General features: G+C 36.4%; 4 protein-coding genes and 1 long non-coding RNA gene across 11 annotated transcripts; 2 read left to right on the top strand and 3 right to left on the bottom strand.

Annotated features, from left to right (window-relative positions):
- Positions 1 to 3739: 3739 nt before the first annotated feature.
- Positions 3740 to 6870, top strand: LOC131329922 (trifunctional UDP-glucose 4,6-dehydratase/UDP-4-keto-6-deoxy-D-glucose 3,5-epimerase/UDP-4-keto-L-rhamnose-reductase RHM1-like). 2 transcript variants are annotated; one of them, XM_058363349.1, is made up of 3 exons: positions 3740 to 3933; positions 4426 to 6001; positions 6108 to 6870. In XM_058363349.1, the coding sequence occupies exons 2-3, from the start codon at positions 4436 to 4438 to the stop codon at positions 6558 to 6560; spliced, it is 2019 nt and encodes a 672-aa protein (XP_058219332.1). In that variant the 5' UTR covers positions 3740 to 3933; positions 4426 to 4435; the 3' UTR covers positions 6561 to 6870. The 2 variants fall into 2 exon arrangements, with proteins under 2 accessions (XP_058219332.1, XP_058219331.1); XM_058363348.1 differs by lacking the exon at positions 3740 to 3933 and having other exon boundaries at positions 4403 to 6001.
- A 6531-nt stretch (positions 6871 to 13401) lies between these two features.
- LOC131329923 (trifunctional UDP-glucose 4,6-dehydratase/UDP-4-keto-6-deoxy-D-glucose 3,5-epimerase/UDP-4-keto-L-rhamnose-reductase RHM1-like) lies at positions 13402 to 17315 on the top strand. 2 transcript variants are annotated; one of them, XM_058363351.1, is made up of 3 exons: positions 13402 to 13728; positions 14895 to 16470; positions 16577 to 17315. In XM_058363351.1, the coding sequence occupies exons 2-3, from the start codon at positions 14905 to 14907 to the stop codon at positions 17027 to 17029; spliced, it is 2019 nt and encodes a 672-aa protein (XP_058219334.1). In that variant the 5' UTR covers positions 13402 to 13728; positions 14895 to 14904; the 3' UTR covers positions 17030 to 17315. The 2 variants fall into 2 exon arrangements, with proteins under 2 accessions (XP_058219334.1, XP_058219333.1); XM_058363350.1 differs by lacking the exon at positions 13402 to 13728 and having other exon boundaries at positions 14872 to 16470.
- A 9095-nt stretch (positions 17316 to 26410) lies between these two features.
- On the bottom strand, positions 26411 to 37423 carry LOC131329924 (agamous-like MADS-box protein MADS1). 3 transcript variants are annotated; one of them, XM_058363352.1, is made up of 9 exons: positions 37066 to 37423; positions 36679 to 36916; positions 29971 to 30052; positions 28800 to 28861; positions 28570 to 28678; positions 28410 to 28451; positions 27939 to 27980; positions 27374 to 27576; positions 26411 to 26660 (listed from the first exon to the last, which is right to left on the bottom strand). In XM_058363352.1, exons 2-9 carry the CDS (start codon positions 36903 to 36905, stop codon positions 26657 to 26659), a joined length of 771 nt encoding a protein of 256 aa, XP_058219335.1. In that variant the 5' UTR covers positions 36906 to 36916; positions 37066 to 37423; the 3' UTR covers positions 26411 to 26656. The 3 variants fall into 3 exon arrangements, with proteins under 3 accessions (XP_058219335.1, XP_058219336.1, XP_058219337.1); XM_058363353.1 differs by having other exon boundaries at positions 28570 to 28669; positions 37066 to 37417; XM_058363354.1 differs by having other exon boundaries at positions 28570 to 28669; positions 37107 to 37328.
- Positions 37424 to 49841: 12418 nt separating this feature from the next.
- On the bottom strand, positions 49842 to 54869 carry LOC131329926 (uncharacterized). 2 transcript variants are annotated; one of them, XR_009200887.1, is made up of 4 exons: positions 54410 to 54869; positions 52916 to 53994; positions 51243 to 51317; positions 49842 to 50127 (listed from the first exon to the last, which is right to left on the bottom strand). It is a non-coding gene; the product is annotated as an uncharacterized LOC131329926 (long non-coding RNA). The 2 variants fall into 2 exon arrangements; XR_009200886.1 differs by lacking the exon at positions 49842 to 50127 and having other exon boundaries at positions 51040 to 51317.
- A 7052-nt stretch (positions 54870 to 61921) lies between these two features.
- On the bottom strand, positions 61922 to 67081 carry LOC131329927 (F-box protein At3g07870-like). 2 transcript variants are annotated; one of them, XR_009200888.1, is made up of 3 exons: positions 65557 to 67081; positions 64348 to 64452; positions 61922 to 62589 (listed from the first exon to the last, which is right to left on the bottom strand). XR_009200888.1 is itself a non-coding variant. In XM_058363355.1 (2 exons), exon 1 carries the CDS (start codon positions 66764 to 66766, stop codon positions 65564 to 65566), a length of 1203 nt encoding a protein of 400 aa, XP_058219338.1. In that variant the 5' UTR covers positions 66767 to 67081; the 3' UTR covers positions 61922 to 64452; positions 65557 to 65563. The 2 variants fall into 2 exon arrangements, 1 of the variants encoding a protein (XP_058219338.1); XM_058363355.1 differs by having other exon boundaries at positions 61922 to 64452.
- Between the last annotated feature and the right edge of the window lie 4561 nt (positions 67082 to 71642).

The raw sequence follows: 71642 nt of genomic DNA on the forward strand, positions 1-71642 counted from the left end.
TAAATTGTGAGAGGCTCTATTCTTTAGGATAAAGTACAGAAAAGAAAAGATCTTACTATATGAATTGCTCTGTGCAATTTAACCTCAAACAATGAGCTCGATAATCTCTTCTTCTTTTTTTTTTTTTTGAATGGCAAATTTTTTTAAATAATCCTTGAAATCTCCCAACTAACTTTAATTGTACTTCCTTTTTGGTAAACTACGTGATTAGTTGAATTGTTGAGGTAGGTAGGGATGCTGGGAGTGTGCTGCACAGCAACGTGCTGTTCAGCGTGTTGCGCAGCTGTCGGTGCCGCCTTGCCATCATTGGCCCGGCGATCGGAGACGTCCACTGCGTAGAGCTCGTCGAGTATTACAAGTATACCAAAAATCAACCCGATCAAATATTGTTAAATACTTCATCAGAATACATATAACTTGGAAAAAAATGAATCCTAATGGATACGAAACATTGGATCAAAACCACTGAATCCATTCTTTTTGAATTATATGTGTTCCGATGAGGTATTTAACGATATTTGATCGGGTTGATTTTTGGTACACTTGTAGTACTCGACGAGCTCTACGTAGTGGATGTCTCCGATCATTGGGCCGATGCCGGCAAGGCGGCACCGGCGGCCGCGCAGCACGCTGCACAGCACGTAGCTGTGCAGCACGCTCCCAGCATCCGGTAGGTACACAGCATGTGAGTATGACAATAGATGAAATCTAAAACAAGCATAGATCATGTGCAGTACTATAGCTTCTTTTTAGCTCTAAATACGGGATCAATGAAGGTAAAGAGTTCATGTGACAGGGACAATTTACAAATCTTATAACACATGCGTTGCGATATTTTAGCACAAAGATAAAACTTACGATAAGCAATCTTACATGTGAATGATTCTAGAGACATTTAGAAGAAATGTGGATATATAATCACATGAACCAACACACCAATTGTGGAGGAAATTAAAGGTATATGTACACATGTGTATATGTATGTACACATATATATATGTATGTACACATATGTATATGTATGTACACACACACACACACACACACACATATATATATATATATATATATATATATATATATATATATATATATATATATATATATATATGCAACTTCTTCAATAATTGCAGCATGCATTAATATCCTTTTGGTTCACATGTCTTTCTTGTATCCTCATGATATGTTTGCGCTCCTTTTCGCTTTTGTTTTAACAAACATCACGCAAATACCTACTCAGAAGTATTTCTATCTTCCATTTGGGAGGGTATAGAGTGTAAAAATATTTACCCATTGGGGATGAGGGTGGGAACAGGGATTGGAATGAGGCTCAAGGATCGGGGACAAAGGTAGGGTGATATTCACTGTACCCCACTCCATCGTCATCCCTAAGTTAAGTATAAAAATGGCTAAGAGAAGTAAAAGCAATAGATATCCTGATTGTTGGCTTTTCCCTAAATTATTATTGAGTTTTGAACCAAGAGGAAAATAGAAGAAATGAGGGCTGCATATGCAGCAGCAGAAAAACGGAAAAAACAGAGAGAGAGGCGAGAATCTGGATCTCTCAAAAGGGGGTAGCTTACTCTCTTGGCACAACCATTTGGCCCAATAACAAAATAGACTTGGGCTTAACACAACCATTTGGCCCAATAACAAAATAACACAAACTAGCCCAATTACAAAAATAAACTTGGTCCAAATAAAATAAAGGGAAAATGACGGCCCATGACATGTTTTGATAATGAGTGTTGCTATATGTACCGACCACGGGGAGGGAAAACGTACCGACGGCCGCCGGCGGGCCGTCTCCGGCCACCGGACGGCCGATCCGAGCCGTTCAAAAATTCTAAAAAATAAAACCGAGGGGGTCAACGCGGGAATCAAGGGCATCCGAGGTGTTTAGGGTGCTTGATCAAAGCACCCTTTTTTCGTGTATATATGTGTGTGTACATATATACACGAAAAAAGGGTGCTTTGATCAAGCACCCTAAACACCTCGGATGCCCTTGATTCCCGCGTTGACCCCCTCGGTTTTATTTTTTAGAATTTTTGAACGGCTCGGATCGGCCGTCCGGTGGCCGGAGACGGCCCGCCGGCGGCCGTCGGTACGTTTTCTCTCCCCCAATGGTCGGTACTCATAGATTTTTCGTTTGATAATTAATACACTCCAAGGACATGCTAAGAACAATTGTTAATGCTGAAAATGTCATTGGCGGGTATTAATTATTCAAATTTTTTTTGAATAAAGACGAAAAAATTGGCTTATTGGCTTATTTTCGTCTTTATTCAAAAAAAATTGATTTCGATCAAAATTTTTTACTTTTTAGATTCCTCTCATCATGACGATGCAATAATCCCCAAAAAATTGACGAAAAACTAACAAATACGAAAAAAATTTGAATAAGGACAAAAAAATAAGCCACTTGGCTTATTTAGCCGAACATCCCAGGCAACTAATACTATGGGTGGTACACTATTTTGGATTTCAAATAAATGATTGGAGCCGTTTAAATTATTTAAATTATTATTTAAAAGGTTTTTGTTAAAAATCAACTCATCTGAATATCAAAAAAAATGCTTGATCGATTCCATTGATTTTTATCCTTGCGGATTAAAGGATTCGGAATGTTTTTTGTTTCCTTATCCTTAAGGTAAAATATAAGGGACCATATGAATACACTCAGAATGTGACTTCTTCAATTCAATTTCGCTATTAGTTGGATGGGACCACATGAATACACTCAGAATGTGACATTCTTCAATTCAATTTCGCTATTAGTTGGACAAGACCACATGACTACATTCCAATCGTGACCTTTTTTACCAAAAAAAAAAAACAAACTCTTTTAGGAGTACTTATTGATACGTCTTACATCACATCATTTGCCTTATATAAATTAATTAACGTGAAAAGAAGTCTATTTGGAAAAAAAAAAAAAAAACTATGGATTCACCATTTGGTGTACACCAATATACACCGAACTGTGTAAGACCCACCTCGTAGGTCTAGACAACTGATCGAAATTGTTCAATACATTTAAAAAAAATAGAATAACAACAGAAAACAATTCCTTTTGTTTTTTTATAACTAGGTTTTTGTAGCCTCTAGGTTACTTTACGTGTACCTCAACTAATCTTAAAAATCATAAACCCACCAACTATTAGCGAGGGCCCCACTTGACATGGACTGCCTCCCAAAGGGTGTATAGCAGTTGAAATATTTCAAACTTGAGACATTAGAAATGAGCAAACCCCCAAATCTCCGGCATTGACCACTAAACCCAATACATGGAATTTAACAATTCCTTTTGTAGTTGATGAATCATTGAATAACAAGGTACATCCAGAGCCGGGCAGAATAAGAGCAGCCCCATCTCTCCCTCTCTTTCGATCTCAATGGTCAGTATTATTCGGACTAGTTTACGCGCATTTTAATTAGAAAATTCACAAAAAATTAATTTCTTACGGTCTGATACCAAAAATTAAATCCTAATCAATTGTACGAGGAGCTAACCCTCGGATTCCTCTTCGTGTGCGTCTCTGTCTGTCTGTTTTCTCTTCGTGCGTCTCTCTGTTTCTCTCACTCTCTGTCCCTCCCCCTAAAATGCGTTTAGTAGAACGGAATCACATAAAGAATGTGAACAGATTAGAGGTGGGTTTTGTGCTGTGAGTTTGTTTGGTGGGGGCAACAAGGCATCCTTATAAATACCCCAAGTCTTAACCACCTCTCTCCTCACACCTCTCCTTCTTCTCCTCCACCTCTGTCTCAAACTCAATATCCCCACGAAAACCCCAACTTCTCCTCAACCTCTGTCTCAAACTCAATATCTCCACGAAAACCCCAAGCCCCCCCCCCCTCGAAAAAAAAAAAAAAAAATCCCTTCAATTTCCTCCTCAAAGATTCTTTATTCTCTCCTCAGTCCCTACCAAACCGTAAGTCTCTCTGTGTGTGCGCGCGCGTGTTCATTAAAACCTTTTAGAGTGACCCATTTATTTGTATGTTACACTGCTTTGATTAACAGTTTCCGCATGTGTTAATACTTTGTCAACTTCCCGATCTTACAGTAATGTGTTGGGTATTCGTGCATGATTAATTTTTTTCTGCTAAAACCCTTGAAGAGTCCAACTATATTCTGCCCTGGGCTAATAAGCCAATCAAGAGTAACACAGCCTTATGGTTACATTTTTGTACGGCACTTCAAGGAGTATATGATTGGGGATCATCTTCTTTATGTTGTATTTTAGATGGGATGATTAAGGATCATCTTAGACATGGTTATATGTATTCAGGAATAGTGTTTCTCTCCATTTTCTTGCATGTAAACATATGTGCTTTCATCTGTTTTACCATCTTTTTCGAGATATGTTTAGTTTCTAATCTCTCTGTTTACAGTGAACTAATCTTTGAATGTGGGATATGAACAGTTGTTTGGACATGGCTGAATACGAACCCAAGAACATCCTCATAACTGGAGCTGCTGGCTTCATTGCATCCCATGTTGCCAATCGGCTTATCCGGAACTACCCTCACTACAAAATCGTTGTTCTGGACAAGCTTGATTACTGTTCAAACTTGAAAAACCTCAGGCCTTCTCAATCATCCCCAAATTTCAAGTTCATCAAGGGAGACATAGCGAGTGCTGACCTTGTCAACTTCGTTCTCCTTACCGAATCCGTCGACACAATTATGCATTTTGCAGCCCAAACCCATGTTGACAACTCCTTCGGAAATAGCTTTGAGTTTACCAAAAACAATATCTATGGCACCCATGTCCTTTTGGAAGCTTGTAAAATCACTGGCCAAATCAAGAGATTTATTCATGTGAGTACTGATGAGGTTTATGGAGAAACAGATGAGGATGCACTAGTGGGAAATCATGAGGCTTCTCAGCTCCTCCCAACAAACCCTTACTCTGCGACTAAAGCTGGGGCTGAGATGCTTGTGATGGCATACGGACGGTCATATGGTTTACCCGTGATAACTACGAGAGGAAACAATGTGTATGGACCGAATCAGTTTCCCGAGAAGATGATTCCCAAGTTCATCCTCTTAGCAATGAGAGGACAGACTCTTCCGATCCATGGGGATGGGTCTAATGTGAGGAGTTACCTCTATTGTGAGGATGTTGTTGAGGCTTTTGAAACTATTCTCCATAAGGGTGAAGTAGGGCATGTTTACAATATCGGCACGGATAAGGAAAGGACGGTGCTTGATGTTGCCAAGGATATATGCAGGCTGTTTTCGTTGGAGGCAGATCAAGTTATCAAGTTTGTGGAGAATAGGCCATTTAATGACCAAAGGTACTTCTCGGACCTTCAAAAACTCAAGAACTTGGGGTGGTCAGAAAGGACAACATGGACAGAAGGCCTAAAGAAGACCATGGAGTGGTATTTGAGCAATCCAGATTGGTGGGGAGATGTCTCTGGAGCTCTTCTCTCTCATCCAAGAATGCTGATGATGCCAGGAATTGAAAGAAATGCATCTGATGTGGGTATTTCTGCCGCCTCTTACATGGCGAACAGTTCCCATCGAAAGGGAATGGTGATTCCTGTTCCTAAAACCAATCCTACTATTCAGAAACCTCTTATGAAGTTTTTGATATATGGGAGAACTGGTTGGATTGGTGGACTTCTAGGGAAACTTTGTGAGAAACAAGGGTTACCGTTTAAGTATGGAAAAGGGCGTTTACAGGAGCGCTCACAGGTGTTGGCGGATATACAGAGTGTTAGGCCCACCCATGTTCTCAATGCTGCTGGAGTGACGGGTCGACCCAACGTGGATTGGTGCGAGTCTCATAAACCTGAGACAATCCGTACTAATGTTGTTGGCACGTTAACGTTGGCTGATGTTTGCAAGGAGCATGGGCTTTTGATGGTGAATTTCGCTACTGGATGTATTTTTGAGTATGATGATGCTCATCCGTTAGGTTCAGGCATTGGGTTAAAGGAGGAAGACAAACCCAATTTCACTGGTTCCTTCTATTCAAAAACCAAGGCCATGGTAATTCCTCCCATCCTCCTTACTAATATTTATTAGCTACAAAATTTGCAAATAGATCATAGATCAGTCAATTTCTTTTTCTTTTTTTTTTTCCCCTCCGAACCAGGTTGAAGAACTTCTGAATGAATATGACAACGTGTGCACCCTCAGAGTCCGAATGCCAATATCATCTGATCTGAGCAATCCACGAAACTTCATCACGAAAATTGCAAAATATGACAAAGTGGTCAATATCCCCAACAGCATGACCATATTGGATGAGCTGCTACCCATTTCAATTGAGATGGCCAAACGGAACTTGAGGGGCATATGGAACTTCACAAACCCAGGTGTTGTGAGCCATAATGAGATTCTCGAGATGTACAAGAAGTACATCAACCCAAACTTCAAATGGGTTAATTTCACGCTAGATGAGCAAGCCAAGGTTATCATTGCCCCTCGTAGCAACAATGAAATGGACGCATCCAAATTGAAGAACGAATTCCCTGAGTTGTTGTCTATTAAGGAATCACTGATCAAGTACGTTTTTGAACCCAACAAGAAAAGCTTCACTGCTTGAGTCGCATATAGCCATTTGATAAAAGTAAGAAGAGATCTTTGCCTGATGCACGAGTCGGCTTTCCGTTAAAAATCATATATCTTCAAATTCTTGTCATTCTTTTTCATATTGTCCTTTTCATTGATTTATATGCTGCGATATCTAGCGTGATTCCACATGGTGGTCTATATTACCATTTGTTTGTTCTTATAGTCTGTCTGGTGTGGTAATGAACTCCAGAACTATGTATGCTATGTTTATGTCTCCTGCCAGTTTGGATTTGTGTAATATATTGGATTTTACTATATGAAGCCGCTTCTCTTCAGTTTCACTTTCTTTTCCAAGTTTTTCTTGATTCACTGGATTATATTGTGTATGATATTATAAGTGTCTTGCTTTACTTAATTAGTTTTGAAATTCAATCAACCACATGAAAGCCCACATTTGTATGGGAGACTGCAGTTGAAGATGTTGCGTGTTTACAAACTCAGCTGCATGATTGCACTTTTTAATACGCCTTGCTTGTTCCCTTCGAAATAACAGCTTCCAAGTAGTCATTGGCCTCTTGGAAATTACCTTGAAATGCTTGTCACTACAACAATTTTGGCTTTTCATGACAAAAACTAGTGAAGAAAATAGTACTAATTTTGTGAGAAAATAGAGTTTCATCGTCTATAACACCAAAGGAAACAATAAACAGACGAGAAATTTAAATTTCCTGGTCATACATCAATAATTAGCAACAAAAGTAGCATTTCGTCATTCAACATAAAACCAAAAGAACTGTACGCAAGGAAATTTTTTATTTCTCGCCCCCGAAAATGCTTTTCAGTGCGCCAAATCATGGAGAGCACATTACTAAGTTCTATTTTTGTCTCTATTGGCAAGCATTTTGGCGAGGAAAGCTATTTCATCGGAAAAATTATTGGCGGTCTTGGGGCACTGCCACGTTGTGCCCCAATACCCTCATTCACCACACATTCCTGTGGATCAGTTGGTTCATTAAACCTCCCTCAATATCATTTTTTTTTCTTAATAACTCTCTTTTCCTTGCTATGTGTTAACCTATTGTCGAAGCAACTAAACTGTAATCAGTCACCGAACTACCGTGGGTGATACTCTCTGTTCTGTCATTTCCCCCTTTTTCTTCACATCAGAATTTGCTATTTGTAGCAACTTGTTTTTGCCTAGTTTTCTCATATCTTGAAGTACTTGATGTTTTTGTGCTTATGCTAGTTTTTCTTTTTCTGCAACTTCTTGTGGTTCTCGCGCCTTTCCAGTAATGGTGGTCCTTTTTATCCTTTGTACTCGGAGAATATTAAAGCCCCGTCAAGTTTTTCTATTTTGTATCACTAAATATTTATGCAAGCCTATTAAAGAAGGCACATTCTTACTAGTGAGGAGATGACTCATGGTTGGTTCACTATATATCATACTTAATATGCCCACAAAGACTTATCTCCTTTTTTGGGTAATTGCAAAAACGAACCTTTATTAGTTTATGAACTATTAATAGAAGTATTTCTTGGCACTGGTGGATGCCTTTTTGCCTACTGTTTCGTTCACTTTTTTCAGGGTTTAAGACTCGATTACTCACTTTTGCAAATCTCCTAAACAGAGCAATTCCAGCTGGTGAGAATGGAGTTTTAAACTTCAAAATTGCACAGTGGTAGGGCATAACCTGTTGGGTTCAAGATAAATTGAAACCCAACTTGAAACTCTAATTACGTTACCCCCTCCCCCTCCCCCTCCCCCTCCCCGTCTCCGTCCCCCTCCCCCTCAACTTTTATGTTATTTTTGGTGTAGATAAACTTTACTCCTGGAAAGACCTCATTTAGTAACCAATAGAAGCTGTGTTTACAGACATGAATGTGATCCTTGGGGCCGTATGCTATTCACTACCTACTCGAAAGAAGGACGATGCTACCGAAACAAATTGGGATTGTGCTGGCTTTGGGTCTCTAAAATCAATTCATCTCTCTGTGAACGGTCTCCCAATAAGTTCTCTCTTCAATTATTACTTTCATTTCTCTATTTTATCTATATCTCCCTCAAAATCCAAACCAAACAAAGCCTTCACTTAAAGAAGGATTGAACAACTGTTGAAACTTGAAAAGGTTCTGATCTAAATGCTCTCCAGCCGGATGGTTTCCCTCCTTTGCCTACAAATCGGTTTGCCCCTTTCATTGCTCGACACATTGACAGCGAAGATATCAGTATTAAAATTAATTAATGCATTGTTGTCTTTTATTTTAGGGAAAATGACGGCTAAGGACATGCCTTGATAATTAATACCAGCCATGGACATTTTCAGCATTAACAATTGTTCTTAGCATGTCCTTGGAGGGTATTAATTATCAAAACATATCATGGGCCGTCATTTTCCCTTTATTTTATTTGGACCAAGTTTATTTTTGTAATTGGGCTAGTTTGTGTTATTTTGTTATTGGGCCAAATGGTTGTGTTAAGCCCAAGTCTATTTTGTTATTGGGCCAAATGGTTGTGCCAAGAGAGTAAGCTACCCCTTTTGAGAGATCCAGATTCTCGCCTCTCTCTCTGTTTTTTCCCTTTTTCTGCTGCTGCATATGCAGCCCTCATTTCTTCTATTTTCCTCTTGGTTCAAAACTCAATAATAATTTAGGGAAAAGCCAACAATCAGGATATCTATTGCTTTTACTTCTCCTAGCCATTTCTATACTTAACTTAGGGATGACGATGGAGCGGGGTACAGTGAATATCACCATACCTTTGTCCCCGATTCTTGAGCCTCATTCCAATCCCTGTTCCCACCCTCATCACCAATGGGTAAGTATTTTTACACTCTATACCCTCCCAAATGGGAGATAGAAATACTTTTGAGTAGGCATTTCCGTGATGTTTGTTAAAACAAAAGCGAAAAGGAGCGCAAACATATCATGAGGATACAAGAAAGACATGTGAACCAAAAGGATATTAATGTAGGCTGCAATTATTGAAGAAGTTGCATATACACACACACACACACACACACACACACCCCTTTAATTTCCTCCACAATCGGTGTGTTGGTTCATGTGATTATATATCCACATTTCTTCTAAATGTCTCTAGAATCATTCACATGTAAGATTGCTTATCGTAAATTTTATCTTTGTGCTAAAATATCGCAACACATGTGTTATAAGATTCGTAAATTGTCCCTGTTACATGAACTATTTACCTTGATTGATCCCGTATTTAGAGCTAAAAAGAAGCTATAGTACTGCACATGATCTATGCTTGTTTTAGATTCATCTATTGTCATACTCACATGCTGTGTACCTACCTCAACAATTCAACTAATCACGTAGTTTACCAAAAAGGAAGTACTATTAAAGTTAGTTGGGAGATTTCAAGGATTATTTAAAAAAATTTGCCATTCAAAAAAAAAAGAAAAAAAAGAAGAGATTATCTAGCTCATTGTTTGAGGTTAAATTGCACAGAGCAATTCATATAGTAAGATCTTTTCTTTTCTGTACTTTATCCTAAAGAATAGAGCCTCTCACAATTTAAGCCATTGATCAATGAGATATACCATCGAGATCCAGTGCCAGAGGTTTCTATGCACCAAACTGCAGAGCTAGATAATGTTTGTTTAGGCCTGTTTTGGCTTAATAATTAAGTCATGATTTTGTTGTCTTCATTCAAATTTTCACATTTGTTAGTTGTACTTCATTTTTTTATGATTATATGGTTCATTTCGTATATAATTATTAACCAAACTAAAAAATTTCAGAAAAGACAAAAATAATCCAAAAAGTTCGTCTATTTTGTATTATTTTTGTTTTTAGTGAACTTTTTAAAGGTGTTGATCATAATTTTTTATTTTTAAAATTTTTCTCATCGAAACGAATCAATAATCTTAAAAAAATTTGACATAAACTAAGAAAAGCGAAAAAAATACAAGTTCTAAAGAAAATGATAAAAACGTGCTTTGCAAACACGTTTTTAAGTTTTTTATGAAACTAAACTTGGTGTTTAACTCAGTTTAAGACAACCAAAGCAACGTGAAAGGCGTGTTTACAAAACACAATATTTTTGAAAGTTAAACACGATTTAACGTAATTTAGGAATAAATTTCGAAAACATGAGAAAGTAGCCAAAAACCCGTACATTGATCCATTACTGACCGAATTAGCATACATTTTGGGTTGATCCGCAATGGGTCCAACATGTGTTGAGTCGAGATGCAAATTTTAGTTGTCCAGTACTGAACATGGACGGTCCGGATCGGCCCAACACGGGACAGCAGGCACTGAATCAAAACCACGGAATGAGCGTTGAAGTAAAGTACTATATAATATATGGTCCCAAATCCGATCGTTATCGAAGAGTCATTTTCCCTTATTATTAGATCTCTCATTCTTGGTCCCACCTTCAGCTACTCCTTTATTCCTAATAAATAAATATTAAATACCATTCAGATCTACCTTCTTTGGTGAGGTCCGTCCGTTCGGATAAATAAACCAAGTGGCTTATTTTTTTGTTCTTATTTAATTTTTTTTTGTATTTGTTAATTTTTCGTCAATTTTTTGGGGATTATTGCATCGTCATGACGAAAGAAATTTAAAAAGTAAAAAATTATGATCAAAGTCAATTTCTTTTGAATAAAGACGAAAAAATTGGCTTATTGGTTTATTTTCGTCTTTATTCAAAAAAAATTGATTTCGATCAAAATTTTTTACCTTTTAGATTCCTCTCGTCATGACGATGCAATAATCTTAAAAAATTGACGAAAAACTAACAAATACAAAAAAATTTTGAATAAAGACAAAAAAATAAGCCACTTGACTTATTTAGCCGAACGACTTGGTACCTCCCAATTCAGCCTAACCAATACTATGGGTGGTACACTATTTCGGATTTCAAATAAATGATTGGAGCCGTTTAAATTATTTAAATTATTATTTAAAGGATTTTCGTTAAAAATCAACTCATCCGAATATCAAAAAAAATGATTGACCGATTCCATTGATTTTTATCCTTGCGGATTAAGGATTCGGAATGTTTTTTGTTTCCTTATCCTTAAGGTAAAATATAAGGGACCACATGAATACACTCAGAATGTGACTTCTTCAATTCAATTTTGCTATTAGTTGGATGGGACCACATGAATACACTCAGAATGTGACATTCTTCAATTCAATTTCGCTATTAGTTGGACGGGACCACATGACTACATTCTAATCGTGACCTTTTTTACCAAAAAAAAAAAAAAAAAACTCTTTTAGGAGTACTTATTGATAGAGTGGTGCTGCTGTTTAAATCTGTACCAGCGAGTACAAATGATTTTTTGGACCTCTTTCGGGTCTCAAAAAAATGATCGAAACTACTCATTTTGTTTAGAATACTTTGTTTATGATCATTGTAAAAAATAAGTTCAATCCGATATCGGTAAGGATATTTACAAAACAACCAACTTTGTTACAGAATTCAGGCCTGAATTCTAAAGCAAAGTTGGATATTTTGTAAACGTTCTTACCGGTACCGGATTGAGTTTATTTTTTGCAAGGACCATAAATAAAGTATTTTAAACAAAATAAGCGGTTCCGATCATTTTTTTGTGACCCAAAATATGCCCAAAAAGTCATTTGTACACACTGGTACAGATATAAATCTGTACCAATATCATTTCTGTTATTGATACGTCTTACATCACATCATTTACCTTATATAAATTAACTAGTGCTCACCCGTGCCTACGGCACTACGCATCCCGGTTGAAAGAGGATGTCAGTTGTGTGATTTAGGTGAAAACCATGGACACTTAACCGGGAAGTAAGAGGATGCACTACAGCCTTTGAATCAAATGAATCGGAGCCGTTCCAACAACTTGTCCCCACACCCTTCTGTTTTATAATAGAGATTAACGTGAAAAGAAGTCTATTGAAAAAAAAAAAACTATGGGTTCACCATTTGGTGTACACCAATATACACCGAACTGTATAAGACCCACCTCGTAGGTCTACACAACTGATGATCGAAATTGTTCAATACATTTAAAATAATTTGAAGAGTCCGTAAAATAAAAAATAATCTCCTTCAGATATTGACAATAGATTGATCGATTTTCGTCTTTGAATTTGCATAGACATATTGAATAAATTAATCAAGCCTTTACCAATATCCGAATGAGTTAATTTTTACAAAGATCATTAAATTAAACCCCTCCTATCAGTAGTGTGGAATCTCAAAATCAATCTCACGCAAGGATTAGCGAGAACAAAGCTGTACATGCTTGTTTTAAAAAAAATAAAATAAAAAGTAGACCTTTAATATAGAATAAGAATAACAAACGTGAAAAAAAAATAGAATAACAACAGAAAACAATTCCTTTTGTTTTTTTATAACTAGGTTTTTGTAGCCTCTAGGTTACTTTACGTGTACCTCAACTAATCTTGAAGATCATAAATCTACCATCTATTAGCGAGGGCTCCACTTGACATGGACTGGCTCCCAAGGGGTTTATAGCAATTGAAATATTTCAAACTTGAGACGCTAGGAATGAGCAAACTTCTAAATCTCCGGCATTAACCACTAAACCCAATACATGGAATTTAACAATTTCTTTTGTAGTTGATGAATCATTGAATAACAAGGTAGATCCAGAGCCGGGCAGAATAGGAGCAGCCCCATCTCTCCCTCTCTCTCTCGATCTCGATGGTCAGTATTATTCGGACTAGTTTACGTGAATCTTAATTAGAAAATTCATAAAAAATTAATTTCTTACAGATACCAAAAATTAAATCCTAATAAATTATACGAGCAGCTAACCTTCGGATTTCTCTTTGTGTGCGTCTCTGTCTGTCTGTTTTCTCTTCGTGTGTCTCTCTGTTTCTCTCACTCTCTGTCCCTCCCCCTAAAATGCGTTTAGTATTAATTATAAAAGTAGTAGAACGGAATCACATAAAGAATGTGAACAGATTAGAGGCGGGTTTTGTGCTGTGAATTTGTTTGGTGGGGCAATAAGGCATCCTTATAAATACGCTAAGTCTTAACCACCTCTCTCCTCACACCTCTCCTTCTTCTCCTCCACCTCTGTCTCAAACTCAATTTCCCCACAAAAACCCCAAACCCCCCCGCCACCCACCCCCGCAAAAAAAAAAAAAAAAAAATCCCTTCAATTTCCTCCTCAAAGATTCTTTATTCTCTCCTCGGTCCCTACCAAACCGTAAGTCTCTCTCTCTGTGTGTGCGCGCGTGTTCATTAAAACCTTTTAGAGTGACCCATTTATTTGTATGTTACACTGCTTTGATTAACAGTTTCCGCATGTGTTAATACTTTGTCAACTACCCGATCTTACAGTAATGTGTTGGGTATTCGTGCATGATTAATTTTTTTCTGCTAAAACCCTTGATTCTGTGACTCAATCTGTGGTTTTGTTGTTGTATAAATGTTTGATCTTTCTTGGTTGAGATCTAGTTTATTTTTGATGTACTATCTTTTTTTCAGCCTTTGCAGATCCGGCATATTTAAGTAATGAAATACTATCAATTTTAAATGGGCATGTACTTTACATGATAGATTGCTTAGCCTTTGAGTTTGCTGTGACAGTTGTAAATAACACAAGAAATCGTTCACTATTAAAATACTGAATCATTAGAGAAGAGATGAAGGATAAAGAATAATAATATCTGAAGTTGCTTTCAAAGATTGATGCTTGAAGAAGTTAAAGTGGTTTTTGGAATACAAAACTGGAGTAGAGTCCTTTTTTTTTTTTCTTCCCCTGCTTTGTTTCCAGAGAGGTGAAAACCAAACTAGTGTTCACCATTTCAAAATCATGGAATGTCCTTTGAATTCTTGTTTTGGTTGCCTTCAAAATTGTATGTCTGTCATGAGAGTTTGTTATGGTGGAAAATTCCCTGCAAATGCTTTTCTTGGGTTAATTTTGGTCTATGTCGTGTAACTCATTGCTCTATGAATGTAGATAAGTTCTTCTCTTTTTTTCCCCTTGGTCTTGCTGCACTCTTGCGCAAAAGAATTCTCAGAATCACTTTTAGCCGCAAAAACCATAAAATCGTATCATGAAGAGTCCAACTATATTCTGCCCTTGGCTAATAAGCCAACCAAGAGTAACACAGCCATATGGTTACATTTTTGTACTGCACTTCAAGGAGTTATATGATTGGGGATCATCTTCTTTATGTTGTATTTTAGATGGGATGATTAAGGATCATCTTAGACATGGTTATATGTATTCAGGAATAATGTTTCTCTCCATTTTCTTGCATGTAAACATATGTGCTTTCATCTGTTTTACCATCTTTTTCGAGATATGTTTAGTTTCTAATCTCTTTGTTTACAGTGAACTAATCTTTGAATGTGGGATATGAACAGTTGTTTGGACATGGCTGAATACGAACCCAAGAACATCCTCATAACTGGAGCTGCTGGCTTCATTGCATCCCATGTTGCCAATCGGCTTATCCGGAACTACCCTCACTACAAAATCGTTGTTCTGGACAAGCTTGATTACTGTTCAAACTTGAAAAACCTCAGGCCTTCTCAATCATCACCAAATTTCAAGTTCATCAAGGGAGACATTGCGAGTGCTGACCTTGTCAACTTCGTTCTCCTTACCGAATCCATCGACACAATTATGCATTTTGCAGCCCAAACCCATGTTGACAACTCCTTTGGAAATAGCTTTGAGTTTACCAAAAACAATATCTACGGCACCCATGTCCTTTTGGAAGCTTGTAAAGTCACTGGCCAAATCAAGAGATTTATTCATGTGAGTACTGATGAGGTTTACGGAGAAACAGATGAGGATGCACTAGTGGGAAATCATGAGGCTTCTCAGCTCCTCCCAACAAACCCTTACTCTGCGACTAAAGCTGGGGCTGAGATGCTTGTGATGGCATACGGACGGTCATATGGTTTACCCGTGATAACTACTAGAGGAAACAATGTGTATGGACCGAATCAGTTTCCCGAGAAGATGATTCCCAAGTTCATCCTCTTAGCAATGAGAGGACAGACTCTTCCGATCCATGGGGATGGGTCTAATGTGAGGAGTTACCTCTATTGTGAGGATGTTGCTGAGGCTTTTGAAACTATTCTCCACAAGGGTGAAGTAGGGCATGTTTACAATATCGGCACGGATAAGGAAAGGACGGTGCTTGATGTTGCCAAGGATATATGCAGGCTGTTTTCGTTGGAGGCAGATCAAGTTATCAAGTTTGTGGAGAATAGGCCATTTAATGACCAAAGGTACTTCTTGGACCATCAAAAGCTCAAGAACTTGGGGTGGTCAGAAAGGACAACATGGGCTGAAGGCCTAAAGAAGACCATGGAGTGGTATTTGAGCAATCCAGATTGGTGGGGAGATGTCTCTGGAGCTCTTCTCCCTCATCCAAGAATGCTGATGATGCCAGGAATTGAAAGAAATGCATCTGATGTGGGTATTTCTGCCGCCTCTTACATGGCGAACAGTTCCCATCGAAAGGGAATGGTGATTCCTGTTCCTAAAACCAATCCCTCTATTCAGAAACCTCTTCTGAAGTTTTTGATATATGGGAGAACTGGTTGGATTGGTGGACTTCTAGGGAAACTTTGTGAGAAACAAGGGATACCGTTTGAGTATGGAAAAGGGCGTTTACAGGAGCGCTCACAGGTGTTGGCGGATATACAGAGTGTTAGGCCCACCCATGTTCTAAATGCTGCTGGAGTGACGGGTCGACCCAACGTGGATTGGTGCGAGTCTCATAAACCCGAGACAATCAGTACTAATGTTGTTGGCACGTTAACGTTGGCTGATGTTTGCAAAGAGCATGGGCTTTTGATGGTGAATTTCGCTACTGGATGTATTTTTGAGTATGACGATGCTCATCCGTTAGGTTCAGGCATTGGGTTTAAGGAAGAAGACAAACCCAATTTCACTTGTTCCTTCTATTCAAAAACCAAGGCCATGGTAATTCCTCCCATCCTTCCTACTAATTTTTATTATCTACAAAATTTGCAAATAGATCATAGATCAGTCAATTTCTTTTTCTTTTTTTTTTTCCCCTCCGAACCAGGTTGAAGAACTTCTGAATGAATATGACAACGTGTGCACCCTCAGAGTCCGAATGCCAATATCATCTGATCTGAGCAATCCACGAAACTTCATCACGAAAATTGCAAAATATGACAAAGTGGTCAATATCCCCAACAGCATGACCATATTGGATGAGCTGCTACCCATTTCAATTGAGATGGCCAAACGGAACTTGAGGGGCATATGGAACTTCATAAACCCAGGTGTTGTGAGCCATAACGAGATTCTCGAGATGTACAAGAAGTACATCAACCCTAACTTCAAATGGGTTAATTTCACGCTAGATGAGCAAGCCAAGGTTATCATTGCCCCTCGTAGCAACAATGAAATGGACGCATCCAAATTGAAGAACGAATTCCCTGAGTTGTTGTCTATTAAGGAATCACTGATCAAGTACGTTTTTGAACCCAACAAGAAAAGCTTCACTGCTTGACTCGCATATAGCCATTTGATAAAAGTAAGAAGAGATCTTTGCCTGATGCACGAGTCCGCTTTCCGTTAAAAATCATATATCTTCAAATTCTTGTCATTCTTTTTCATATTGTCCTTTTCATTGATTTATATGCTGCGATATCTAGCGTGATTCCACATGGTGGTCTATATTACCATTTGTTTGTTCTTATAGTATGTCTGGTGTGGTAATGAACTCCAGAACTATGTATGCTATGTTTATGTCTCCTTCCAGTTTGGATTTGTGTAATAAATTGGATTTTACTATATGAAGCCGCTTCTCTTCAGTTTCACTTTTCTTTTCCAAGTTTTTCTTGATTCACTGGATTATATTGTGTATGATATTATAAGTGTCTTGCTTTACGTAATTAGTTCTGAAATTCAATCAACCACATGAAAGCCCACATTTGTATGGGAGACTGCAGTTGAAGATGTTGCGTGTTTACAAACTCAGCTGCATGATTGCACTTTTTAATACGCCTTGTTTGTTCCCTTCGAAATAACAGCTTCCAAGTAGTCCTTGGCCTCTTGGAAATTACCTTGAAATGCTTGTCACTACAACAATTATGGCTTTTCATGACAAAAACTAGTGAAGAAAATAGTACTAATTTTGTGAGAAAATAGAGTTTCATCTTCTATAACACCGAAGGAAACAATAAACAGACGAGAAATTTAAATTTCCTGGTCATACATCAATAATTAGCAACAAAAGTAGCATTTTATCGTTCAACACAAACAAAAAGAACTGTACGCAAGGAAATTTTTTATTTCTTGCCCCCGAAAATGCTTTTCAGTGCGCCAAATCATGGAGAGCACATTACTGAGTTCTATTTTTGTCTCTATTGGCAATCATTTTGGCGAGGAAAGCTATTTCATCGGAAATATTATTGGCGGTCTTGGGGCATTGCCACGTTGTGCCCCAATACCCTCATTCACCACACATTCCTGTGGGTCAGTTGGTTCATTAAACCTCGCTCAATATCATTTTTTTTTCTTAATAACTCTCTTTTCCTTGCTATGTGTTAACCTATTGTCGAAGCAACTAAACTGTAATCAGTCACCGAACTACTGTGGGTGATACTCTCTGTTCTGTCATTTCCCCCTTTTTCTTCACATCAGAATTTGCTATTTGTAGCAACTTGTTTTTGCCTAGTTTTCTCATATCTTGAAGTACTTGATGTTTTTGTGCTTATGCTAGTTTATCTTTTTCTGCAACTTCTTGTGGTTCTCGCGCCTTTCCAGTAATGGTGGTCCTTTTTATCCTTTGTACTCAGAGAATATTAAAGCCCCGTCAAGTTTTTCTATTTTGTATCACTAGATATTTATGCTAGCCTATGAAAGAAGGCACATTCTTACTAGTGAGAAGATAACTCATGGTTGGTTCACTATATCATACTTAATATGCCCACAAAGACTTATCTCCTTTTTTGCGTAATTGCAAAAACTAACCTTTATTAGTTTATGAACTATTAATAGAAGTATTTCTTGGCACTGGTGGATGCCTTTTTGCCTACTGTTTCATTCACTTTTTTCAGGGTTTAAGACTCGATTACTCACTTTTGCAAATCTCCTATATAGAGCAATTCCAGCTGGTGAGAATGGAGTTTTAAACTTCAAAATTGCACAGTGGTAGGGCATAACCTGTTGGGTTCAAGATAAATTGAAACCCAACTTGAAACTCTAATTACATTACCCCCTCCCCCTCCCCCTCCCCGTCTCCGTCCCCCTCCCCCTCAACTTTTTTGTTATTTTTGGTGTAGATAAACTTTACTCCTGGAAAGACCTCATTTAGTAACCAATAGAAGCTGTGTTTACAGACATGAATGTGATCCTTGGGGCCGTATGCTATTCACTACCTACTCTGAGAAGTTTTATATATGTTGCTACCCTTTGTGGATGCCATCATCTCTCCAGATAACTCACTTAATATAGGGAATGGTCAAAATCCATTATTTTGGAGCGACGGAATAGTTTTATTTTATAGCTGCAGTTGGTTATTTGATTTGTGGGGCTTCTTTAATGTCCCTCATTGGTTTAAGTGAAATAAACACCTCTCTTAGCACAATATATAATATCTTTCAGTAAAAAGCAGTAGCAATCAAATCTTTGAGATTTTCTTGGTTGGATTCGTATTTGTGGCTTTCCTGGTGTGTTGCCCTACCTGATTTTGGCAGCAGATTTTGTATCTAGTTCCTTAGCTTTTGTTGGAAAAAAATAATTTATTTCTCTTCTTAGCTCTTACGGTATTGCTTGTTTCGTATCTGGTGTCCTTTGCACTATCGAACTATACTAATCAAAAGATATCAATACTAATGTCAAAGGATAGGGCTTGGTGGTACTTGCAGCTCGTTATTACTGATCACTCATTCTTTTGCCGCTTGCCTGATAAAGGGAAGTATTTCAGGTCTTCGTATTCTTTTTCGGATACTAGTCGTGGCATTTTCGGATACTGTGGGGATACAAACAATGAATTCACATCAGCTAGACCTATTAGAGATCAATAACCAAAAAAATATACTGTGGCATGTTGTGTGCCCCTCTTCTGCTCTATTTTGAGGTTCAACAAACCAATCAAGGGGCCAAAGGTCATAGACAAAAAGTAATGTAAATACACTTGGTCCCTTGCCTGAGTTTTCTCAAATATTTGTTGCTTAAACTGGAAAACAGCTATGCTTCCATCTGCATGTTGTACTGTATCAAACGAGGCTAGAAAGGAAGAAAAAAAAAAACCGTATTCAGTTTGAACTTGAGTTTCCCTAATTTTTTTTCCGATGTCCATTTGGACTTTGGAATCCTGCTGGTAGTTGAAGTTCAGTGTACATACATGTTAAACATAGACCCTACCAATGTGAGTTATACAATTATAAATGTAGCCATTATGACAAAGTTAGCCATGTCAGTTTTTATGCCTTTTGCTTGTATCAAACTGTTTGAATGACCAAGACAAACTAGTATTTGGTTGTGCAATTTGGGCCCATATGCTGTGTATGTACTCCTTTAGATGAAAGTCTTATGAGTTCCTATTCCGAAATTAGGTTGTTTTTTTTTTTTTCTTCCCATACCATGGGACTTTTAAGTTTTTATGTAACCGAATTACTTTGGTAGTGGATATATTTGTGGCTGACGACATATTTGGGCATGACCCTATCTAAGTCCTGATTGTATTCTCTTTTCAGGTAATCTAGTGAGGGATTGGCCTTTTTGCCAATTTGTGATAGCTAGGCCATTGGGTTTTCCTTTTTTATGTTTGCCTTTTCTTACTGATCTATTAGTGCTTGAGGTTTGAGAAGCAGGGAATTGGGAATATAAGCAACTTGTCATATCTGTTAGTCGGTTTTACTTTGGTGACGTTTTGTAATGTGGGCCAGTGCCTGTTGTAAGATATGTTGTGCTTCTGCTTGATTTTTGTTGTTACCCAGATTCCTAGTTTGAGTTAGCTATTCAGAGATGGAAGTCTCTGTATTAGGCACTGACAACTGACAAGGGTTGGAGTGCATTGCACAGGAACATGGTGTTCCAGGAAGTTGATGCCGCAGAAGCAAACATGGGTACCCATCTGCTTCGGTATGTTTCAATTCGATACAATGGTTGATTTCTTGTATGTTGAACTTCACTAATTGATACATCTCAAGTGGTAGATTGGAATTCCTATGGTACTTCCAGGTTTTACGTTGACGGGTTGATCTTCATTTTATATGCTATTGCGTGGTTTGTTATAGCAGGTTTTGCCTCAACAACAGTTGGTCTACTTGTTTTTCCTCTCAAAGAAGTAGCATGGTAAGAAAATTCCTTGGTAAGGACAAATCAAATTAATGCATCTTTGATCATGTGAGATAACTCAGCGTTTCTTTTTTAAGCTTATAAGATATTACTATTTCTTTCCATTAAACATGGAGGATTTTTACTGTACTGATTCGAATATCAAAATATTAGCTTTTAAAGCACTTGGGAGACCTAATTATTGTAATTTGACAAAGGGGCTTGTTAGAAGGCCAGATAGCAATGAATCGTTCAAATTAAATTTGGAATTTTACTGAACTTTTAAAATATAGTATAAAGTTTAGCTTGTTTATAGATGAAAAACCAATCTTGAACCACCTTTTATCAAGTAAACATGAGCTTGAATAATTTGGTATGAATCTTTAGTGGCGGAGGCAGTGTGGGACTAGTGGGGGCACAGGCTCCCACTGCAATTTTCAATAATATCAGTATTACCTGACAACTTGTATCCAAAAAAGACATTTTTCTTCTTTTAACACTTATTACATCTCCTAGTATCTTTGTCAAGTTCCCCAAAAAGTTTTTTTTTACGGACTTGTTTTTCATAAATACCCGTTATTTTATATGTATATTGTAGGAAATTTTACATTCTAAATTCTTTTCTTTTATATTACGGTTGTTTACTCTAAAAGATAAAAAATTTTAAGATCATGTTGATTAATAGTGCCTCCATCGAGTTAAATTCCTGGCCACGTCACTGGATGTGATTACAAACCCTACGGGTAGAACTGTCAATTTTGACCCAAATTCATGAACCCACCAAACACACCCATTTAGAACGGGCCCAAGCCCAAGTTATTTATTAGATGGGTATTATCATAGCCCATATTAAATGATTGGCCTGGGTTGTGTGTGGAATCGATAACAATTATGTAGCTAATATGGTTGTATCATAGTTAATTACTCAGTAGTCAACTGGGGTTAGCTCAGTTGGTCAAGATTCTTGCATTTCACTAAGAGATTAGGAGTTCGAGTCTTCTTACCTGCGTGTGTGTTCTTCCATTAGAGGGTTTTTCCTTTCTTTGTTTTTACCCTATAATGGGCTTGTTTCTTGTATTGGTTGAGTTGTTGGATTTGGTTGTCTTGTGAACTCTCTCTCACAATTGATGTAATGTTCCGGGTTTATACTCTGTACTTCACATCTGATGTAAAAATGATTTTTTTCTATCGATTGACCAAAAAAAAAAAAAAAAACTCAGTAATCACATGACACATTTACAATCCATCAACACTGAGAAAGTTTGAACAAATCCTAAATCCTTGATTCCTTATACTCTGTCCGTTTCATAATCTAGATGGGGAAACCCTTAAACTTCAAATTCAAATTGAAAGATGTTAATTTCCACCCAGGCTTTTTGTTGGATGAACTAGCTAAAGAATGATGTTCAAAAAGGGAAAAATAAAAAATACTGTACTTGCTAAAAAAATTATGAGCCGGGCTTTAATTGTGGATTTGGACCAATTCGTCTGGCCCAAGTTTGTAATTAATTAATTAAGTAGTTGCCGAGCAAAAAAAAAAAGTTTCTAATTAAGTAGTAGGATGTATAACGATATCAGGATTACCCAATCTAAAAAGTACGGAGTAAATTTTTTTTTTTTCGACCAACCGTACGGAGTTTTGTTGAAGCTGTTGGGGTAAAAAACCTATTTTTGGTGGAAAAAATTTGAGTCACTAAATTGAGCGTTACAGTCGAGTCTCAGGCATGGTGGCCATGAAATTGTTTGCTATGCATGGGAAATTCAATTTTTTTGAGAGAATATAAAATTAATGTTGTCTTCTTAAAAAGTTTAATGAGTTTTCCATCAATTCTCCTTATTCTCTACCTTTAAAGCTACTTTTAATCATTTATGAGGGTTACTTTCGGATAAACTTACACGCTTTTTTCTTTGACATTTCAAGTAACAAAAACTATTTCGGACATCCCAAAATAAAATACCAAATAGACAAAATGGGACATAGAGTACTTGTCAATAAGTGCCGATAATTCGCTTTCAGATGACCAAGAAACAGTTACGTAGTAGCTGAGCTGATTCCGCTATATGTAGCCTACCCACACCCAAAAAGGCCCAAAAACGGTAACGTTTTCTAAGGAAAAAAATTTTAAGTTTCCTATTTGCAATCCTATAGAGTAGAAACGTGATTATAAGAGCCTTAAAGATAAAATTTAATTATGTCTCTTTAGAATAATTTGATCAGAATAATAAGATCTTCACATTGATTCAAACGGATTGAAAATTGGAGCAGATAAATTTTTAACTGTATTTTTAATATATAAACATTCTAATAAATTAAGTATTCCAATTTTTAATCTGTTTGAATAAGTGCGAATATCTTATTATTCTGATCATATTATTCTAAAGGATCATAATTAATTTTTGTCTCTAGAACTCTCATAATTTTTATCTGCTCTAATTTTCAATCCGTTTGAACCAGTGTGAAGATCTTATTATTCTGATCAAATTATTCTAAAGAGACATAATTAAATTTTATCTCTAAGACTCTTATAATCACGTTTCTACTCCAAAAAATTGCAAATAGGAAACTTAAAATTTTTTTCCTTAGAAAACGGTACCGTTTTTGGGCCTTTTTGGGTCTTTTTGGGTGTGGGTAGGGGGTGCTGTGCCTCAGGCACAGCAGAGCCCCCGCGTCCTTATCCGTGGAAACATTTATGCATGTTATGCAAGATCCGGGATTTTATGGATTTGAACATATAGGGCGGCTCTAGATCTACTATCCACCGTTTCTTCTCCACTTCCTCTCTCATCCGTTCTTCTGGTGTTTCCGTTTACTTATCCGGTGGTCCGGCTCTAGTGACAGAGTTCCGTCTGTGTTGTTCGGCGATTTCGGTGCAGATGAGCTGAGGAGACGGCGTATGGTGGTCCGGCAAGCGGCAGACGTTGGATAGTTAATAAAGGTGAGGATGGGTTTTCGGGTTTTCTTTTATTTTCCTCTTTGCCGGCTGTTTTGGCCTGGTTTTTCTACCGGCAGGTCTCTCTTGTCCGGTCTGTATCGGTCTAGATTCTAGATCCATTGGGTGGTGGGTGAATAATCTCTCTTAGTTAGGGTTTGGGTGTTTGGCCGGAGTTTTCAGCTGCAATTAGGGCCTCTTTACGCGTCTGGGTTGTGCCGGCAGCTTCGGGCGTGATTGGGGATACTGTAGCTAGGAGTTTTTCGGTGTCCAAATTTCATATGCGCTTTCTCGAGTTTGAGTTGGGGTCCCTTGGGATTCTCTACTACTAGACCTAGATTGGTTTCTAATCCAGTTGTTTCGTCGGTCTTGCTTTTGCAGGGGGTGCCTGTGTCGAAGTCTTGATAGTTTTGGTTCATTTTTGTATATTTAATGGAGTCTGTATTGTATTGCCTTCCAGCTTATTATGAAATAAAATTAACATTTTTAAAAGGGTTAATTTAGAAATAGTTCCTCTAGTTTGCATGCAATCTCAATTTCGTCCCTGTAGTATTAATTGTGTCATTTATAATCCTGTAGTTTATATTTTGTCTCAATTTGGTCCCTCTCACTGACAGTGTTATTAGAACTAACGGAACTCTGGGGCAAAATTGACATTTCACTCATAGAAGAACAAAATTGAGACAAAATGTAAACCAGAGGGACTATTTTAAAAAATTTACATTTTATTTTTGATTTTGCAAAGACAAACTCATACCTAATATCTTTCTCACCTTAATTATTTTTCTTTGATTGAATAATCAAAATATATTTGGGGAAATAAAAAAAATATTATTTTAGAATATAATACAAATAATATTATGAAATTTGAAAAGAATCCCTTAGTTAAATAACTTTGCATTGAGTTTTTTCTTTCAATGGATTTATCTTGAATTTTACAATCCCATTATGTTCTTTTTTACACTATTAGAAAAAAGAAAAATATTTCGTAACAAAATGTTTCATCACAACTTTTTTCTTATTCACCAAAAAAAAAAAAAATCTTTATTTTCGCTATTAGAAAGAAAGAAAAATGTTTCATATAAAGATTAACAAAGTGTTTCATGACAACTTTTTTTTTGTAATCGCATAGAAAAGAACATATATAACGGGATTGTAAAAATTAAGATAAATCCATTGGAAAAAAATCGATGCAAAGATATTTAACTATGGGATGCTTATCGAATTTCATAATATTATTCAATCAGAGAAAGATTTTAAGTGTGAGTTTGTCTTTGCAAAATAAAAAATGTAAATTTTTGTCCCTCTTATTTGTACTTTGTCTCAATTTCGTCCCTCTAAGAACGAAATGTTAATTTTACCCACGAGTTCTGTTAGTTTTAATAACATCGTCAGTGAGAGAGACAAAACGTGACAAAATATAAATTATACGGTTAAAAATGACACAATTAATACTATAGGGATGAAATTGAGATTGCACGAAAACTAGAGGGACTATTTCTAAAATTAACCCTTTTCAAAAAAACAAACATATAGGGCGGATTGGAAATTTATGGTCCATGCTGTATGTGGAATGCTGTAAATTTGCCATGGGATATGAAATCTCTGTTTTGATTGTTGTGTTTAAAGAAAGTCTGTCCACATAGATATTACATGTATAGATTGTGCACAAATTTTTTTGTAGGGCCTACCAAAAATCCCATACAAACGATTCAAGTTGTTCATTGAATGTAAAATACTTTTTTAAGGGTCTCTAAGAAAAATCAGCTTAATACGATACTTATAAGTACTTGATTTAATTATTTAACTTCTCATTTTCTTGAAATTTCAATGAAAAGTTAGATAATTGGGTTGAGAACTTATATGTATAGGATTGAGTTGATTTTTCATAGGGACCCTTGAAAAAGTGTTTTACATTTAATGAACGACTCGGATCATTTTTGTGTGACCCGTGGTGGACCCCACAAAAAATCTGTGCATAATTTGTACACTTTTGTCTGTGTGGGTAGACTGGTTCTTGTGTTTAAATGACAAAAACTCCATCAGGCTATCAAGAAAACATTCCACATGATTTGTATTTCGATCACATCTCTCGTTATTAGTCAGTCGACATCCCATATTGGAATGATGGATGCGGTTCGGCTAGTCTTCGGACCCTTCTGTCGAGAGCTTTTCATAGATCTTTTTTTGGACAAAATTTTGCAGAAAAAATCGACACTTGCTAAATCCATCAAGATCATCAACCATGCAGAAAATAGTTTGGATCCGATATCAATCTACACATGCTCGTAAAATGCTTACCTTGACATAAATAGATCCTAATGATTTCCCACCTATTATTTTCAAGATAAATGTGTTTCAAAGTCATATTATATACGATTTTGACATATATAGTTATGTTTTCCCCAAGCTTTAAAAGATGAACCGCATTGACTAGATGATTCAGTCGCTTTAAGGAATCAGGGACAACCTGATTTGGAGCGTTGAAATATTTGCAGATTGGTGGGTCATCAGTCATGTACGGATTCTCAACAATGCCAGAAACACTTTAAAGTGATCAGTGCATGAAACACTTGAGCATTTTCCATGAAACATTGAAGAAGACAATTGGACCCAGCTTGTAAAAAAAAAGAAGACAATTGGACCCAAAAAGACAGTACTTGGAACTACAGGAATTTGAGGAAAAATACTCTACTAGCTATTTGTTCTTGATTCATAATGCAGCACTTAATTTGTCCAGCAACAACATACTTAGATAGTACATTAGTAGTGTCCAAAAGGAAACACACCAAATGCCTGCATTTTACTCAGCTTAATTGGAATCCACCATTTCATCCTTACAATTTCAGAGACATAGTTCTGACGCCAGATAAACTTGAAAGCCGATATCGAAACACTTGACAGAAAGGCGTCTCTGAATATCAACTGCACCCAAAACACAAGAAAACTAAATAAACTAGCATTCAAATGTATAGTAGGGGGAAGGAAAAAAAAAAGGCCCCTTTAATAATTGTATCATTTACATTTTCTTAATAAAATCTATTTTTTGCCGTTTAAAAAAAAAAAAGGGAAAAAATAGGCAACCAGTTTTACTTCAAACGCCAGACGTGTGCACCATTTTATTTTTTTCATTACTAATCCTCGAAACTATTTTCTCCAGATAAGGAACTAGCCTGGTGTAAAAGTAAGTGTTATCTACAGATAAAAACGTGAATGGCAAAAGACGAAAAAGTAAAAGGCTAAATGAATTAACCAGGCTTCCCAGCAATCTATGATATGAATATATGTTGAGGGCAGTCTGTGTGATTATCATCCGTCTGAAAGTCTTTTTAGGGTTACATTTTGTTGAAAGTTCTTTCCGGGAAGAATATTTTAGTATTTGGACCGGTGATTATTGAGATAGACAATCCATGTGAAATTGCAAAGGCTTCTTTGCAGTCTAATTGCAGAGAAGCCGGGTCCAAAAATTTGAAGAGTAAATAATATGTATTTGAGCTACCTACTAGAATGCCAAAAATAAAAAGAGACTACAACCTTCTTCAATTTTGTAATAACAAAGGTATATCGATCTACCGTTTTTTTTTTTTTTTTTTCCTTTTCAATATATATGAGCATCATTCGAAAGATAAGGAACTTACACGAGTTGGAGAGGGGGTTGGTCGTGGCGAGAGTAGTGGTGATTAGGCTCAAGGAGGTTCACCGGAAGGAAGTTACGGGCATCGTATGACTGCGGCGGCTGCTGCTGTTGCGCCTGTGAACCAGCACCCATTGTCTGGTACTGATGATCATGAGATGATGGCATCAAATTCATTTGCTCTTGTGCTCTCTCATTCTCTGCTATCTGCACAATTAACCAAAATCGTTTACTGTACTAATATGTACGTATCCAATTACGACTAAAAATACCCTATTGAATGTTTTTACTGTCTGAAGTAACATCATTTTGGTAGAACTACCCTTCACCAACAATCCTTGGCTGATGCGACAAAGCCAGTGAATTTGGCACGCACAAGAAAAATGACTGGCAAATTTGACAAGAGATTTATCCAACTGGAGTTTTTGTTTTCCGTTAATTTCTATCCAATTTTGGCAATTGCAAAAGTGTTGCAGAACTAGTAAAGATTATATATCACGACACGAATTTTTTATGCATACAGAGAGAGAGAGAGAGAGAGAGAGAGAGAGAGAGAGAGAGAGAGAGACCTTTGCCCGCAGATACATGTTAGCATTTTGCAACTCAATCTCCTGTCAAGATGAATATTACATCAACCCTCGTGTGGAAAAAGCCTAATTAACCAATAAGTTTTTCTTTATAACTTTTTGTACTGAAATCGTATAAAATCGTAACTTTTTGGCAATATGATTGATAACATTTAATACTAAAATCGGAACTTTTTTTAAGGGGTAACTTTTGTACTAAAATCATAACTTTTCAGCATTATAATTCATAACATTCTCTCTATGAATAATAACATTTTGGGGTTGCATACCCAAATAAATGTGTGTATTATAGTCTTTCTTTGTTACATTAGACGTACCAAAACATTTGGAATTAGACCAAATTACACTCCATGGTAGACATACAGAGTTTAACCCAATTGAACAGAGATTTGGCTAAAATGACAGCTGTGATACCGAACCATAATCTAAGAGCGGATTAATTTAACGAGTTACCCTTTTCTGCATGTGCTCGATTTCAGCGAACAGCATTTCATTCTGCAGATTTAAAACATGTTAGTCCACAATAATAAAAATAATAATAATAAGATTGTTCAAAAAAAAGATTCAAAGAAAATGATGAATTAACTAGCTAGAAGTTAAAGGAACACTGTACCTTTTTTGATCGAATTCTACTAATGGCCTTCTCCAACTTGGTCTCAAGATTCTTGACCTCCTTGAAGGTCAAGGCGCTAAGAGCCTCACCCAGAATGTGCCTGGAAGAGCTAGAAGTGATACTTTGGTGAATATTTCATGGATTGTATTAGCTATAAACCGTGACACACTTTGCACACACGCTTATAGTACGTAATCGAAATCCATCGGCCGGTCGGTTAGATTAATTACCTGTTTGAATTCTGTACATCCTTAATTTGTCGACGCAGTTTGTTGGATTCTTGCTGGTAATACTGGCCAAAACTTGCATTTATTAAATTCGGTTCAATTACATAATGAACACCCAATCAAAATGTTTAACATTATCAACTGATTGCATTTTTAATTAATAGAAAAGATTGTTCTAATACATCCATATACTGAAATAAGGGTTTGATAATTCACTGTACAGCTTCCTTTTTTTTTATTAGCAAGAGAATGCTCTACAAATCTCAAAATGATGACAAGGAGATTTTTTGAATGGCGAAGAAAATTTCATTAATCATTCAGATCAAAAGATGAGACAAATACGAGAGAAATGCATAGAGAGAGAGAGCCTCCAACTATTTTACTACTGCTGCTTGTAAAAACAAAACCTACGTCCAGGCCGTTTGTTTTTTTTAAACAAAATTTTAAAAAAATGCTTTTTTTTTTTTTCGAGGTTCTTCAGTAGAAAGCTAGGCATCCCCTTGCTTAAGAGAAACTTAGTCTAGTATTGCAGAGGTTTATTATGCTAGAACAATCTAGATGCATATAAGTCATATGTATTCTTTTCTTTTCTTTTTTGTCAACGGAAGAAACATATTCATTTAAACAACCCATATGACATCACAGATTAGCATCGAATACAGATCAGGCCATACGACAATTATAAATTCTCATCCGAATACAGATATACCGAAACACAGCAAAAAACAATCTAGATGCATATATGTCATACATATTCAAAGTATCTAAATGTTGGTGACGCCATACGTAGTTACAGAAATATCCCAAGAAGAATACAATTCCTTTTCGGAGTATCCTAAGGTGTTTCATCCAACTTTTTGTTGGATGCTTGTCTTTTCCTTTTCGGAGTGTCCTAGCTCTTTATGCTAAGGTGCTCCTTCTCGATGTACCCTTTCGAGCTATAATAATATTTCTTTTGCCAAGCAAAAAAAAAAGAAAAAGAATACAATTCCTCAAAATGAAAGCGATTATGTTTGATTTTCCGCTTGACAAAAAAAAAAGAAAGCGATTATGTTTAAATTCTACTATATATATAGACTACACTCATTCCCAGATAGACTACAATCAGCTTATAGATAAGATAACTACTTAATTAAATTAAATAAATTAAATTTAAAAATACAATACTGCTTACTTGAGTGTTGGCTTCAGAAACAGATCCCGTATTCGAGACATCAGAACATGCCTTTTTGTACCTATCAATCGTGGACCTGACACTGCAAATTAAAGAAAAAATCCAAGCAGGGCAATTTTGATGTAATGAACTTTATGAAGGTTCTCAAAGCACTACGAAAAGAAGCTAAAACAAAATAAGTCCCAAACACAAGGGAGAGGGGATCCTCTCCCGTCCATGCCATTTTCATGAATTGGACCGTCTACTTTGATGATCTAAATCGTTTCTAATTTTAGAACTCGTCGAGAACACTAATCTCATAAAAAATCAGGTTGATTAGATATTGTTTGATATGATTTTTAAAAAAAAGTGTCTTAGAACTTAAAAAGATTATCTCAAGACAAGCGCATTCTCAAATTATATCAACCGGTATTCGATAAACTTGATTTTGGCATGACAAACGTTTTCGATGAACTTTAAAATGTGAATGGCTTAGATTATCAAAAGTGGGCTCAGCAAAGGTCCACAAACGAGCAAACTCGACGGTCCAATCGATTTTAATGGACTGAAGAGTAGCTCATCCCAAATATTACTGTTACATATATGTATTTGAGTTTTAGGATTCAGCAAATGTGGTATATGCATACTTTGCAAATTGGACGCTACACCTCAATCCTTACTATTACGTGTTCCAATATTGTTATTTAAAACCTTGATTTACATACGTAAACTCCTCAACAAATGTAAAGACTCATCTCTATATTCAAAATGAGGCAAATCAATTACTCCCATAGTCTTAAAAAGTTGGACACTTTCACTATTCCAGTCTTATAAAAAAATTGTCAATATCTTCTAATTCGCAGTAGTATTTTTCATAATTAATAGGGATATTGTTTAATAATTGTGATTAGAATTACTAACAAGTTTTGAAAATCACATAAATCATTATGATTTGAAAGATATAGGCAAGTTAAAAATGACATGCAATCCCGAAAGTGTCAAACATTATGGGACGGGGGAAGTAATATTTTCGTACAAATATTTCAAAACTAAAATCAAGTTTTAGAAGAGAAAAATGAATTTTAAGGAGAAATTAATGTTTTGAACAAGTAAATGATAAAAATAAAAAATAAAAAAAACCTTGAAGAGTTTGTTTGGTAAAAATTTTGAGGAAGGATTTTCTCGTAATGAAAAGAGATAGATAGAAAGAAAGAAAAAGGGCGGGGGTGGGTGGGGTGGGATAAGTGGAAAGACACTTATTAAAAATCTAACACAGAGAGAGAGTTTTTGAGGCCCCAAGAGAACAAATCCGAAGTGCCATTGAATTTATGCTCTAAACACAATAATTGGTTAATAAGTACTTATTTTTGAAATGAGAATGATCAATCTTGTAAAATAAAAAATAAATATTAAAAAAATAAAAACTTCAGAAAGGGACCCAAGTCTTTAAGGTAGAATATTGGCTTGGACATGATCGATTTTTCACTGTTTTCGGGCAAGTCTTCTCTCTGCTCTTTTATCAGCGTAATTTTTCACTGTAATTTCCAGCTCCTATATTTTTATACGTAAAAATATGGAGTAGCATTTTTTTGTCAGTAGAGCTGCAACCTTAATTTCGTCGAGCCACTGATTGGTTGACCCCTGCCACGATGGAACAAGATCCCACGATATGATTGGCTAGAGCATCTCTGTTTCGAACCATGCCACGTGTCAAAACACCCAGATACCCAGCGTGTAATACCTCCGGGATAGTTCTATTGCCCACATCGTTCCCCTCAAAATCCCCAATTTGCTTCTACCATTTGTAGATTTTAGCGTAAATTGATATACGTGACTTTGTACTTATATACTATATTGCTTGTCTGGAACTCTTTCATCAGTGAGAGAGTCTGAAGAGTGCAGCAGCAGAATGCAGCCATTGAAGCACGTTCTTCCCCATGCACCAAAAGTACACTACCCCATTGGCTCTCTAAGTTGTTCGTACATTGTACTCTCTCTCTCTCTCTCTCTCTCTCTCTCTCTCTCTCTCTCTCTCTCTCTCCCCCCCTTTTTTTGACTGGTAAATTTCCCTTTCCCTTTTTGTTTAGTGTGGTGGTCTTTCGAAAACTTGGATGAATAATCATCTCAAGTTTTGAGTGAATCACAGGAGGTTTTTTCCCTTTTATGTGGGGAATTTATTTTGCACTTATTTATTATTTGTATTTTCTAGATTTCTATTCATTTGAATTTACTCAATAACCCCTTTATTTCTGAAAAAAAAATCAATTAAAGGATAATAGTATATAATTAGTTTAATTGAAAATGGAGAAGGGAATTCATATGAGATAAAAAGAGAAGGGCAACCATTGCTACCCTTCCAAATGCAAAACTTTTAAAATCTCTCTCCCTCAACTTCGACATAATAAGATTCTGGAAACTTTGACCAAATAATTATTTGGTACTATTAGACAAGATTGATGAAACGCGTATCGCTCTTATTCTAGAAATTTCATTAAGCTTACTAAAATATTCCCTAGAATGAAACACATACTAATGTTGGGGAAGGTAAGAAAATGATTTCAGGTCTCTTATTCTAGAATTTCATTGAGCTTTTTGAATTAAAAAATATATATCTTAGAATGAAATGTAAAACTAATTTTGAGGAAATGGTGAGAATGTGATTTTAGGTTGCATTTACAGAACGTTTAAGTCGAAGGAATCGTAAAATAAATCCTTGATTACATATTGACTTCAAAACTACATTCCTAAACTTTGTGAAAACTTTATCCCACTCCTTTTTACGGTATTCTTAGTTTCAATATTCATTTATATGAAATAAAAAAAAATTAAACTCTTGAACTCTTATGCATTTTATACCAAATATTGGCTACTGGAGTACAATATTGCTTCCTTTTCTTTCGGTTTAGAGGCATTAGATTGATGGGTATTTGAGTCATATTATATTGCACTCTCATTGAAAGGCAAAGCTATATTGGGGGCCATCCGAGTTTAAAAATATTTGTTAGTACTATTTATAATTTTGCATGCACACACATTCAAAAAAAAGTTTATTAGTCTCCTATAATTTTTAAAAAAATGATATGATCAATTAAAATCTCAAATTAATTCAAAAATATGTTAAAATTTTGCTTAAATTTCTTTCATAGACAAAAATTAAGCACATGCAAGATGGAGTTGCCTTTAGAAAGCTACTTCATCCGTCCCATCTTACTATTCACTTTCCTGTTTTGGGATATTCCAAAGTACTTGTCCTAATTGAAAAGTCAAAGTAAAAAGTTAGCGAATTCTTTCAAATTAACCAACAAACTCTCAGAATTGATTAAAAGAAGATTTTTCATAAAGAGAATCTCTAAATCTAATAGGACAAAATTATGCATTCCACGAGTTTTGCACTAAAAATGACTCCTCCAGCCTTTTTCCATGTAACACTCTGTCAGAAATACTTGCAAAGTTTTAGCAAATTCAGAAGTCCCACACGATGTGCTTTAATTTTGCACATCACTATGAGTATTTTTAAGTTTTTCGGAAGCTGAAAGTTTATCCAAAGACGATCTAAGGAAACGCCAGAAAAAGTAACAGCTCATCAAATTTATATTTATCATCACTTCAGATATAAAAAAGATCCTTGCAATAAGATCGAAAAAAAATAAACCCGGTCCTGGAAACCTTTTCTTTTTTCCCTTGAAAAGCCAAAGAAAATGAATTTATATAGAGAAATGATTTCTCTACTCCCCTAATTGATGCAAACACTCTTTTTTCATCTTTGAGTAGGTGAATTTATGAAATAGTCCCTACATGTATACACTTTTTACAAATTTCAGGGATTATTTCGTGAATTCACTCGCTAATAGACGAAAAAAGGAGTGTTTAGTTACCACAAAAAAAGAAAAGAAAAGAGGGGTGTTTGCATCAATTAGGACTGAGAAGGCTTCAGCTACTGAGGTTAGTGTTGCTCAAAATGTTGCAGAGGATGGTGACTTCGTGGATGAAAACATTACGGTGGTCCATGATGGATTTTCACAGGTGCATGACTCTTCGATTCCAAGGGATACTTTGGTTCCTATCTCAGTTGGGCAAGTTGTGTTGAATGAAGATGGGTTGATCTTTCTTCTTCTTTTTTCATCTTATAGTAGATTTGAACCCGAAGGAAGGTAGTTAGCCCACTCAGTCTTGGGGTGAGTACCAACTATTAAGAGGGGACCAATCTGAGGAGGCTTCACAAATCCAATCTTTGAAAGGAGACCAATATGATTTTCAATCTCTTGGGGTTGGTATGCAGAGAAGAGTGGGGAGATGCATTTTCAGTGATAGATCGTCCTCTAATGCCATCCTTAAATTGGAAAGGAGAGTGAGAAGGTCAAAGAGGAAGATTATAAAGAAAAAACATATCACGGAGATTGGTGTTCAAATCGATAACCAAATCCTTAGGAAAAAAGGGTCTTTCTTCTTCGCTTCTGTCCAAGGAAGCTCGGAAAACTCTGGACGTTGGTCATAGGTTAGGCATTGAGCCTAGAGGGGGGGCGGAATTTCTTGTTAAGGAAATTTGTTGAAATACAAGAAAACAAATTAGCTAAAAGCTAGATCAACGCTTTTGATTACGTGGAGGAGGAGGATGATTTGGAGGATCTTGTTGGTATCGAGAAAGGAGCTTCCCTCTCCTCGGAGTTTTAATTTCGAGGTTTGGCCTTCGTTTTGCCCCCTTGGTTGGATCGTTGTACGTTGGTTTTTCTTTTTTGGTTGCTTGGGCTACTTTTCCAGATTTGTTTGGGTTGGTGTTGATGGTTTGGTGTTTTGATTTTCGTTTTTACTTGTTAGGTCTTGGTGTTTTTAGGTCAGTCTTAGTTGGTTTTTGTTTTCTAGTTGGCGTCTTGCCTTCCTTTAGATCTTAGGTGGCTTTATACCCGTGTGCCCTTGATTCTTTTAATTTTTATAATCCTTTATAAAGATTAATAAATCATTTGTGCTTAGCAAAAAAAAAAAATCTTTTTCCTTTATATATCATTGAAAATGAATTACAAAGATTACACGGTTGACCACCAATCAAAGTTTCAAGCCCTAACGTCTTTAATCACCCATCGTATTGGTCTGTTGCCAGAAAAGGGTAAAATGGTCAAACATTTGGGCAGAATCGGGGATGTTCATGCACTGAGTTAACTGAAACCTAACTAATCTTTGACTGGTTCAAATAACAAGTCTAGCACGCTTTATTGATACCCAACTAAAAAACCTAGCATGTTCCAAATTTGATATAATAATAATAATAATAAATAAATAAATAAATAAAGACTAATAGGCCCTATCCTTCTCCTAAAGTTTGTTTCCAGTGGAGGGTAAAACGGTCCAAACTGTTGGATTAGAAAGATACTAGGAGTAATATGAACAAGTAAATCAAGCCTGATTTGGATTTGACTGATTGAAATGAGAACTCTTATAACACTTTTTAGTCATACCCATTTTAGTGTTTAAACCCTAACCTCCAATTTTCGCAAGTAAATGCTTTTGTTTCTTTGCCTTGTTGATCTGATCTGACATATTACTAAGGTAGAGTCAAAGAGAGTTGAAGGGATATTGAGCAAATGAGAGCTTGACAGACAGCTTTGTATCAGTCATTTTGCTCAGCTGATACATGACATCTTGAGAGAGAGAGAGAGTGAGAGAGAGAAAATTACAAAGATAGCGAGAATGGAGAGAGAAAGAAATCAGATTTCCAAGACTCTGATGTCATCCAAACCCTACTAGTTTTACCCAATTATTACTGTTTCACTACTACTATTTTTCCATGTATTGCATCAGATCTGAGTATCTATCAAGCTTAAAAAGAAAGGAGAAGTTTGAAGAAGCTCATAAGGGAAAGAAAAACAAACAAGAAGCAGAAAGAAAAGAGAGAGAGAGAGAGAGAGAGAGAGAGAAGTAAATCTTACTTAGGGGAGAAATATAGAAAACTACTATCCTAACTGCAGAGATTCCCCTATTCCAAAATCTCTCAAGAATATCTATGATAGAACTTAGAAGCCAAAAGCCAAAAAAAAAAAACTTTACAAGCCAAAATCAATACATTTAACCATCCATATATCTGATTTCTAACTTGTATATATATAATCTTTTGCCGATAAAAAAAAAAAAAAAAAACAAAAATGGTGAAGGAATCTGGGGTAAAGAACCAAAACACGGAATGGATCTGAAGTTTTCCCCTTTAACTAAAAAAAAGGAAAAAGAATGGTTCTTGAAGTAATAAAATAGAAAAGAAATTTAGACTTATAACCACTTTTTTAATAGCAAAATTAGATCACTAAAAATCTGTTTATAAAATATGATCGCCCGGTGTGTTGGGGTGCTCCTATGTGGGTTTCTCATGCTCCGTTGTGATACCTTTTGCTTTGGATCCCTTTAATTTTTGAAATTTGTTTCCAAAAATTAATAAAATTTACTTTTGCTGTTCAGAAAAAAGAAAAGAAAAGGAAGAAAGGAGATAGTATTAAAAGAGAGAAGAAGGCATATATATATGGAGGGGAACTTTTGATTTCAAAATTGAAGAATGAGATGCATATTGATCGAACTCAAATGGATCTTGATGTGAGAAGTTAGAATCTAGGCATATAAGCATCAATATCTACACCTAAATAAAAAGTGACTTGGTGAAATTGTGAACACTAAAAGAAAATAATGTCTCAAAATTAATTTCAATAAAAGCAACAAAGCAGAGGGAAGTTGAGACAAAGGGGGGAAAACCTGTTACTGGCATATTCATAGAGCCGGCCGCGGGTTGAGAAGACGATGAGGGCGACTTCGGCATCACACAACACCGACAGCTCGTACGCTTTCTTGAGCAGTCCATTCCGGCGCTTGCAGAAGGTGACTTGGCGATTCGTAGTGTTTTCGATCCTCTTGATCTCGATCTTTCCCCTTCCCAATTTCCTCTGGGAAGACCCTTCTGAATCTTGGCTAGGGAAGGCCATGTCTTTCAAAGCTGAAACAAGAAAAACAATTCTTATGGCTTTTTCTGAGCAGATTTTATCCTTTATGGGGATAAGAAATTTCAAGCAAAGTCCAAAACAAGCAAAACAAGGATTACAGAAACCAGTTGGTGTGTTTAGGGTTTTTTTGCTCACTAATTACCTTGTAAAGAAAACTACTGAGAGAAGGGATTATAACAAGACCTTCTTCTTGTTCAAATTTACTCTATGTTAAGGCCACAGGAGAGTTGCAGAAAATGGAAGTTTGGGCTGATCCAGAGATGGGTTTTTATAGATAGAGAAATAGAGACCCTCCAACTCACTCTATTATTTCTGTTGTACAGAAACAAAATACCACATGGATGTATTTGCTTTTGGGTAAGGTGTATTGAAGGTGCAGAGAGGGCAATGATGTTGAATTTCAGACCCCATTTAACCACCCATTTTTCTCAGGCATGGGAAAGGAAGGGAAATAATGGGAGGTTCTTTTTGGGAAGGGACTATTAATGGGATTGAACAGGCCCTTGGTGGAGTTGCACTCTAGCTAGCTTTAGTATCAATGGATAGTACGTGGAGAAAAATAGAGGGCATTGATAATATCATTCCCCAAATTTATAATGTCACTCTCCAAGGAAGTGGCAAAATCAATTTCGTATAGGAATTGATAATGTCACTTCCTAAATTGATAATCGCACTCCCTTTTAGGATTGGCATTATAAATTTGGGAAATGACATTATAAATTCCCAAACCAAATGAGAGAACCCTTTCTTGTTATTACTTGCATATTTGTCATTTTGATTTTTGATTTTTGCCAAAAAAAAGTAGTCTTAAAAATTATTACTTGCTATTGCTCGTGGGGACTTTTCCATCACATATTTGTATGAACTCCACCACCATAGTTTTCACGCAAATTGGTGAAAAGGGGAGCTTGAATAACCTCTCCTTAAAATGCCCTGTGTTTATTTTATCCCTAATAGCATCATTGCTCCTTGTAGTTTTATAGCGAGACTAATTTACTTTGACTTTTGTAATCTTTGCTGTTAGAATCTGGCTTAGGACGGTAAATGAGCCAAATCTAGCCAAATTTTATAATGTATAGGTTCGTTTCTTAAGTTTTTGGTTAACTTGAGCTCGAGCTTAGTAAAAATTTATTAAGCGAGCTCGAGTCGAGCTTACCTAAGTTTGAGTAGAACTCAAGCTTGTTGTATACGTATGTATTTATGCACATTGGTCAAACATAATATATTAAAATATCATATATTTATGCTTTCATACAGGTATAGATTAGCAAATAAAATGTGAATTTAAGTTCAACATATAAAAATATAAGTTTATAGCGTTTTTAAAAGTTTATACTTGTACAGGTTATAAATTTTAATTATGTACATGTATAAGTTAATACATACTTAAGATTATATCTAAATTTATTATGAGATATACATACATAGAGTCTAGGTTCACGAGCCTAATTGTCTGACAAGTTTAAGTTTGGCTAATTTATTGAATGAGCCTAAAAATCAAAATTTTGTTCAATTCATTTAGTAGACAAATTAAAATCGAAGAAGCCTCGAATAATTCACAAGTAGCTCATGAGTTTATTAGTAGCCCTAATCCAGCTTTTCAGCAGTTTATTTGCATGCTTTTGTTTGCTTTTGGTGTGTGCTGCATAAAGTGGAGGTAATTTTGTCCTATTGCATAAAGATTTTTTAAAATTATTTTTATTCAAACCTACGTATCCGTTCGCATGAGTATCATGCATATTATTAGGATATAAAACAATCTGACTCAATGGTCATTAATAGAGGCCATTGGATAATTTGGTGGAATGGATACCTTACGTCTTCCCGCTCAGTACTGAAACCCTTGGATATTCCATCTGTGGTATAAGGATCGAGACTTTCCATGTACACATGTATGATTATTGGACCTAATTAAATCAAGTGGTGACTCTGAGTCTTTGTCTCTACTTGTCGAGTGTGTTGGCCGTGCGTACGAATTGACAGAGATCATTCAATCGCAAGTGTTTGAAAATATTGTTACGTGGTATGTTGTATGAGTGAAGAATACCGCTTGAGTGAAATTAGATCCCCTTGCTCCACGTTCCCGTGGAAGGGAGGCGGGTATGCCGCTCACAATGATCACTAATTACAAAAAAAAAAGGCTTTCTTTTCATTTGAGTTTGATTTGACAGTTTTCTTGTTTTTGATTTGCACCCTTGCCTTTTTTCTAACGAGGATATCGGAGATTTTTCCCACTCATATATACTAAATCATTATAGACTCTAAACTCTCGTGGTTGCCTCAAGTTAATAGAGGTATCTGATTAGCAAACAAGAATGTTATTAACCTCAAAATGGTCAAAGTTAAATAAAATTGACGGATAAAGAGGCGTCATTGTTAAAGAAAGTGCATCCCAACTATATTTACACCGATTGGAAAGTAACTAGTACTACGTTCGAACTTCAAACTGGGCCCTAATCGGCGTTGAAAGGTTTTCCCTACACCCTAACAACCTTCTCTCTCTCATACACACACATTATTAGGAGTTTCCTTTTTACCTATATAGAGGGGCTTGTGACGTGAGTGAAGTTGACTCCCATGTGATGTTCTGTTCGATGTTTTGCAATCTCCGCATCTTTCACCTCATATGTGGAAATATTAGAACCCCCCAGGGAAAATTTAGCTGCAATTGTTTACCTTTCTATCAGTTAAGACCTATATGTGGGAATCTGGAATTCCCCCCCGGCCAAAAATGCATGTCCCACCATCTCTGTATTGCAACGAGGCATTCACTTGTTAGGCCCTGGTATTTTCAGATCGATCGGTCTTCTTTGGTTTTTGTTTTTCAGTTGGCATCTTGCTTTTCTTTAGATCTTGGACAGTTTTATACCGGTGCGCCCTTAATCTTTTTTTATCTTCATAAAGATTAATACTGTAAATCCTATTTGCTTAGGGAAAAAATAAACAAAAACAAGGCATTCACTTCTCCTTGGTAATATGATCTCTCTTTACTCACCACCACGGTCTGAAGGGGGCCGATAGTCATTCTTGGATTTGTGTATAAATTACAAGGCCGATAGTCATTCTTCGATCTTTTCTTCTGTTAAAATGATTACATATATACTTTGTTAAATAATTCGTTCTATTTTACGGAAAATTTTAAGAGAAATTTTTCTAAGAGCAAAGGATCAAATTATTTGAAATGACGCCGACTCCCATGCATCTACGGTTGATTTTAGTGACGAGCCTTGAAGAGATTATCAGAGCAGTACTACAAGAGCAACATATATCAGGCGAGATTCCCCGAAATGCAACGCTGAACCACTTATTATAATGTCTGCATGAAATACTAACTTTCCTAGCTTGGGTGGCAACAGGGCTTATTAACCTTTTTGATCCCCAAAATATTATCTTTGTCTCATTTTCTTCCCCCATGTAAACATTGAAGATATTTAGTCCTCAACGTATCAATTTTGTACCAATCATGTCCCCGAGTCTAACGCCGTTAGCCCTTTCCGTCAAAATGAGGGGCATTTTCGTCATTTCACCCACCCCAAATTTATGTAAAAAAATGAAACAAAAAGGGAAAGCTTGCAGCCGGAGCCATGGCCCCTGCCACCATGGTCGCCGGCTGCCTCCACCAACCTTCTCCTCTCCTTTTCTCCCTCTCCTCTCTTCTTTCTTTCCCTATATCCTATTTCCCTCCTCTGCTCCCACCACCACAAACCACCCCCACAGATCACCACACAATCCCAATCACCCCACATACCACCACCAGTGTTCACCTCCAACACCACCTGCAACCACCGCCACGGCCAAACACCCAAAAGCAGTCACAAAAACAAACCACTTAAAAAAAAAAAAGTCAACGAAAACAAACCCTAACTCCCAAACAAAAAAAAAAATGGAGGAACACCATCTTGGGTTTTCTCTCTCCTCGTTCTCATTGGCCATACAGTACAACCAAAACAGAAAAAGGATAAAATCATCATCAATCATTCAATAAAAGCCAATAATTTCATTTGTTATCAATAAGACCCCATTTAGATGATTAGATGGAAAACTAAAAATCAAAGGAAAACAAAAAACTCCATTTCTGTTGGTTTTCCTCAGATTTTATCTGAATCTAACGGAACTAAAAGGTGAAAAGATCCCCCGGAACTCGTCGGTTAAAGAAAGAACAGAAATTCCTTGAATTCACTTTATACTCACAGAAGTCTTCCAATTAGCACCACCACCACCACCACAAAACACTTCCACCACCACCGGGTCTCCTCCATGAAACCCAACATCCACCCTTCTCTCTCTCTCTCTCTCTCTCTCTCTCTCTCTCTCTTCTTTTTTTCTTCTTTTTTCGGTTTTCTTTGACAGAAAATTTGTGTGAGTGAAAAGACAAGGATGCCCTCATGCCCATGCCCCTCATTTTGATGGATGAGGCTAACGGTGTTAGACTCGGGGACTTGATTGGTACAAAATTGATACATTGAGGACTAAATGTCTCCAATGTTTACATTGAGAACGAAAATAAGACAAAAATAATACTTTGGGTACCAAAAAGATTGATAAGCCGTGGCAACAGTGACAATCTATCTGGCTTGTTTCCTAATTAATTAAGATGGGCAGTTTGATTTTTGCAAAAACATATCATGTACTGTATTAAACACCCACCGTACCTAGGGATGGCAATTCAATCCGTCCCGCCCTTAGATCGGAGCGGGGTTTTGTTGTATTTTTCGGGGGTCCGGTCAGGATCGGGGTGAAATAGATGAAACCCGGTCGGGGTCGGGTTGACGTTACCCCGTTCGGGTACGCGCCCCGCCCCGTCTCGAAATCATTTTATGCATAAAAAACTATTTTTATTCTTGTATTTTTACCTTTAGAACTAAAATACCACATAAAATATTAATTATTTCTTCTATTTTCCTTTTAGATAATAGATTTTGGTTAAATTATAATAGCTATTTCATTAAATTTTTATTGTTTGTGCTCATTTATTTTAAAATTTAAATCATATTTTCTCAATAAAAAAATGAGAGGGGCGGGGTGGGTAAACCCAATACCCGATAGGGGCGGGGGTACCCATAAATTACCCAGTCCGGGTTCGGGGCGGGGTGGGGCTAAATTTTCGGATCGGATCTGGTCGGGGTATGGAGAAACCCGCCCCACCCCGTTGCCATTCCTAACCGTACCTATGCCAACTTTGATCCTTGGGAAAATTAAGGTTAATTGTGATGTTAATTAGGTGTCTCACACTTATCCCCGATTATGATTATTGTCTTTTTGCCACTCAGATTATGTGAGTAATTCGCAAGTCCTTTTGCGACTCCCTCCATCCCATTTTGTTCGTCTATTTTCGTTTTTCGTTACGTTTTTTAAACGTTTGTATCACTCAATCTATAATATTTTTTGTAATTAATTTTAAATTTTTTATATAATAGACCTAATCGAGAACTATCAAACAAGATTTATATTACATATTTTTGGAGATTCGTATTGGGAGATATAAGTGATTGAAAACTGACATAAATATCAAAAAAATGGAACGAAAGAAGTATAATGGTTCGTAACTGTGACGACTCGAATTTTTACGTCATCTCAAAATAAGTACATCTCCAATAATTACAAATCCTTAAGATAAATATATATGGTGGCCCTAAAAACCTCCAAAATAATGCAGATTTTCTAAATAATCTCTATAAAACTTAATCCTTCAAATACTCCAACTCGGGTCTCCACTAACTTTTCGCTGCACCTGAAAAATATAAACACCTGGGTAGTATATACAATACGAGGACAATAAACATGGCTAGCGTTAAGAATATGCTTAATAAACGAGGATAGCAAATCAAGTAGGATCATTCTGAACATTTTTCATTTGTAGCTTCATACTCGGCTCATCTCGATAACATGCCAAGCACCACCTAGGTCAAACTCTGTATTGGGCACATGGGCCCCATAAACATTCTGGGCTTCCCGTGGGGCAGTCCATCGTACATCTTTCATAACTCTGTGACCCGGTGGGCTTAAACATATACCAATTTTTTCCATGGCTTTCAGCCAAATACTTTCTGTGTCACGAATCAAGAAGTGCCAATAATTAAATCAACGAGCTTAGACATCAAATGAGCACAAATATAAGAGAATCAAAGAATACTATTTGCAAAGATATTTAGCTAGGAATGTATTACACACTACCCGGTACCTCTAATGAGTATCGTGTTCATCTGACAAGAAAATAACATCGCCCAAATCATCCTCCTGAAAGTTAATCACCCATAAATCCAAAGCACCAGCTCACAAACGGCTCCTATTTAGCTCTGTCCAACCCAAAGCTCATGTGGATATAAATAAATTCCCTATTAGACTTCAACAATCCATTCCATCAAGTAATTGTTCTCTTTAGCCTTTTCCTTAACTCCAACCATCAGCACTTTTTTTTCTCTCACCACCGAATCTCTCACTCACTTTATATCATTTTGGTCTTTATAACAGGAGATAGGCATATTAGTCATCCTAGGAAAAATATGTACATGCCACGTTTTAGCTTAGTTGACCATACAAGTGCCACCACTTGACATTTGTCCTAATGTTACTTGCCCATACATAATATTTGCCGACACACCTCCAATTTTTTTTAGAAAATCTAAAAATGATGATAATTTTTAACACCAAAATATGGGTCATTACAGTAACATTATAAACAATTAAACACGAATTCGTAATTTTTCTCGTAGGGTGCGGATTATTGATTTCTCCATGTACAAATGAAATGGCGACACTGGAAAATCACATTGCATGTCAGAATACTCTGTGATCAGTCTCTCGATATGTTTGGAAATTCAAAGAGATCCTTTCACTTATCTGTTAACTACACTCGTTTGAATGAAATACTGTAACAATCACAACAAACAAAAAAAACACTAGTTTAATGTAGAATTCCCACACATGCATATGAATTTTTTTTTTTTGTTTTTGTTTTGATAACTTACGGGCCTTTCTATTGCTCACTTGCAGGAGTCCAATTGAAGTTAGAGCAATGCTCTATATAGGCTAACTTAACAAAGTTGATAGCACATGGATAAGAGGTTTCGAACTTGAGAACTTGAAATGAAACAATTTCATAAGTCCCAAGCCTTAATAACTACGCCAACCATCCTTCAGTTACATGTGACTACTGGTTGAGTCACCGTGGTCCAGGATTACCTACTAGACGAGTGAAATTAGTGAGCTGGCAACATGTTTGCCCTATTTGGATGCATGCTCTTCTTTTTTGAACCACACTTCTATTCTCTTTCTTCTCTCCTCTCTTCTTATTTCTTTCAATTTTGGTACGAATTCAAGTAGACTTATTTAACCATCTAATTTGATTATTTGAAATTAATACTAGGTACAAGGAAAGTTGACCAGACATACAGTCAAATGTATCACACGGGCCCACAAATTCATGTTGGCCCATGTGTGCGGGGCTTTGTTATGATGGCACCTTAAAAATTCTCGGCCACATTGTATACTGCAGATGTGGTGTGCTACCAATTACTCTCTTTTTTTGGTAATGAAATTTTTTTTTTTTTGGAGCAATTCTAGCAAAGGGAAAATTTTGCTGACAGGCCCCTGAGGTTTTTCTTAATATAAAGAAGCTCTCTTCGTGCATGAAAAATGACTAATTTCTTGTGGTTTAAATTAAAGGTCTGTTTCACCGACGCCCAACCAACAATTGTTCGCATCAAACACGTGATGAAATTAACCAAAAGTAGCTTATATTGAGTGGACTTTGTTCTTTTCAAACTCATTCTTGAGTGGACTTGCGAGTTTTTCACTGCTGTTACTTGCTTATACTACTTTTATATTTAGTTTTTTCTGTTGATTTTCTTGTATTTTCCAATTTTCAAACCGGTAGTTTCCTTGGTACTCATCGTTTTTTATTAATGCAATATGTTTGTTCTTCCTAAAAAAAGAAAAAGAAAAAGAAAAGAAAACTACACAAATAATTATTAAGTGGACCCCATAAAGCCCAAAAATAGTTGGAGGCCCATCTTTGGAGTGGGAGAAATTTTTGGGTGCCAGTACCACACACATGGTACCCAGAGTCGGCTCTGAGATTTTGGAGGCCTAAGATAGACGTAGACAATAAGGCCCTTAATAAAATTTACGACAATAAAATAACAAGTAGTTAAATGATTTTTTCAAAGCCAAATGCATGTATCCGACAAGGAAAAAACCCATACAAATACTAATTTCTGATCTTGTTTTCTCTTCTTTGATCTCTAATTCATCTTCTTCCATTTTATTGTGTGTTCAGGAGATTAGAACTGTTAAGGGTAGAATATGCATAAAACTTATATAGGAACCACCACATGAGATCATTTTCCAAGGGGCTCTACATGAAGACAGCCACCCGTGATCTGCATTTTCCTTTTCCTTTTTTGTTTCCTTTGATTGAGCAAGTCAGGTTGGGCCCAACCATTGGGCTTGTGTCTCTTAAGTGTAAAATAGGTAGTTTGGGTATTAAAATGGGCTTCTAATGTTGCTATACCCAAAAAGATTGGACATATATAATGGGTACCCAAAATAATAGGAGGCCCTAGTTTTTACACATTCTTGGGGGCTTAAGGCGCCGGCCTCTTGGGCCTTAGCCAAGAGCCGGCCCTGATGGTACCCTATCGGCGATCACGTTTGGAGGGTCTGAATTTTAGAGAGAGAGAGTGGTGGGGTGAGGGTAGAGAGAGGGAGAATAAATTTGGGTCATCCAAAATATGTTTGGATTGTCCGGATCGCCGATAGGTACCGCCATATGGTACCTGCTCGGCACTCAAAAAACTTCTCTTGGAGGGGGAACATCAGGATCTGTCCTACCTAGCTACCAGAATTGTTTTTAAGGCCTTAAGACTAAACGGTCGCAGACCTTGTTCATTTGGGCTCTCCAGGGGAGAGGTTACAGACATGTAAGGTATGTATAGTTCTTCGACTTTCCCCCAGTTAGAGAGCTTGTTTTAATTTTGTTTTACCTCCTGTTATGTAAATATATTGTCGATTCATTTATTAATTCTATGTTGCTATATAGTATGAATTTTTCTTGCTCTTCTTTGCAGAAAATTTGAAACTCTGCTTAATATTTGTAATTAAATTTAGTATATTGTAATCCATAATTGTAATATATATAGAGCTACCCAATACATAAATAGCAAGGCAATTCTTCTCATAGACAACCAGAGAGGCTGCCAGGGGTGATTAATTAGGGGATATCCCTGGTTCCACTAAGTAGTTAGGATTGGTCTGCTTTCAACCTACCTAATACGTACCGGGACAAATTAAACTATATGCTGAAAGCGATAGAAGCCTCGTGTAGTTATAATCGCCGTTCTGCAGAAGAGATCGACTTATTCACGGAGCCGCCATAAACTGGCTGTTCACGGAGCCGCGCGATCTAGGCTGTTCATTTCGGCTTTGGACAGTCTGGATTTAAATGAAACTTTTCCGGCTTGAAAAAATTTCATTAATATCTAGACCGTTCAAAACACTCTTAGACGGTCGCAATTCACCTCCGTAAACAAGTGTTCACAGAACCATCTGTTAAAAAGATTTTCCCTCCACAGAAATATCAACTTTCAAGCCGCTTTCTTTTCCTTTTCATACTTGTATCCAAAGAGAGTATGGTTCTAAACTTCAAACGAAGGTGTGATTAGCATGCAAAACAGTTTGACATGTCAAACCTCGTAATGATTGCAAAGGAAAATGTCTTTGAATTCACGAGCTGATCATGATCACATTGGGATCATTACTTTGTCATTCCATAACAAGCGTACAACGACGTATTCACCCAGAGCAGTTTGGAAAAAAGTAACATCCCATTGAGCATCGGACCCAAAAATTTAAAAGTGAGTTGAGGGCTGCCTATTGAACATTGTCCTAAAAACTTGTTTCCATATCATGGTCTACCGCAGTGAGATTTTTTTTTTTATCGGCAAAAGAAAATTTATTAATCTCTGCAAGATTACTTAATCTTCAAGACTATCCAAGACCCTAGGAACAACCCCAACACCCAAAAAGACAAATCCCCCATGTCCAAACTACCACCCCACCGGATAAAGCATCCAAATCAAACCCCAGAACCCGGGGTTTGATTTTCTTTGAGGGTTTTTTGAAAAGCCAAAAAAAAAAAAAAACTATCTTTAACTTAGTGAATTTCTACATGTAAAATATTGAAACGTCTAGCTATGGCCAAGGATCACTACATTTTAGTGATCTTCGCCTCTGCGTGTGTGGACTTATTTCCTTAATTTGTAAATGTTGGGATCGATAAATGGTCATTAGTTTATTGAATGGGTTACTCCAATGGAATAGCTAAATTTTATTGTAAGGGACAAAATATTATAGTATGAGAATTTCTCATCATCAATTTTAAAATGAAATTGAAAAATAAAGAATTGGATTTGTTTTTATGTTTGTTTTAATATAATTGTACATGCTTGCCAAAAGAAAGAGGAAGAAGAAGAAGAAACAAAACGTACACACTGATGAGGAAAAAAAAACGAAACTGTAAATTAGCTATTCTTTCAGCATTGTCGTGTTGAATAGCTCAATTTCTCCCCAGGAAAAAAAAAAAAACTATTTTCTTATTTAAAATTGAACCAGCAAAATTTAAGGAGTACATATATTTGTGGTCGAACCTATAGGGTGAGTTATTGACCCATAGGTTTAGGGATCAATTTATCTTGTCCATCGTAGTAAATTTTGGCACACTCACTAGCTAAAATTATAATTATGAATTTATTTAGGATGGATTTACAGTGATTTTGTGTAATTATTTTCAGTTTCATATAATTCTTATACTTTCTTCTATCGTTTGAAAAAAAAACAGTAATTTAGAGAAGAGAAATCATTTCCTGGACACTTCTTTTTTTTTTTTTTTGCCAAAATGATAACTAATGATATTATTACTTCAAAACCAATACATCAAGAGGACACTTCATCCATAGACAAGGAATCAAGAAGCCAAACAGGTGGGGACTCAGTTCAACGACTATACCCCAACCCAATTAAACCCTTACTAGCCAACAAATGCGCAACTGAGTTAGAGGACCTATGGCTATAAGAGAAAATACAAGACGCAAAACAACTACTCAACACCTTAATATTGTCAATAATAATCTTCACTTCTTGGTTCACCACTACTAGACCATTAATCATATTGATAACCACTTGTGAGTCACCTTCTATAAGCACGTTCCTCAAACTCCTCAATTTGGAGATTAGCGGTCAAGATTGGGGACTTAGTAGTTTTTTCTCTTCGAAAGTCTTAGGTTCGAAACTCTCAAGTACTATCAATTCTGTTGAGGCTAGTCCATACAAAAATTTTCTTTTGCATTTAATTGGGATCCTGGGGTGCTGTAGTGCACCCCGTATAGTGCACGTATAGAGCGGCACACAGTCGTTGATCTTATCAATCAATGGTCTACATTAAAAATTAATATGACCGATAATAAACAATTTTTACCGGTCATAATTAAAAATCATATCTCAATCATTCATTGTCAAGATCGATGACCCGTGTGCGCCCTGCAGGGTGCTTTGCAGGGCCTTGCACTATAGAATTTCTCAATCCATTTAATTGGGACCCTCCCAAGTAGGCGATATGACTTGTACTCTAGGATTAGTCGAAGTGTCTGTAAGCTGACCCAAACACTTATGCCTTGTTTGAATTCAAACTTGAAAAAAAAAAAATTCAACTCAAAAAATAATTATTACACATACTTTCAATTATTACTCTCATTTCTCTCTTCAATTATTATTTTTATTTCTCTTTCTTCTCTCCAATTATTATTCTATTTCTATCCATCTCTCCCCTATTTTTTATCTCAACTCATTACCCTATTTTCTCTTTACACGCATTACCTAAAAATCAAATCCAAAAATTTTCAAAAACTCATCCAAATGAGGCATTAATTAGTAAATTAACAAAAGCATAGTTAGAAATTGAAGAGGACTGATTGCTAATGGAATGTCCTTTTGTTTCTTGATGATGAGGTAGATATGTACCAATATTCTCCCTTGGATGTGGGACCACAGGTGCAGCAAGACGCGCACATTGGAACGTCAAACATGATAGTGAGAGGTGCAGGGAATTCAATGCCAATAACATCACATCTGATCTCACATTCCCACCTTTTAAATATCTTATCTTAATCTTAAATGTTACAAGTACACATCTGGCTATTAGAGTTTAATTAAATCTCTAAATTATATTTATAAATGTCGAATAAAAATTCAAAACATTAGGATTAATTGATAAAATTAACCTTGAATTCTTTATATCTGTATACTATGAATTATTGACTTGATCAAGAAATTGTGTTGTTTGCGACCAACAAGAAGGTTGCAAAAAGTCATCCTTTTGGTCGCAAATTGATACAGCGACCAAAAAGTGTTGTCACCAAGCTGGTCGCAACAAGCGAGTCGTATTTGATATTTCTTGACCAAACTACGATGTGGTCACAATATGTTCCATCTCAGGCGACCATTTGGATCCGATCACAATAAGGTTATAATTTTGTGACCAACTGCTGGTCGCAAAAAGAGGTAAAATCTGGTCGCCAAATAAAAGCTCTAATCGCGAAAAGGGTCCATTAAACTTCAGAAAAACATGTTTTGGAGACTCAAAAGCAGGTCACGGAATATATTTTCTTTTGTCGCAAAAAAGATCCTTGGACTTCACATCTATCTGTTTTGACAATTAAAGAGCTTGGTCGCAAAAACACTCTTTTTTTTTTTTTGAAACAATGGATTGTGTTGGGCACAAAATTAATTATGCTGCACTTTTTTTTTTTAATGATGGATTGTGCTGGTCATAAAATTAATTCTGCTGTAAATATCTTTTGTAACTACAACTAGCTTGTATTTCAAAAATACTAAGAACTAACTACGTAATCACAAAATACACCATTAACAATAAAATCCTTCACAACATTAATAACCACATAATATATATGTTTCTCAAAAGCAACAATCATCAACCATCCCAAAAACAACAAATTCCACAATATACTTGTTTTCCAATATGTGTTTAGTAACACCACATCCAAAACAATAAATACTAGGTAAAGTCCATGATAAAGTAGCAAAAAGTGGACTTCATACTCCAAGCTATAACCAAGTCCAAGTTAGTTCTGAACGACTGCAAAAAGTGACTCCATGCTCCATTCTGCCAAAAAGTGATTTCATAGTTCATCTACAAAGTTCAAAACATGGTTAAGAGTACAAAATGGTTAAAGTCAATTGGAGTTGCAAGGTAATAAAATAGCGAGCCACTTTAAAAGGAACCCAAATGCAGTAATAGTCCAATGTCATAATATTATCCACGAAATGCCATAAGTTCAATGTCATCATCTATGAAGTACGGATACTCTATTTTGGCCTCCTATCACGTAGCGTATCCGTATCCGTATCGGATACCGATACTCTCCGGATACGTATCCGATATGCTTTTTAAAGTATTCTACTTTTAGAATTATTTTTTGATATCTCGATACGTTTCAGATACATGAGGATACTCTCGGATACGCTTCGGATACGTACCCGATTTAGACGAGCCAGTAGAATTGGAAATACAAAGATAAAAGCAAGAAGCCAATACACAGATGCCTTCAAAATCCATTTGTCAAAGAAATGCCATACTCTATCTATGCCTTCTAATGTATAATAGCATGGGGATTTGCCAACGGCCAAAAGCATTGGCAGAGGTGTCGCAAAGCGCTGCTATAGACTTGTGTGCCTTATACCAACGCTTGGATAAAGCGTTGGTGGTCGCTCTGTACCAACGCTTTTTGCAAGCGCTGGTATATCTTTTCTTGTGTCAACGCTTGCAACAAGCACTGGTATAGCTTTACTTGTGCCATCGCTTTGTTTCCCAGCGCTTTTGGCCATTGGTATAGACACACTTTTACCAACGCCAAAAACGTTGGTGTAGCTCTAATTTATTTATGTTTTCATAAACTTTTACCAGAGCTAAAAAACTCTGGTGTAGGTTCATTTTTTTTTTTGAAAAAAATAATTACTACACATTCAAGTAGCCCTAATAAAATAGATATTACCCAATTTCGCCACATATCTAATCACTAACTTTTCCTAAAGAACTCAAAAATATCGAAAAGCAAAATAATTCGTTCTTCATTGGAAAAACAAATAATCCATAGGAAATACCGCAAGTAGAAGGTATGTTCCATAACATGTCAACATTCAAAAGTAGATGAAATGTTCTTAACCCTGCCAAAATATCACAATCCAACAAGTACACGTATTGCCTAAACTACATGGAATAGAAAACTAATCATAAGTCGACGATACCATCCTTAACATCTTCCCAAAGAGCTTTCAAAATGACGGGTTGAAATCACGCTTTTAGCTAGACCGTCCTGTTACCTGCAATGTAAATGACGAAGAATAAGAACCAAGCTAACATGATTACATTACCATGCCATGTAGACAAGTAGGTTTGCATCAATAAAAGACAGTAAATGGTTTAATCATTTCAAATCTTCACTAACTATGCTTCAATATTACAAGTGAAGTAACAAAAACAATTGGACAGATAATTAATATCATCATTACACTACTGCTATTTAACTTTGAGGACAATAGAAAACTCAGCTGCCCTAGAGATAACATAAGCACAATGGCAATCACAAGTAGTACAACAACACAAGCACCTGTTTCCAATTTTACCAAAAGCAGACAAGAAAAATTCATCTCTATGCTTGAATATCAAATCAATAAAGCGAGAGCAAGAATGAAATAACAAACCTCCAGCATACAAGTTCCCAAGGTTTCGTATGGCATCAATGGTAGCCAGAGAGATTTGGGGGAAGCTAGTCCCAAACGCCAACAGAGTGATGTCGGCAATTGTGTAATTCCACACCTTTTTTAGTCTAACAACCTCGCTATTTGTCAAAGGATCATTCTGGCTATGCTTAACAACAGTTTCCATAGACCGGAAGAACCGCGCAGTTATAGGTTATAATCCGACGAAACAATATGCTAGACCAAGAAAATACAGAAAGGCCCGGAATCCATCGCCAAGGGCAGTTTCACCCCGAAAAATCAAGTAGTCTTGGCATTTTCCCCACCTTAAGACATTGGAAATAGGTATGCTCTCAGCAGAATGGTTACGGACGGAGACCATCGTCATATCAGTATGCATTCCGAATGGTTACAATGGGGACATGCCCAAATACGTGATAAGTTTTATATTTTTGATAGGGGACACGGCTGGGGACATGCCGGGAACACATGGCGTGTCCCCCGCCGTGTCCGTGTTCCTATTTTTTTAGAATTTTCGTGTCCCGTATCCGTGTCTATATTCGTATCTGTGTCCGTGCTACAGCCTACATAGATGCAGACCGCTCAAAATTTTCAGAGACTTGACTGCCATTCTTTTCATACAAACACTAAATGACAGTAAGACCCAAAAAGTTATTTCCAACTAAGTTATATTTTCCAAATTCCTCTTTCTTAGAAGCTGCAAGGGGTAGTAGGGTTTCCTGGGTTTGGTTGAGCTTGCTGCATGGTAGGGACACTTTGATGAAAGGTTTGAGATGGCAGATTCAGAGAGGGAAGGGTATTAGATTTTGGGAAGATAAATGGGTTCCTTCTCATCCTGGGTTCAAGTTGATGTCTCCTAAACCTGATGGGTGTGATATTGAGTGGGTGCCTGATGCTATTGACAAGGATAAAGGAGCATGGAACAAGGATAAGTTAAGGTTGGTGATTTCAAAAGAGGAAATTCAAGCCATTTCTCTAATTCCAGTGTCTTTCGTGTTAATTGGGTGGCTAATCCCCCTTCTTTTGTTGCTTCTATTTTAGCTAATGAGGTAGTTACTCCTGTGTAGCCTTGTTGGGCAAGATTTTGAATATAAAAAGAAAAAACTAAGTTTATATGAAAATGACATAAGAAGTTTATAGATTTTGTAGCACACATTCCAACTAAGTAAATTTAGTTCGTGTACAGTGTAAGAATGTACCTCCATTAGAACATTCGATGTCATGAGTCTCATGACTTGCGTGCGATGATCTTTGATGTGCGTGTGGAGAAGCCTGATCAAAGGGGCCATTACAACCGTCTCTTACCACGAGTTATCTTTTCCTATTCAACAGCAAATAAATCTCTCGCATTCTCTGCTTTTAGAACTTACATGAGCATCATAGCATTGAGTTTTTGTGAATGTTGATTTAACCATTGGTATAAATAGTGGTCTAATCTATTTTATTAATCTTTTTTTCCTTCAAGATTTTAACTATATATGTTTGTTCTTTCAATGGACTGTACAGCCGTGTAGAAGAAGAGTCTAGAGAAAAACCGTGTATACAGCTAGTGTATGGGACTAATGACCATAACTTGCTTCCTTCTCAACCAGTGTACTCGGAAGCTCTTCTAGATCAAACTGCTACAAAAAAGCCTTGCAAAGTAAAACGACGCATTCCAATTGAAGAGCAACAAGCCAAAAACGTGCGAGCAATTATATTGTTAAATTAGGGGAAAAAAGAGAGACCATGAGCATTCAACACAAAAGAAAGGAACACATTAGACAAACTGAAGAGAATCAAGTACAATAGATAAGGAAGAGAGATGTATATCAAACAATAAGAAAATAATACCAAACTTCATAGGGAGACTAACACAAATTAACAAAATTTCTTAGTTTCATTCAAAAAAGAGGCTAGAAATTGAAGGCTATATCTTCATCGAAATACAAAATTGAATGCTCTTTCCAAACATTTAAAAAAAAACAAAAGCTAATAGGTAAGTGCCTAACATTGGTGCTCGCTATTTTAGTAAAGCTCTAGCACTAACTGTAGAGAATTTCCATACCACACCTATGGGTGTCAGGACTCCATTGCCAAAAATCATAACAATTTCAAACAAAGCTACAATAAGCAGAGAGATTTTTAATATGCACTATAAACACAACACCCAATTTCAAACAGCTAGCAATGCATTTCAACAAAGGTAGCTTCCCTTGTGCAGAAACCCTATGCTTTTACAATATTTGTTGCTGCTGCTGAGGATGCACGCCTAGCATCATTATTATCACTTGATGGCCTATTAATATTTGGTTAGAGCATTTAGTTCATTTATTCTCAGACTATTCTATTCAATTGCTTCACAATTAACAAAATGTGTAAATGCCTTTCCAGTTGAGAGAGTGAGAGAGTAAGAAACAGAAGGTTAACTCGTTAAGAGGACATGTCTCCAACCAAAAGAAACGATAACATCTACATCAACTACCATCAACAAATCGACAGCCAGAAGAATCGAAATATTTTCAATAACAGAATCGACCACCAAAAGTTATTCAACAGGTTCACAACCACTACTATCAGAATAAAAAACCCAAATTAAAAATCTCAATTTTATGAAATCTGAAAGAAAAAAAAACCCTAATTTTCTCGTACGTGTGTGCACATTAGTGAAAGAATTAAATGTAGATTAGTGGAGATGGAAGTGAGAGAGATACCTGTGAGGGAGAAGAGATGGTGGGGTGCGTCGGTGGTGGTAGGGTCTGGTTTGGGGTTGCCCGTCGGTGGTGGTAGGGACGGGTTTGGGGTTGCTCGTCTGTGGTGATGCGATGAGTGGACAGTGTGAGAGATGGAGAAGAGAGAAGAGAGGAGATCGTGGTGGTAGTGCGTTGGTGGTGGTGGGGCAGTTTTGGGGTGGTCGTCGGTGGTGGACCAGTGGTGCGTCGAGATAGAAGCTGTCTCAGCTCGAACAGCAGCAAACCCTAACCCTTGCGTCGACGTGAGAGAGAGAGAGAGAGAGAGAGAGAGAGAGCCGACTAATTGCTAGGGATATCGGAATTTCATTTTGGAGGATTTCGTTTCAGCGGGTTTTGAAATTTTCATTTTGGGGATTTCGTTTCAGCGCAAGGGTTTTGAGATTTTCGTTTCAGCGCCATTTGTTTTGAGAGAGTTGGGATTTAAATTATTTTGGGAATTAGTCAAAATAATTAAGCATCATCGTATCTCACAGTACAAACAAATTTTAAAATTAATCAGTCAATTATATTTTGATAATGATCGATCTGAACCATTAGAATTTCACGTCTCACTGATTCCATCATTATCACCAAAATCGAAGATCATCTAATATCGGAGACCGCCTGATCGGACCACATTTAATTCATCCCGAGACATTATAGTATTAGATTGCAATACCCGACTCTACTTGAGTTTTTTTTCCGATCAGAACCGTCCATCTTTTACATATCATGGAGTGCATCATTCATACCCAAAACGAAGTAAATCAGACATTGCTACACACTTGATTTTACAAAAAAACTCATTAACTTAATGAAATGGTGTCTCAATAAAGAAGCTTTCGAAACCCGATCGAGACAGATTTGTACGATAATGATATAATCAACAAGGAAAACAAAATTAACAGTCTGGATCGTTGTAATCGTGTCACGATCGAATGGCTATCATACGTTCAAGTAAAGCACAAAACTTAGTTTGTTAACAGTTACATTGAATGTATAGAATTTAAAGGGCGTTACCAACTCAATTTGTACAGTGGTCGATCCGAACCATTAGGATTTCACGTCTCACTCATTCCATTGTTGTCTCAAAAATCGAAGATCATCGGATATTGGCGACCATCTGATCGGGCAACATTTGATGCATCCCTAGTTATTAAAGTATTAGATTGCAAGACCCGACCCCACCGGAGTCTTTATTTTTTGATCTGAACCGTCTATCTTTTACATATTACGCAATTTTTCAATCCTATCAAGAATATGAAGTTGATCGGAGATCGTTACACATTTGATCGAACGATAACTATCATCCAAAAAATAAATTGTGTCCCAATCATGGAGCTTTCTAAACTCGTTCGAGTCAAATTTTTACAATAATGACCTAATCAATAAGCACAACAAAATCAACGGCTTCGATTGTTAAAATAGTTTTGTCTTATTGAGATTCGCTAAATAATTGTATTGAAGAATATTAGAAAATGTATAACGTATAATATAATATAATTACACAATATTGTTTAGTGATCCACGTTCTTTGGGCCTATTCCAACGCTTTTTTTTTGGGTACCGGTGAATGAGGGGTCTATTCCAGCATTTTTCTTGGGCCGCTAGTATATGTCCGGTCAACTCCAGCACTTTTTTGGGACCGCTGGGAAATGGTCGGTTTATTCCAACGCTTTTGATTGGGCCGCTGGGAAAGCCTTATTCTAGCAACGGCTGGAAAAAGCACTGGTGTAGACGTCCTACTGCAACGCTTTTTCAAGCCGCTGGTAGAAAAAGCGCTGAAAGATCTCAAGTTTCTTGTAATATAAATACCGTTAATAGACCTCACCTATCTTTTTCCCACCATCAAACATAACAATTAAGGCTCCGTTCCAGAACACCTTCTTAAAAAATAAGTACTTATTTCACATTTTCAAACTCAAAAATAATGTAAATGAAAAATAATTTTTCAATTTTTTTTGCATCGTATTAAAGATCTCAATGAGATCTATCAAACAAGATTCATATTGTATATTTTTAGTTTTCAATAAGCCTATAATTTTTGAGCTTGAAATTGCCTTCTTAAAAAATAAGGACTTAAAACACGTTCTAGAACGGGGCCTAAGTATAACATACGGATTCAGACAAACTTTTTGCAAGAAAAGGGATTATCTTCATCCCCATAGTGCAAACAGACCATTTTGTTTGAGTTTTTTGGGCTCCTTTCCTCCAAGTCTAATGTGCATATCGAAACTATTCATTTGTACAACTCTTTGCTACCCTCAACCATGCCGAAAATCATGTTTTGAGACCAATGGCCTAGTTTCAGAACACTTTCTTAAAAAATAGTATTTATTTCACATTTTTAAGCTTAAAAATAATGTAAATGAAATTTTATTTATTTTTATTTTTTTGCACCACTCAAAAAATCTCAATGAAATTTATCAAACCAGATCTATAATGTTAGAAAAATTATTTGCATAAACACATTATTTTTTAGTTCAAAATTATCTTCTTAAAAAATAAGTACTTAAAATGGGTTCTAAAACACACTCTAAGTCATAAAGCAAAAAATAATTAAGCCTCAAAAAGTTATGCTATTGCATTTAGTGACTCACAATTGGTCACTAAATAATAAAGATTTTGCGACTAGAGCACCCTAGTCGCTCAAACATTTAATACACAGATATAATGTAACACATCTTCTTCTTGGTTGCAAATAGTCACATGACGGTTGCAATACTTATTCATTCAACTCTTTTACGTGACAAAATTCATTCTGGTTGTTAAATGAATTAGAGTTCGGTTGCTAAAAGTTTTCCCGCCAGCTGTAAAGTTTGGCGCCAAAGAATAGGTGACTCGCATTTACCAACCAATACATTAGGTCGCTCGTGGGAACAACTTTCTTCTTTTCGCGACCAAAGAAGCTCTTAGTCGCAAGTACCATAGCAAAAGAGACCCAAATTTTGTTTGTCGCAAAAAGTTGGTCGCAAAGAACACAATTTGTTGTAGTGAATGATGTTATGAATTTCCATGCAAAATGTTATGAATCCAAGGTGATAAGTGATTCAATGGGGTGTATATCATGCATACACACCTAAAAGGGATGTATAATGTAGCATTTCCCCTTTATTTAACACAAATATGAATCCAACTCCAAGTTGAATCAAAAATAATATTAAAAATAAACATAAAAATAAGGTTGTGTTCCACTAACCAAAATAAATACTTTTTTTCTAATAAGAATTTTTTTTTGTTGGAATTAAATGTGACGCATTGTAAAAGAATGACTTGTCTTATAAGCCGATAAATAAGTACTTAAAAAATAAGAACCTTGCCAGAATGGGGCCTAAGAAGAGAAAACAAAAAATTCATTCTAAATACAGCCTATACTTATCTTCAAGTCCATGACATCATCATGGATTATATTTGGTCCTGAAATTGCATGAAAGCCCCCTTATATCTTTAATCAATTAAGGACTTACAAATCACAACTCTCTCTCTTTCTATTTGTTATCACCCATTTATTACCTTACTTGCCCAATTCCTGATTGTGACAAATTTAAAGAATTGTGATAAATTTGCAAGAGAAATTTGTTATTTTTTGTTTTGCATATATTGTTGAGTGTGATAAATTCGTTTCATATTTTACAATTTTATCATGAAAATTATTATCTTAAGAGAAATTTTTTTTTGAGGGCATATGAGAAATTCATAATTTTTGTTTGCTTTTATGGTAAATTTATCGTTTATGTTAAAGTTATCATAAGGGGCATTTGTAAATTTATATTACCAATTTGCAAAACTTTAATGAGAAACATGATAAATTTTTGGATCTGCACATATAATACAAATTTATGATATTCGATTAATTCATCATAACATAAATTTATCATATTCAAAAATTGGTAAATAATTGGTAAGTAAGTTAATAAATGAGGCGTAATAAATAAAAGGTTTATTTGAAAATGAGGATGAGAACTTAATGTTTTGAACAAACGAGTAGAAGATAATTAAATCAAGCGTTCAGGACCAATATTTAAGTTACCGTAAGAAGAAGTCAACCAATGTAAAATAGAGAGGTTAATCTGCCTGCCAATCAAAACAAAAAGGTAGAGGTGAGAATCCCAACTCATATTTTTTTAACCCGTCCACTTATAAGCCAACCCAACCTGCCCATATTATATAATGGGTTGTTAATATGTGTTGAACCCATATCAACATAGGTTTAGGTGAGTTAAAAATTGGTTCAATATGGGTTAAAACTAAAGACCCAAAGAGAATCTAAATTCCCGTAGCTTTGGACTGGAGAGCGTACGGCCCACTTTTTTCTCCCTCTCGTTCGGTCGTTCTTTTCCTCCCCAGGAAAGGAATTTTCAAATTTTTTTAGAAATGGGGTCACATTTTTACTAGCCAAACATTTTTTTTTTTGGGTCAAACGAAATGAAATCAGTAAAACTTTTACAAATCACACAGGCACACACACTTATTCAGTTATTCTCTTTGCATTCCCAAAATAATTGTGCATTTGTTAATTTTGCGTCAAATTTTTATAATTTTTTGATTTGTCTCATTGGGAGGAATCCAAAAATATTATTTATCATCAGGGTAGCACGTCATTTTCAGCTTTTAAGCTACTTCAGCCGATAATAAACTTAAATTGATATATCGTATTATTAGATAGAGACAAGTTTGAATGTCTCATTACAATTATAATTTGCACCTTGTAACATTATTATTATAATCAGTGACAAAATCAGAGTCTCCCTTAATATGCTAGTAATTTAGTCAGCCTAGTCCACACATCGAAAAAATTAGAGGTTGAAGAGACATTCAACTCCTTACAAAAAGAAAAACTACAACTTTTTTTTTTCTCGGCAAACGAAACTTTTATATTAACTCGAAAGGGTACATCGAGGGGAAAACAGTGACTAGCCCATCTAACAGAAAGTTGGACAGCCACTACACCTCAGCAAGAACTACAATTTGAGCTTACGAATACCGTCAAGAAACAACCTAAACTCCTCTACCGAATAAACCATGCATGATACCGAACGTGGTCTTCATCCACATTGCGACTCTAGTTTTCACCAATTCTCCTACTAACTCAACACTCAAAGTTGCATTGTTAAAGGCAAGGTCATTCCGGGCTAGCCACAAGGACCACAGAGTGGCATAGAAAGAAGCTTCCCATATTTTCTTCTCCAAATTCCTAAACCCGTTGTCAAACCACCATAGAGCCAAATCTACCAACGAATTAGGACAACCAACGAATTAGGACAGACCCACGAAAGATGCCACCAATTTAAGCGTATGCTGTGAAACAAAAAACAAGTAGGTCGATTAATAGGTATACATAGTGATTAAGGTTTAAGAATTGAAAAAGAAAGAAAGAAAATGTTCAAAAAGAAGGTATACATAGTGATTAAGTTTTTTTAGCCTCTAATTACATCATTTTTATTCAAAAAAAGAAGAAGTTTTAATCATAAAATTTTACTTTTCTGAATCTCCTTATTGAGACAAATCATAGAAGAAGAAAAAAAAGGAGGAAAATGGGTCGGGTCGGACGGATTTGGGTTTAGCCCATATTTGACCCAACCCATTTCAACTCGTTTTCTTTTTGATCCATATTTGACCCGCCCAAATCCGTCCGTTTGCCACCTCTAGAAAAAGGGTTCAGTTAACCTCACGCCTAATAGGTGAAGGATAACATACAAATAGTGACAAACAAGTTCGGATTTCAATATATATCTTGCGAATATTAATACACTTTTCTTGGATATCGGCATACCTTTTACATATTATCCTCCACTCGTAGAGCATCCGCAATGGGAATAATCAAAATCAATAACCAAAATGTGTCACGTCAGCATTTGATTATCCATTTAGTTCATAATCAAACTTAACATCTATCTCCACATTGGTTATTTTTACATCCCTAACCAAAAAACCTCACACAATATACAATGCACATATTTCCAATCACAAACAAGTTCCAATCACGCACCCGACCATACCAAATTATTCGTCTCGATGAGACGATTCCAATGTGGAGTGTTTTTGAGTTTGGTTATTAAGTTTTGGTTATTGATAAAAATTGTTAAATTTGGTTATGAAATGGATGGAATTTGGTTATTTACTAAAAGACTTGTAACTTTGCTTATTATAATGTGAGGTATTTTTTGAGCATTGTTATTAAATTTGTCTATCCACAACCATTTGTTTATTACAATGGGGATGCTCTTAGGACTGAGGGCAGTATTTTCTAATGAAAAATGTCTGTGCCCAAACCCAAAGCACGATTAAAACGGGAAGCATCGCCTATTCTAACCCAATATGGCAGTATATTTGGGTTAAGTCACTGATATCAACCAGTGAGTATGTTGCAATTAATGAATTGCTAAATGGTGCATTCAAATGCTCTTTGATTACCCATTAATAATGGGCCATTATCTTCGTTGTGCTGGGTTTAAGGGTCCATCATAGCCCCAGGTATTTCTTAAATAGAGTAAAGGTCCATAGCCTCTCATCTATACAAAGCCTCTAATTTCTATTAAATCAAGGCACTTAAATCATGCTCAAGCTAGAAATTCATTTTGATCTTATGCTTCCTTTCTTTATGAGTCCATTCATACACTGCATATTCAGCAAGTTGTGCAAGCCTACATCACTTTTGGCCCACGTGAAACAACAAGAAGACTTGACAAATGACTCTGCTCGTTGTTTGTTTTTTTTGCTTTTATTCATGGTCAGGATGTTTGGGCAAGTTTATGCGCAACTTGACTATTCCCCTTCCCAGTCCACTCAAAGCAGGCTATCCACGCCGGAACTAGGAGATTCACAGAGATTTCTCTCTTGTTATCTAGTCTAAAGAAGTTACCAAGTTTCGAACTCAGAATGTTTGATTTACAGCTCGTCCTTGTTGCCACTAGAATTCTGCCATCGGGTTTAGCAAGTCCTCTATGTGGCTTTCCCCTCATAGAAAACAGAATCATCCAGATAGCTCGAATTAGAATGATCCAAGTACCAATATACACAGATGGTAGTTGAAAAGAAAATAAAAATAAAATACCAGATGGTAGTTAGGAGGGCTTGTAATCATAATTTGAATGCTATTTGTGACTGTTTAAATGCTATAATGCAGATTGTAGGAACGGTTAGAGTTCACTATCCAGATAAGGTTTTGACGGGGAACCTTCGGAAAGTTATTTCACGAATGACTATTCGCAGGATCAGCAGAGATGCCCCTTTTTTAGTCAACCACCTCATCGACTTGCGAAACAGCTATAATTTCTTCTACTCTCTGTTCAGTTACAGAGGATGTACATCATTTTGTTTATGATAGGAGTTTTATGAATATGGAAGTACTTGTAGACACAACACTTCGTCCTATTTTCTTATACTAGTTTCATTTGGCTGTCTTGCGAACTGCTTCCCATAACAAAAAACAATAATGATATGGGTCCAACAGAATACAAGAAGAAAGCATAACAAAAAAACAAGACACTAACAGAGCTTAAAACGACAGATGTGAATGATAGACCGAATTACAAGATAACACAATAAGAGCCATATTTCAGCTGCTGAACGAAGAGTGTGCAATATTCATCCAATTTTACATAGAAGAAGGAAATTTTACAAGTATTGAAGAAAGGTAATTATTTGCTATATTCTCTGTCACACATGCATGAAAGGATCAAGCATGTTTCAAATGCCAGTAGCCCAGAGTCTTTTTGTTTTCGACAAGAAGGAAAACCCCCCACAAAATTATCAAACCAAGGCAGATATCTTCCTAGTCTTGAAGAATCACAAAAACCGAAGCAAAATTTCCTTAAGCTTTCTTTCACAACACCACATGAATGTTTAGGAAAAATTACTACCCTATGTATTTGGGTTAAACCTAAAATTGGTGGTAAGTATCGTCGTTCTAAAACAGGACTGGACCAAAGATATGAACGAAATTCAACTCTCCCTGTATTCTACTGAGTACTGACCCTTCTCCTCCATTTTCTTATCTTACTCAGATTCTTATATCATTTAGGAGAGGCATGGAAATCTGCTCAAATGGTTCTCTCCTTTATCTTCTCCTTGTAGTTCTACCTTGAAGCCCCTATGAATGCGTGCCTCACAAGACACAACATTTTCCTTCTCTTTTCTCGGAAATAATGCAACTCATATCACTGGAAGAGGAAGATATACAAGTTAGCTCAAGGTACTATCTTAAACTAAAGGTCCACAATGTCAAACCCTTAGGATACATCGACTAGCCTAAGAGAAGAGAAAAAACAACCCTATAGCTGTAGAAACACATTTGCACAACTCGATCAGCTATGAAATACACTTCATAGAATAACTGAAGGAGACAAGTTTCCATTTCAATATTCATCCGATCTCTTTCTCAGCCTTTTCTTCTTATTGGACATAGATAAGCGGAAAGAAGATAAAGAAGACCCTCTATAAGACTACGGAAATTGCTACATAAGTCTAATTTCGTGAAGGAAATAAGGGGAACCTAAAAGATTTTTCAGGTTCTTTGATAATAACACCACCTCCATCATTCTCAGCTTAGCTAACAAATAGCTAACTTCAAACACAAGAAACAGGCTGTTGTTGAGGGAAACCTATGTTCCATGTAGCACCTGAATGAGAGTATTGATATTAGCTTTAGATATCGGAAATACCACAAATAACACATAACTAGATAACATAGTGACCAATAAGAATAGGGAAACGAGATCAGAACGTGATAAGCTGCCAAAGTTTAACAAGCATGATGCTTGAAATCCCAAGAAGGAAAGGAATAAATAAAAGAAGATCAAGATAAAAATAAGGCTGCCAGCGCTGAGGGGAGGTCTAAGGAATCGGATGGTATATAAGAATGTTATCCTGTAGTGAGATCACGCAATCTATTGTTTGGTCTTGGGGACCTCTATACATCACCTTTCCTTCCATGGTCTACCCAAGGATACTTGTTACAGAGAAAAAACACGAATGAAAGGCATGACTTTATTTTCTCTGAGCATCTGGGGTGCCTTGACATGCCCCAGCAATTTTAAGACCTTGGAAAATTCATGAGGACCAATTCTCACCAATCGATGACACGATTTGCTCGATGATACCAAATTCAATTGCATGAATATGAGTAGGAAAATTGATTGATTTAAGCACATAAAAGACAATATAGACGGTATTCTTTAACAAGCAGCATAAATGTGTTGTCCTATGCAGGACACGAGACAAAATATTGTACAAACTTGAAAATCGATATCTCCAAGTAGGAGCACAAAAATTAAGTTCCAGATTTCATATGGTAAAACCTTATTCAGAAATCATCTGTTAGCATTTTGTTATGTAACTCAATGGAATCTGATAAATGATGGTGCCTCTATCCTCATCCTCCATCGTCTCAAAGATAAATCCCCAACACAAAAAGAACGCTATTAAGAGTTTCAGATAGAAGTTCCTAATAATCTATATCTCAATGCTTGGCTTGATGAAAAACAATATGACCGAAAAAAAACTGCTCTAGATTCCTGACAATATCTAACGCAAACCAAAAAATAATCGGTGCAATGCAATGCCTTGGCATCGCATCAATAACTGATGTAGTTAGCATAAGAGAAAAATTAAACCATGCCTAGAGGAGATGCGCCTTCCCAGTCTAACAGTTGCACTGAACAATATTGGCACCATGACACATGTGAAAGCTAAAAACCATAAGAACAGAAAGGAGACATCATACATCTCCAAGCATGCGAGTTAGGGAAAACATCAGCACTAAAGCTTCAAGAAAGTAAAACAAACTAACCCTCAACCATGCATTTCATTGGAGAAACTAGCTAAAGTGGGTCATACCAAAGTCACTTGATTTTTAATTTTGATCCGCAAACATAAAAGAGTTCAAAATGCAATTTCTTTTCTTGCAGACTTTTTCTAACCTTTCCTTCCTTCCTTCCTGAACATGGTCCTCCACCCCAATGCAATCCTGTAAGACCACCTTGGTCCTCATATCCATGGCAGAACTCCTCATCAAGGTAGCTTCCCTGATACATACGTCATTGTCAGTACAATATAACAAACTGCAGTTCAACTTCGTGGGCCCTATTGTTTGACAGGGCTAGTAGTCTAGTAGTGATGGGGATTATATATCCTAGCAGATATATGATCTCACCGGAGATATCCCACAGGATATATAATCCCACCGATTCTTAGTGATACGGTTACTAATACCACTTTTATGTGGGACTATAATCCAATATTTTAACCAAACAGGCCACCTTGGACACATGGTCCAATCCGATGCTCATATGGGGTCCAAAAACCGAATCCAGAGGGTAGAAGAAGTTCAATTCCTAAAATCTCGTTAATAGTATGCCACCATTGACCATACCCATGTACGATTCGTGCATTCAGTTATGTAAATAGTTACGTGTTCCGTAGTAATACTAGATTGTTGGCAAAAAGAATCAACGTCTCATCAATAGTACAGCAACCAATGAACGATCTAGTAAGCAAATAATTATCTACTGAGGAGAATATAGATGGCTGTGTAATGCAAAATATAGTCCATAAGACATTATGGCAAACAAGCATGTGGAATAACATGGCATGCCACTAACTAGCTTCTGGAACATATATCTTTCTGGAGAATTAAGGAAAGAAAACTAAACAGAAACTATAACAATCCTGTAAAAACCATATACTGCATTGATGCACCTACCCACATTGTTGATGAATAGCCATAACATTGTATCATTATTCGGTGTGTAGCAATTAACTCTAAAAACAATGTTCATTGAAATTTGTAATTTACATCAGCAAAATTTTATGCCGATCCATGGACACAAAACTCAATGTGCAATGAAGTTAGTTCAAAGTGAGCACTAATCCTACCAAAATGGTAAAGGAGGAGGAGGAGAAGCTGTAAATAAGGTAAGCTGTACAAATTAACTAATTAGGAGTGGTGAACAATAAGAAGTTAATCCTAAGCTAACCCCAAAAAAAGGTTACGAACATGGTATGGTAGATTGGGATTCATGATTTATATGCATCCTCACAAAAAAAACATACTCCCGAAAATAACAAAACATGGCAGCAAGCAATATCCAATATGCGCAACGAATACACAGTATGTATGTGAATCTTGCCTGGTTTCTACTTTTTCCTTGCTTTTCGTTTCCTTGTCCCAGCTCTCTCAACTCTATTCTTCTCTCCAAGAACTTGACTCCCCAGTAAGCCATGTCTCCCCAGTAAAACAAGGCTCTCTTTATAACTCTCTGCATGAAACCAGGTCGAAATACTGACATTGCTATCAACTTCAAGTTCCGTAAACTTTTCAGTCTCAGGGTCATAAGAAAGAAGCTTCCCTCCACTCATTTCAACCAAGAGGTCACCACTCTTTCTAAACCCAACCATCCTCTCCAGTACCTGACCAACCTCCAAACATAGGTGTTCAGTCCAAGACTCGGCCACACCATATTCTCTCATTACCCACACGCTCCAATTTTCCTGACCAGTACTTATTTTGCATTCAATCAGGGCGAGATCTCCCAGAAAAACAGCAGGACGAACACTAACAAGACAACTCAAATCAGTTCCTACACCATCAGGCACCACTATTGGTCTAAACAACTCATCCCCCGTATTGAACGACACCACCAAATGGTGACCACTCCTCTTATCAGTCGTGAACCAATGCACAGCACCATTCAAATAAGCCTGCGGTGCCTTTTTCCGAATGGAATAAAACCCAAGACCACCCGAACGGCTAATGTCCTCCCAACTTCCCGAGCTGAACCTATAAACGTCGATCTCGGGTCTTTTCCTAGATTCAAGATACACGATCCTCACCACCTTGTAGTCGTTCGTTTTGTGATCAAACCCGAACCCCATCACGTGCTCAAATTTTGCCTCACTTATCCTAGGTTTCGGAAGGGTCACGGACTTCCTTATCGAAGGGTTCCACAGAACCGTGTCGTGCGCGTACCTAAACTGATCGTCGGTGATACAAACCACCCCATTGCAGCAACCGACTACCCGGTAAAAATCATTCGCGGCGCTCTTGAACAGGAATTCAATCTTTTGGTACTCGCGGAACGATTCGTCATCGAAACGGAGCGAGTACACCTCTTCCTTGCGCTGCTCGGAGTAGTTGCGAAGGAGAATCAGGTCGTGGGCATTGTTGTGGGATAGGGTTCGAGGTCGGTTGAGGTGAGCGATGACGAAACTCGGGTCCGTGACGAAGGTGTGCCAAGATTTGCAGACGAGAGTACAGAGAAGGAGGGATTTGATGGGTACTCTTGTGAAAATATCGGTTAGTACTTCTTGAGGCAGGTAGTCCAGTATTTGACGATCCATCTTGTTCTACTTCTTGGAAATTTTATCTTTTCGGGGTTGTTTTTTTTTTTTTTTGCAGAGAACGTTATCAGGAAGGAGTAGAGATAGTTTTGAGATATAGAGAATCAGGGGATTGAATCAGAGAAGATGCCTAAAAGGTTTTCAACGAGCCCTAATTCTTAAAACCCTTGAAAATTTGCAGAACGACGAGACTCAAACTTCTCAAGAACACGATGTGGAGCTTGGATAGTTGGATGCCTTCCCCTCCTGATGATTTTACTCACAGCTTCTCAAATGATTTCCAGCTTTGAGCGACTGACGCTAAAATGTGATTTGTTTGTTATTTTTCGTTTTTGCTTTGGCTAGCTTTTCATTTAAATTTATCAAAAATGCTATCCACAATCATTGTGTTGATTGTGTAATTAATTCTGACCGTCTAGATGCGTTTGAACGGTTTAAATTTTTAAAAAAAAAATTTTGAAAAAAAAATTAGCGAATTCTGACCATTTATTACAACAATTTACGGTTAGAAATTGGTTGTATTTTGTGTTAAACACCACGGTTGTGCACGTAACTCTTTGATTTTAGATAATTTTTGTCTTTAATGAACTTTTTCTAATTTTTTGTCATTAACTTCTATTTTATTTTTTTTTTCCTCGGACAAATAAGTAATACAAAAAACTTAATAAAAGTTATAAAAGCAAAAATTAATTTAAAAAAGACAGAAAGATATTCAAAAAAAAAAGTTGAACCAAATCACTTGAGCATCACCTGTGCTTACACTAGTGATTAACTTATACGGAATAATTTTTTTAGTTTTGTCTATATTCATTTTTTTTTTTTTGCATTTGTTAGTTTTACTCTAAATTTTAATGTGATATGGGTGAGTAAGAACGAGAGGAATCGGAAAAGTAAAAAATTAAACTTTTATACAAAGTATTTTGAGAAATATTCAAAGAAAAACTCAAAAGTCAATTTTTGGATTTTTTTTCTTGAATAGTTCTCAAAATACTTGTTTAAAAGTAAAAAAATTTTACTTTTCCAATTCTTCTCGTCCTTACTCACCAATATCACATAAAAATTTGGCTTAAAACTAACAAAGGCAAAAAAAAAAAAAAATTAAATAAGGACAATCAAAAACACAATCAATATCGAGGAAAGGAAGAGAGAAAGAGAAACGAATATTAATTTTTGCACTCTTGTTTCATTCTACTCTTTTTTATGCATGTGAATTTTTATCTTTATTCTTTCATTGGTTAATTTTTTCAAATACAATGACAATGTAAGAAGTTCATCTGAATAAAGATTAAGAAAAAACACGTTGTTTATCAATTGACTTGTAATTTCTTCCATCTCGTTTTCCGTGTTACTCTTTCGCATGGAAAAATTAAGGCTAAATTGGCACTTTGGTTTTTCTTTACTGACTAATAATAAATTGTCGAATTGTCGACAAAAACCAAGGGAAGGAAAGGAATGTAATTTGCGAAACTTCTAATTAATGTTGTAAATGTCATAAGCTTCAAGGAAGATTTAGTGTAGTTTCCTTTTAACTTCCAATAACATAATAAGCGCAAACAAACAGTGCCTCAGAAACGTTCGGCCCTGTTTGATTGGAGAGATTGGATTAGGAAGGATTATAGCGGATTACTATTAGTTCGGAGGCTAAATAGTGCATGGACTATTTGGTAGTTAATCCTTTCTATCTCATGGTTTTTTTTTTTAAGGGATTACATGATGGACAAGTCTAATCCCAACTAATCCTTCCCTATCCCATGTTTGTTTTGAATCCCTCTTGACAAGAATTATCAGTTCAGTTGACTATATTGCCCCCAAACAATTTTCAAACCCACTCATTCTTATATAATCTGTTATATAATTTTTTAAACTAACCAACCATTCACATTGTGAATTTCACAGAATCTTCAAATACATTTTTTTTCTTTTTTTAAAAAAAGTATCACAATCACTGTAAATTATGATCAATGGCCGCCTAGGTGAGTTCCTGACACACAACTTTCCACTCTTTCAGACACTATAAATGATAAGCATAAGCATAAACCAATAAGCTAAATATAAAAAAGTCATTAGCAGGCGGGAGATAAAAGAGATGACGGTCCGGCAAGAGAGAGAGAGAGTGTGTACTTTCCAATCTGCATTGGCGACTGTCCGATAACCTTTCATCTGCTAGAGTTTGAATCGGCTTCATATTGCCACAGCTCTAGGGAGGCAACTGGTAAAAGGAGGAAGATAAAAGAGATTACGGTCTGTTGTTTTAACTAGATTTTAGGGCAACTATAGGGGTATTTTTGACAACTCTAACTTCTAATTCGGAGCCCCTTTAATCTCCGGACTAACTACCCCCTAGATTATATTGTCCAATTCAAAAAAGATTAATTACTAGTCCGGTTGGGATTATTAGTCCCTAGATAAAAGCTTACACAAACATGAGACTAATGGGGGTGGGGGGATTGATAATCCAATCCTTCCTCTAATCCCCCCAATCAAATAGGGCTGAAAAATATAAATACACATATGTACACATATCGCGTACATACGCGTTTTGGACTGGTTCCAAAAAAATGATCTGCGCCGCTTATTTTATTGAAAATAAAGTTTTTAGGGTAAAAAAACTCAATCCAACATTGGTAAAGATTTTCACAAAACATACAACTTTACTTTATAATCCAAGCCTAAATTATGAAGCAAAGTTAGATATTTGTTAATTCCTTCGTTGATATTGGATTCTGTATATTATCTACAAATTTGGCTTTAAAACTGAAACAGTAAGTTTTTTTTGTTTTTATTCAAAAAATATTTGTGTTTAATAATTTTGTGTCAAACTTTTGCGATTTATTGATTCGTCTTGGCGAGAAAAATCGGAAGAGTAAAAAGTTTTGATTAAAACTCATAATTTTTTTTAAAAAGATGAGAATAAGTAAAATAAGTTGACTTATTGACTTATTTTTGTCTTTATTCAAAAAAAAAAAAACAAAGGCGTAAATCTGTCCACATCGATAATTTGTGCATAGATTTTGTTGTGGGTCCACCACGGGTCCCATACAAACAATTTGAGCCCTTCATTAAATGTAAAACATTTTTTCAAGGGTCTTTATAAAAAATCAGTTCAATCCAATACCTATAAGTGCTTGATCTAATAATCTTACTTTTCATTATTCAAAAATTTGAATGAAAATTTAGATGATTAGATCGAGCATTTGTAGGTATTAGATTGAGCTACTTTTTAGAAAGACCCTTGAAAAAATATGGGGAAATTACAGAAACCCCACACGAACTACCATCCGGCCACACATTGCCCCCTTATACTACCAAATCCAACACTTAACCCCCTCTAACTACCAAAAACTGAAAACCCAACTAACTCTATTAACAGAAGTGATGAAGTTACCTTAATATCCCTCTTTCTTTTGCTGTGCAGTATATACACACACATATGTGGGACCAAATCCCCTTTACCTGTGGAAAAAAGTGGCACCAATATGGTCCCCCATTTCCCTCCACTTTCCTTAGTATATAAAGCAATAGTTGGCTCTTAACCCTAAATGTTCCTTGTCTGTTCTTGCTCCAGTCCAACTGAAAGGTATGTTCCTTTGTCCCTTTTTTTTTTTGTTTCTGAAAAGCTGACTTGAATACACTAGTATTCAATGATCTATAGAAGTGGTTGAGTATTAAATGATTAGAAAAGTGTGTGTAGTCAATTTTTGGGAGCATTTCTGTTTTTTTTTTTTTGTCTGATATGGTTCCAAAAGCAGTTACTCTTGTTTCTACCCACTGAAATCAATGGGAATGGTGAAGGATTGTCCCCTTTGTTTTTAAGTGTTTGACTTATATGGTTTATCTGATTCTTTAGCATTTATACTACTTTATTGATGAAATCCATGCTAAAGTGTACTTGTTTAATCTATAAATCTCATGTTTAGGATGACCGATCCAAGATTTGTGTTTGAGGTCCACAATGGGGCCAAGGTTGACTTTGTATGGGATGTGGACAAAGATTTGATGTCATACTTTGAGATGGTGCACATGATCAAGGACTTAGGTTATTTTGAAAAATGCAACATATATCACAAGCTTCCAGATTGTGATTTAGATGGTGGGTTGAGGGATATAAAAACTGATGGTGATGTTATGGACATGTTTGCTATTCATAATGATAAGGAGACTATAAGTATTTATGTGGTTAATCCAGTGATAGAAGAGGGTCAAGGTGCTGACTTGGTGAATTTAGAAGATGACATAATTGATTGTGATGACAATGAGAGTGAGACTGAGGGTGATGATGATGCAATCAGTCCTAAAAATAGTATTAGTGATAGTGATAGTGATAGTGATCTTGAGTACTTTGCAGATGGAGATGAGTTGGAAAGTGGTCACATTAGCACTGAGTTGGAGAGTGAGACATTTATGGGTCATTCTGAACTTGTGACATTGAAGGAAGGGGAGTGGAATGGTAGTGGGAATGGGTGTAACTACAGCTATAGAGAAGGTACATCACATGGAAAGGGGAAAGAAGTTGAGTTTGATGACATGGATAATCCAAATAATTCATCAGATGAAGAGGGTAAAGTTGAATTTACTGAATTTTTTGAGGATAGAGACATGGAAAGGCCAGACCTTGAGTTGGGTATGATATTTGCCAATGCTACGTTATTTAGGGCTGCACTTAGGAAGCATACCATCCAAAATGGGACTGAGTTTACCTTTGTAAAGAATGATGGTGATAGGGTGACAGCTGTTTGTTCCAATGGATGTGGATGGAGAGTCCATGCTAGTTACTTCTAAGACACCAAGTAATTTCAAATCAAAAGCTTAGTCAACCATCCATGTAGCTGCCCTAGACAATACAGGCTTAGGCATGCCAACTCTGCATGGTTAGCAA

Source organism: Rhododendron vialii, chromosome 6a (genome assembly GCF_030253575.1).
Source record: "Rhododendron vialii isolate Sample 1 chromosome 6a, ASM3025357v1".
Lineage (NCBI taxonomy): Eukaryota > Viridiplantae > Streptophyta > Magnoliopsida > Ericales > Ericaceae > Rhododendron > Rhododendron vialii.

Bases quoted from the DNA above. Each gene is read 5' to 3' on its own strand.
- LOC131329922 (XM_058363348.1), top strand. From the start codon at position 4,409: ATGTGGGATATGAACAGTTGTTTGGACATGGCTGAATACGAACCCAAG. The intron at 6,002-6,107 runs GTAATTCCTCCC...CCTCCGAACCAG, and splicing joins ATTCAAAAACCAAGGCCATG to GTTGAAGAACTTCTGAATGA.
- LOC131329923 (XM_058363350.1), top strand. From the start codon at position 14,878: ATGTGGGATATGAACAGTTGTTTGGACATGGCTGAATACGAACCCAAG. The intron at 16,471-16,576 runs GTAATTCCTCCC...CCTCCGAACCAG, and splicing joins ATTCAAAAACCAAGGCCATG to GTTGAAGAACTTCTGAATGA.
- LOC131329924 (XM_058363352.1), bottom strand. From the start codon at position 36,905: ATGGCCTTCCCTAGCCAAGATTCAGAAGGGTCTTCCCAGAGGAAATTG. The intron at 28,862-29,970 runs GTAAGCAGTATT...AGTTTTGGCCAG, and splicing joins TTTCTGAAGCCAACACTCAA to TATTACCAGCAAGAATCCAA. The intron at 28,452-28,569 runs GTACAGTGTTCC...TTAAATCTGCAG, and splicing joins GTAGAATTCGATCAAAAAAG to AATGAAATGCTGTTCGCTGA.
- LOC131329927 (XM_058363355.1), bottom strand. From the start codon at position 66,766: ATGGATCGTCAAATACTGGACTACCTGCCTCAAGAAGTACTAACCGAT.